At 38.4% G+C, this 72089-nt stretch overlaps 3 protein-coding genes and 2 long non-coding RNA genes across 22 annotated transcripts in view; 3 read left to right on the top strand and 2 right to left on the bottom strand.

Annotated features, from left to right (window-relative positions):
* LOC111245508 (uncharacterized) overlaps positions 1-6611 on the bottom strand; it is an 11825-nt gene extending 5214 nt beyond the window's left edge. For 5 of the 8 annotated variants that reach the window (XR_015321611.1, XM_086980628.1, XM_086980632.1 and 2 more), the window contains exons 1-4: positions 6424-6611; positions 4613-4829; positions 3613-3732; positions 2358-2567 (exon numbers count right to left, since the gene is read on the bottom strand). Coding sequence is in view for 7 of the 8 variants with exons in the window: in XM_086980628.1 (XP_086836754.1) it covers positions 2358-2567; positions 3613-3732; positions 4613-4829; positions 6424-6429 (553 nt within the window). In the remaining variant the exon portion in view is untranslated. Of the gene's footprint in view, positions 1-2357; positions 2657-3612; positions 3733-4612; positions 4830-4947; positions 5144-6423 lie in introns of those variants that run through there. The other 3 variants (XM_086980630.1, XM_086980629.1, XM_086980631.1) reach the window with 3 other exon arrangements.
* Positions 6612-19851: 13240 nt separating this feature from the next.
* On the bottom strand, positions 19852-30677 carry LOC111245322 (cytosolic non-specific dipeptidase-like). Of its 2 annotated transcripts, XM_022793535.2 has the most exons (13): positions 30584-30677; positions 26262-26391; positions 24630-24763; positions 24105-24266; positions 23071-23150; positions 22719-22793; positions 22412-22498; positions 22107-22245; positions 21613-21818; positions 21415-21512; positions 21149-21295; positions 20663-20789; positions 19852-20284 (listed from the first exon to the last, which is right to left on the bottom strand). In XM_022793535.2, exons 2-13 carry the CDS (start codon positions 26291-26293, stop codon positions 20138-20140), a joined length of 1434 nt encoding a protein of 477 aa, XP_022649270.1. In that variant the 5' UTR covers positions 26294-26391; positions 30584-30677; the 3' UTR covers positions 19852-20137. The 2 variants fall into 2 exon arrangements, with proteins under 2 accessions (XP_022649270.1, XP_086836143.1); XM_086980017.1 differs by lacking the exon at positions 26262-26391 and having other exon boundaries at positions 30584-30605.
* BBS4 (Bardet-Biedl syndrome 4) lies at positions 30669-35667 on the top strand. Of its 9 annotated transcripts, none has more exons than XM_086980019.1 (7): positions 30713-30752; positions 31857-31969; positions 32430-32513; positions 32981-33091; positions 33270-33644; positions 34009-34311; positions 34470-35667. In XM_086980019.1, the coding sequence occupies exons 4-7, from the start codon at positions 33065-33067 to the stop codon at positions 34809-34811; spliced, it is 1047 nt and encodes a 348-aa protein (XP_086836145.1). In that variant the 5' UTR covers positions 30713-30752; positions 31857-31969; positions 32430-32513; positions 32981-33064; the 3' UTR covers positions 34812-35667. The 9 variants fall into 9 exon arrangements, with proteins under 9 accessions (XP_086836151.1, XP_086836149.1, XP_086836145.1 ...); XM_086980020.1 differs by lacking the exon at positions 30713-30752 and adding an exon at positions 30761-30962 and having other exon boundaries at positions 31863-31969; XM_086980018.1 differs by lacking the exon at positions 30713-30752 and adding an exon at positions 30761-30962.
* A 2865-nt stretch (positions 35668-38532) lies between these two features.
* Positions 38533-41509, top strand: LOC147758040 (uncharacterized). Its single transcript, XR_015319996.1, has 2 exons — positions 38533-38701; positions 41178-41509. It is a non-coding gene; the product is annotated as an uncharacterized LOC147758040 (long non-coding RNA).
* Positions 41510-54852: 13343 nt separating this feature from the next.
* On the top strand, positions 54853-60062 carry LOC147758039 (uncharacterized). Of its 2 annotated transcripts, none has more exons than XR_015321298.1 (3): positions 54853-55597; positions 56623-56774; positions 59452-60062. It is a non-coding gene; the product is annotated as an uncharacterized LOC147758039 (long non-coding RNA). The 2 variants fall into 2 exon arrangements; XR_015321297.1 differs by having other exon boundaries at positions 54853-56244.
* Positions 60063-72089: the final 12027 nt, after the last annotated feature.

The following is a 72089-nucleotide window of genomic DNA, read 5'->3' as shown; positions in this document are numbered from 1 at the left end:
ACTGACGGTATTGTACTAAATGCAAGACAATCTAAGAGGTCGGCCTCTTTTGAAAAACGACAATGATTAGTTAATCGTGTAACGGTTAAACATCCACGTGTTAGATAATCATCGTATAGGGATCAATTTAGACGATAGGGTCAATTTAGACAAGGCATAAAGATATTTTTTTGATGCTATCACAAAACAAAACAATCCATTACGTAGATAATTAGATGTAATGTTCTGCTAATTATTCCGTTTCAGGCTAGATCTTGTTGGATTTGTCCGGGGAATTGGTCCAACAGACCTCTACTTTTCTTTTTTGTAGTTCGACGTGCGGTATCGCCGTTAGGTATTCCATCAAAGAAACAGTTGGCTTCCAGCATAAAGCAGAAGTTGTGCATGCCCAGCTTCGAACACATACCACAACCGATCCACGAGACTTATAAAACTGCACAATACCCACATAATTTAGGTTTGGTTTCCTCCCGACGGTGCAATTCGAGCCAGGGTGACTGTGTGATTGGTTTTCATAAGTCGTACAAAAACTAGGGAAGTCTTTAACCTCCAATCTAACGATTGCGTTATTGTTCTCCACAATGCACGCATACTCGACGACGAAGCTCCGAAGTAATTCACAAAGCTCACCGAAGTGGTTACCATTTTGAAAACACTTCGGAGAATCCCAGTAGGGTCCTTACCGGACTGTTTGAAATTCAGGGACACGGTATCATCAAATTACCACCACATTGACTTTTGATATCTACCCATATTCTAGTAAAGTCTAGAGAAGTTTCTTTCGAACATCACTTACGAGTTTATGCACTCCAGTAACGCCTCGAGATGCTTACAGAATGTAACTTTGAGAACATACCATTTTTACATATTACTTTACTTAGAACGTAAGTTCAGTTCTGTTATTTTTTCAAGCAGTACGATGTACACAAATTGCACCAATAGTAAGGGAACTTCTGTTATGGCAACTACCTATTTACTGCCAACAGCCCCTCTTGTCCCTTACGTAAATTTGTTAAAGTTTAAAAGTTTAAAGTTTATTTACAATATATATTATATTGCAATTACATTGTTTTTACCCAAGTAAATTTGTTCAGAAGTTAAGGGTTTGGTTCAAAACGAAATGTTGGCTAGTTTGCACTACCTTATGTCCTTGTATGTACAACAAATTTGTAAGGTAAGCATTTTATACAGATGTGGTTTGCTAAGCCAATTCCCTCCCTTGAAAGAAACAGGCGTAAAACATCAGGTCTATACAATACTATCTTCACTTCGTTCGGTACTTTATATATCGGCCGCTTAATAGTAATTATTTAGCAAGAGATTCATATAGTCACCAAGAACTTTCATTGAAAAGCTAGAATATACAAAAATGAAAATTAACTAGAAGTAGAATTTACGAAGCACCTATTCTCACGGAAGCCGCCTCAGCATTGACGATGGACAATATCTGGGTCACCAAAGATAGCGTTGCACAACCCAAAAATCTTAAAGAACTGCATCCAGCTGTGCCGATAAGAATTTGCCGAAAGAAGGATTGAGTCGTTTTCGTTTCCAGTAAGTGTTTTTGGATTTCGAAAGTAAAGGTGCCGCAGTGGATTATTCGGGAGCAGAATCTAATTCTTGCCGTGTTTGAATTAATGCTATTAATTTGAATCATACGCCCAGATCAGACGTATGCCTGGTCCAAGTTTACCTTTTAAGCAGGTTCATGATGTTCAATAGAAGCTTGGTTTACCATCACTTCTATTCCTAAACCAACTCGCACTCTAACTGCGGGCCACAAGGGTCTAGTATAAAGTTCTATGAAAAGGGCAAAGTATACTGAAGAAATTATGCTTGCTGCCTTTGACTGTGTGAGATTTGATCAACATTAACTATTTTGTTAGGGGGTGTAGGGGGTAACAAACGATTGCTATGTTAGCCTCTTGTGCGCCTTCAAGATTCTATCGTCTCGGCATGATCATGGCGAAAGTTCCTTCCTCAACGACATCATGTTGTAGACACATTCACATCCATACGAATACCAAGCAGAAAAATTGCTCCATGTATTAAAGTGTTACGCTAGTCTTCCGTGAACACTTACATTATGTTATAGTAAAACTGCTCAAGTAATTTATTGGAACTATTTAATGATTTAGTTAAAAAGCATTATTTTCATGTCTCTAGATACGATCTTCTATATTCTGTTCTCGTAATATAACGTGCTGAAAGATTGTCTTCGTACATGTGTCTGTCGTTTGGGTATTTTTCTATACACTATGCTGTATAGCCACTATAAACCTACAATTATTTTAGATATTTGTTTTCCGATCTTATTTTGTTATACAACATAAATGTATCTCGGTTTTTACTGTTACCTTGGTGCCAGTAACTGACGTAGCCGTCGGCCTGTGGATGTTTGGAAGTGACGTTTGGCTCATTCGATATACCGCATCCCTTCATTTGATACCACCACGTGAATAGACCGTTATTGTTTTCGGAAGGATTCATCTGATAAACCCATTGGGTCGAAACGCTTCGGGTTTCACTTGCAGGAGAAGGATCAACCATGGCTTTGCTGCCATCGTCTGCGTCAGGAACGAAAATTTTATATTTAGCCTGCGAAAACCACGATACAAACTAAACTAGGCAACATGTATGCAGCCGTAAGACGAATCTGTATCAAGTCAATATAAGGAAAACATAAAAACGTTAGTCTATTAAGTTTACTATTGATGATGATGACCATAACTTTCAGATCTGACTGAGTGGAAAAACATAAGATCTTTACGCAAAACATGGCCTGTTCTTAAATCGAGTTCTACCTAAAAGTAAAAATATGTATATATTAAAAGTTACCCTGCTTTACAGCATATAACAGGTTATGCCGTAGTATACAAGATACATAGGAGGCCATTGCAACAGTAGTTCTAATCATTTTCTATTGACCTAATGTTAACCTTTTTCGGTACCGTTATCTTATACATGCACACTTTTCGTATGTTACTAATTGCCAATGCGTATCCAGGCCATATTACCTAAATGTGGAGCAATTTCAATTAACTGTCTAATTACGGCTGGGGCTGCTGAGGTAGTAGCTATTGCAACGAAGAGCGTCGGGAGGTCAGATCCTGAGAGTGGCCCAGAGACAAAGGACTTTCTGAACTATTCAGCTTTTGGAACTGCTGACCCCCTACTCGTCCAAATGTAAATTTACGACTCTGTATAGGAATATATCTGTTGACTATGTATGAAAATTTTTATACTAACCAGTCCAGATATTTTAATATTGCATCGTTTATACAATTCGGCAAAATTTGGAGAACAATTGTTCAAAAAAAGACCTCGATACGGTATCGCATAGAAATTAAATTAGGTACATAAGCATATGGCAGCTAGAATAATTCTAATAGTTTGTTAAGGACACTTCATTGAAACGTTGAAAAATCAATACGTACTTATGAAAAATGTTTCAGGTTTACCCTATTCAGCCTGTACGGGCCAAACATCGAAATAGGTTAAATACACGCTAACAACCATCATTGATTAAGCTATATTTCAACTGGATGGGCAAATGTCCTGCCTCTGTCGTAATTAAGGTAATGGGACAAAAATCATTAACAGTCCTCTTACCGTTGCTTAATTGAGTGCTGTAGTCGGTGGATTCGCGAATAACTTGATCGGCCCGGGCTGGATTTGATGGACCAAAGGTATTCCAGATCGCTTCCCGACCAGTTTTGTTGTAGGACTCAACTATAAAATTTGAAAGAAATCTAATTTCGAAACGTTCGTCTTTGCTTAATGGGCGTACTACGCGATTCCCTTTCGCATTTATGCAACAATACAGGAGCTTACGTTAGCTAGTCGTTTTTATGTGAGCCTGCAAGTTTTTGCGGAGTTTATCTTCGCAATGTTTTGCCTTTTTTCGTGTTCATATTCCATATAATGGCATCCGTGGCAATGTCGATAACCTCGGCTGAACATTTTGGCCTTGTTGAAACGCACCATCTAAACTGTTGTTAGCAGATTTGACATATGGTGCTAGTTGAATTATAGAAATGATACTCTACTCCAACGTATTGCAAACAATATGAATACGTTCAGCGGTAACGCAACCACTGCTTTTATCTTTAAGTATATGTTATATGACCTAAAGAAAATCCACAAACTATGTAAGTTGTTTGTTTATGTCCTGCTATGAACTTGGTACGTAAATAGAACTGTTCCATCTTCCACTCCTTATTACATAAATGAGTTACAACGTATAACTTGTGTATACTAAGTACATATACCACGACTCATTTGATGTCAGTCTTTTTTCATATAAAAAAAGTCCCTGCTTCAATCTCGTACGATGGGCAAGTTGTTGATGTAAGCCTAAATTTTTAAACCTGTAGTTTTACATGCTATCCGATCGTTGCTTGTGTAGGACAACTACTGTCTCATTTTAGCGCTAAGGTGCGACGACTGTTTTTGTTTGAGAAAATAAAGTAACGCCAGATTTAATCAAATAATATAGTTTATGAGTTGGCATGGTTTCGTTTGAACGAAGAATAGTCGATACTAATTCGCATTGGACATAGTCAACTTAGCGTACTCTACTTGTAACAAGAATGACGATAAGTAATCTTACTGATGCAGGAATTAGCGTTGTTTCCATCGACGATAGGCTGTCGGAGATGATCTTCTCGGCTTTGGCCCTGTAGATTTGCTGAGCTCGTCGATCTTCGATTGACAACATTGAAGCAATCGACTATTCCGCCGACCAGGTCCAACTTGTCGTTTCCCATGGACTGGCTTCCACTGCTAGGAGCGGCGCTTTGCTCAGCTGAAAGTACTCGCTGAAATATCTGTTAGAGGTTAGAATCAAAGCATACTCTTTTACGTTTTCCTCTCATGTTCGAAATGAGAGAACAGTGACTCTACAATCATCTCAACATAGCTGGGATTCTCTGTCTATGTTTTTACCTTAAGGTGGTGGCATAACTGTCGAGCGACTCTTCATCTCAGCGTTCCAAGCTTTTCGTAAAGCTTGTTTTTGTTGGTAATTTTGTTATTCGTAGTTGTTTTGGTTGTCGAGCGTGTGTAACGGACGACACACCATTACGGTTTTACGTGTTATCGCTTCTTTAATGAGTAGGTCGGTTAGGAGTGTGTGTGTCTCCTAAAAACAGCAAGGAGTCATCGTCAGCAATGGAGAGCGTTAAAATTTACGTGATATAGTTTCGAACACGACATTGAAAGTATGACACCATCGTTCACCTCGATGATGCCACTACTTTTCATCATGCATTACTGATACACTCGATGTCCGTGATTTCAAACAAAATTTTAGCTAATTGCTGGAACGCAGCGAGGGTCGTAGAATTTGTTGATCAGGAATTGAAACTAGGTAGCAGATGTTCTTCACTGTGTTTGGCGTTCGACTCTTTCAATATACGAAACACAACAATAGCTACCGAAAGTTTTGCAGAATTTAGAATTTACATTTTGCAAAGGCTCAAATCTTTTCGTGCTAATAGCTCTGCAATGAACAGGGCTACCTGTTGCACGACGGAGGCCGAATTCGAACATTGCGCCTGTAGCCGATTGAAATGTTCCATTGACAGTTACTGTAAATTGATCGTTTATTCTAACTTTACGCTTTCCTTACATTGACGATAAACCCTCCTGGAACATACACGCATCGCTTCCCATTGGCCTGGGCGTGTTGCGGAAACGGTTTGTAGAGGTATTTATCCTGGTCAGGACTAACCGTGCGTGGAACTTTTAGTAGGAACGTAAATTATTAAAAAGAGCACGAGTTAAAGCTGAATTGAATCTACGAGTTCATAATTGTAAATCCGGTTGTATATCTGTTCCATCCTCCTTGAGGCGCTAGCACCTGTGTATTTTTTTCGTGTCCATGCTAGACTGTCTTGGTCGTTCTGCATAAACCTAGGTAAAAGCCGAAATCCGTCAACGAATCAAATATGCAATTGCTGTCGATGAACAAGGTTGATCTCAATTAGAATGGCTTACAGAATATGAATAATTATACCATGCCGCCATATTAGATATCTTGACATTAAAATTAAACGTTGCAGAGCCAAAAAGGGAACCTAGAACCTATTTCGTCCTTACACTTCCTGTCGAACTCGGCGAAGCGAATGCAGAGCTATTTACGATCAATTTCCAACTTCGTAGAATTATGGCTATCGATAAAAGCGGACCATTGGGGGGTGTTGATGCTATCACGTCATTGTGGTATATGAATTTTAATTTAAAATTAATCTACTACTTAACACATCTAAGTTTATGCGTATGGCTATGCGTGTGACAGGATTGCTTGCTTTTTCTAACAGCGCCTGTGCGGAATCTGTCCGTGCCTGCTGGCAACAGGAATTCCAAAAATACGAAGGGCATTTTAGCACAGCTAGTCGCTCTACAGCGTAATTTCAATACCTTCATGTACTATGTTGCCGAGACGGCTTGCAGGTGCCAACATAAATCGCACATTGAAATAGGGTAAAGTGCTCCTTAGCTTACTGAGATCTTGATCGTAGGTGAGGCGCACTGAAATCAAATTGAGCCCTAACTAAAAGTCGATCGAATGGCCTTTTTGGATCAGTTTCAATTGTAGGAAGCTAAACACAAGTGATACTTCGTTATTTACCTTGAATTGAGGATGATTTTTGGAGAAAATGTGTCGATGTAACGGATCCCGATGTTATGTCAACGGATAGGCGATGTAACGGCAGCTCTACCAAAGCAAGGCGGGCGCAGTGTCTTTTATTAAAATGCAGCTGATGGAAAGGGAGTAAACAGAATGTTCAAGCTAAGTCTGGAATTTCAGCACGGTGCTGAATATACACATTGTATGTAACAATCTTCAAGAGTAATGCTGGTTGAGTGCTTAGTGACCTCGAACAGACGTTCAGGTTGAGTAATTGTCTACCGGGTATACGAAAGAATCTGCACCAGGGTGGAGCCCATTTTTTGCTTCCGAACTACACTACGCTAGGCTACGTTCGGTTTCCGTTATCATCCGTAGCAAATGCTAGTACGTAACTACCGAAGACGGTCGGATCAATGTTGCTATAAGTGCATAAACGTATTGGCCTTGTCACGACCTGAGGCTTTTAGAAGGTTTTATATTTGTGTTAAACAAACTTAGCAAACGAAAAACAAGGCTATAATTGTACTTGTGCTAGCTGAGATAAACTTTGAGATGAAAAAAAAGGCAAACAATTAAGGGAACTTTCAAAGTCTTTATAGATTCCGAACGCGTGCAGTTAGATTAACGTACCCTAGCAGCACTAGGCACTCTTAACGAAGTTATTGTACATCTAGTTACTCCTTATAAACTGTACTTTATTCTAATATCTCTTACGTTAAAGAAGCATCACTGCCGTCTGAGTTGACGATGAAATTTTTCGTTCGTTATCTCTGGTATATCCTTACTTTCTTTAGACATAAAATTCATAAACCAGTTACTTCCGAAGAAAGAAATGCGCGAAATTTTTCTCAAGAGACTATTTTCATTTATCGGATGCAAGCCTATACTTCAGTTATCACAAATCTGATTTCGGCATTCAGATCGAATCCGCGGTTCATTTTTTCTCTGTAGCAAGACATACCTCGCGGCCATCGAACTATAATATATCGGTGGCGATGAACAATTCCGGATGCATCAAATACGCGCGAAGAATAGCAATATTTCCGGAATGTGTGCCTCTCATATTGATGTTATCCCGGCGATATATTTTATAGTAAAGGGGTCATGCGAGCCATGCGTAAATTGGAGGTTACGTGTCCTCCAGAGTGTGGCGAAGTATGCCTCCTGAACAGGAGAACTGTGATATTAAGCTAGCTATAGGGCTTAAACAAAGGGAATTTATAATTCCTCATCGTTTTCTATTCGTCCGTTTCCAATGAGTCATAGTTTTATACACGATCGACATCGTAATTCAGATTTGGAAATTGCCTTTGTGGTGGTACAACCGGTAAATACAAGTGTCTACCTAACGTCCCTACACCAAACCTCGCTAGCTGTTTTCCGTGGTTCACGGTCTGACAGACTGCGTGAAAGAGCGTGTTCAGTGTCAACGTGCCATCCATGTACTTGTAAAATACCGCTATCCAAATATGCTCTGTAACCTTAATAAACAAACAAATAAATAATTAGATACATACTAATACTGAAAGAAAGACAGAGGAATTCGGCATTAGTATTTATTCAGTTCAAGTTTTCTATTTAAAATGTATTTTTCGAGTTTTACCATGACAACTTACGAATGCGGTTTTTCATCGAATATATAGCCGTACATTTATTAGTACCCATCATAACTTAATCGTAACTCGGACTGTAAAATGATATATTGAATATAAGCAAGAAAATGTGCCTGATGTACGTGGTAACTTAATTCCATCATGTCGACATGCAGTGCATGGATGTAGGCAAAATTTATAAACGAAGTTAAGTGATCGAATACCGATCAATTTATCTATAAGAATTTCATTGGAACGTGGTGTGGTGGAACGTGAGACAAAATTAGAAACACATCTGTAACTAGAAACATTAAAGTAAAAAACATCTACCCAATACATTGCACGACAAATGCACGCATTCTATCATAGTCGAATTTATGATGTTGTTAATACTGTTTTGTATGCTTTTTCTCTATAAATTCTCTCGTCTATATTATACAGGGACTTTTAGAACCTATGATTTAAAGAGAACGATAATCTTTTTCTTCATGGAAACCGAAATATATTTGCGGCTTTTTGGACAGACACGTTAATAGACTATTTTATTAAGCTAAGTTAGTTAGTAGACAGTAGATACATTGCCTCAATTGCCACCTTTACTAACCGCTAACACTTTCCTATAGGGCACGTGCCCTAGAGAAGGAATATAATGACTGAGGTTTACGTTCGTCATGCGGTGAGGCTCGTCTAATGAGACTTGAACAGCTTGAAATGCTCCGCAAACGTCCACGACAAGTCGACTCAAGTAACCCAAGACGCCCAGATGGCCAAACGTATTCTGTTACTGTTAGTAATTTTCCGCCACGCCGCATTGAAACTAAGCATTGCCACGATAGTTGCGAATCCAACTTCGAATACCAACGGAATTATGGGGACACGTAGCGGAAATCATTCAATAGTACGAGCTCTATGGCGGATCAGTCAATAGATTCAGCTCTGAAGCTCCGAAGGCCGGCCATCGAAGCAATTAGTTGATTCGTCAAAACCGGTTTTCATATTTAACCGGCTAGATGCGAAATTATTTACGGAGTTCAAGCGAAAGGGGAGCCGGAGCAAAACGGGGGCAAAACAATAAGTGTAGATATTTTCGAATTGTCTTCTTTAGCGATTGTCCAGACAGAGCTTCATCTCTACTCTGCTGCTGGAGTTGCGTAGAAGAGTCAGTCCCACCAGGCACTACACGTGCTCCAAAATTACGTAAACACACAACTTAGTTATGAAACAAATTGAACTGAGGCATACGTATAAAAAAGGCGTCTCTTTCTATGTTCGCATTCGGATATGAACATAGCGAAAGACACAATGCAGAAACGCGAAAAGATCTAATCAGAAAAACCGTCGGGGACATCATCACAGCCAAAGCTATCATTATAAATATCGATGCGATGAGTGAGTGATCTCAGTCGACAAAGGCCTTCCGATGCAAGAAGAAGCCTCCCGAAGAAATAAAAGTTAAGACCTGTTATTACTATAAATCGGTTATCCGTGCAAATATGTAGATATCATGATTTTAAGTTAACAGAATAATCGTCTACAGTATAAGCTTCTGTTCAAGTTTAAGAAGCAGATATAGGCGGTGGTTCCATGTTGTGCAGTTATAACGAAGAGAGCTAAGGCTCACCTTGAATTTGTCAAACGTTTCAAATGTACCACTGAGAAATATAGCAAACCCAAGTTAATGTGAACTTGTAACCAAAAGTTGTGTTAGATTTAAAATCATGTATTTAAAAATATACGTACTCTAAGATTACTTTCAACTGCTTTAGAAGCACACACATAAGTACAATAATCATGTTCTAGTGTTTTTTTTTTTTCACTAAATGCTATATAGCTTCGATAGAGGCAAGCGATAGTTTCTGTTACTCCATCCGCAATGGTAACAACAACTAGGCGAAAAAAGAGGAGGTCTTATCTTGTGATCCAAGAAACCTTCCTGTTACCACCACCCCACATCCAGCGAGTGTCGTTGCGACCGGCATCAAAACTGTTTAAAATGCAAATATTTTTTATATTTTTATTACAAGTGTATTTGTTTATATTTTTATTAGACTTGCTCATAAATAGATGATCAATTTTCTAGCTAATAGTACCATTCATCCTCCTTGGTAGCTCTTTAATACACGGTCCTCCTACTTTGCTGTAGAGTTCCGATGCTAATTTCTGATTCTGGAATGTAACTTGGCAGAACACTCAGGCTTCAGTAGCAAATTTGCCGAGAAACAGCCATGTATCAACGAGGATAATTGGGTTAAAATAATGGTTTAAGATCGTAGCCACTGTACTACGGAACAATGGAAGGAGTTGAAATATATGTTTAAACGAGAGCAGGAAGGTGCTAAGAAGCTGGCATTCGAAACGATTGCAGATGATGAGCATCTGCCTGTATTCTTTGACAAGCTCGAAAATTGAAGAATGCACGAAAAGCCACATAGAGGAGGTAATTGGGATCGCTAAGGTCTCGTATGGTAGACTGGAATGTTTTAAGGAACCATAAAATTCAACGTCCCTTTGTCGAGCTCGAGATATATGGAAAAGCTAAGCGAGTTTACTACCGCCCAGGTAAGAGTAATAAGTTTTTTACACAATCGATATTCAGAAGGGTTAACGAACGCAGTCAGGCAGCGTTTACTTAAAACCCTCGGAAGGTTCCTCAGGCAAAAACAGAGTAGAAAAGATAGAGGACAGGCGATAACGAAAGCCAACAAATTCATCGGAAAGTTACTAATTTGTCTTCGAGGAGCCAGGTTGTCATCATCATCATAGTGGGGGTGACACATTTGCCTGCATATCTTATGGAGACGTTGAGGTCTAGGTCCGAATCCGAGCAGAGACATACGGATCGTTTCATGCTGGAAGCCAGCCGTCTGAGGGAACGCCCATCGGCGATCCGAACGAAGGAATCGAAACATAGAGAGTAGCCAGACGAAGCCGACGAGTCGGGTATATTAAGATACGATATTAAATGTAGCAATGCCCTGAGCTTCTGCATGCAACATATGGCAGTTACGATAGAGAAGGAGAGAACAGTTTCGTAATATAATTATAGGTATTTGTAGGTTCTACGCTAAAAAAATCACGGTAGATGAGAGGCGGGAGAAGGGTGAAGCAGTTTTTCCTTCTCTTTCGACAGTTTCGAAATGTTTGATACACCAGGACGCGGTCCATAGAGTCTAATTATACGAAATTCAAAAGAAACTCTCGTTTGTTACTTCACCGGGCAATTTGCCAGTTTACTTAGCAAAGCTAGGAAAGAAGAAGAAATCTCTTTACGAAAATGTTGTTTCCGGTGTCCTAAAATGCTGAGAGGGGTTAGCTATAAGTCAATCCGCTAATCGCTCCCACGTTAATTTGGGTGAGGTACTGCATTCGAACGACGAATCTAACAAACAACTGAGATAATAATGCTGCTGCGACAAAATGTATTAGAATACACCAAATCATATCATACCAACGCAAAAAACAATATGCGTTTATATTCTAGCCATCACCACAGCGATGGACTGAGCTATTTCATGGGTCATCATCGCAATCACTATAAACGTTATTACTGCAGCGACAAAGATAATAACCGCCACGGCGAAGACAACGCGACGGAGTCCTGTAAGAGACATTACCATCGACACCGTTACCATAGAGACCATTGAAGACCGCACTATTCCAGGGAGTGTAACAGCAGGTACGAACGGCAAATTGAGAGATGGTCGTAAATAGAAGTGGGCTCAGACAGGATGTATGTCTTGTCAGTGGAGAAATAAATATAGAGGATGTGCCTATCAATCTGGTAGATTTTAACCAGTGTCAAATTTGGCGAGGACTCAGTTTAATCTAAAGGGTTCCACATGTGGTTAGAAGATAGACGGACAACGTTACCATCGTTGTACTAATGGCCGCAGCGTCTGGAAGATTAAATGCCTCTCGAAATATTGTGTTGAACCAATATAATATTAATAACTACTATGTAGTATTTAGTGTATAGCTGTCATCATGAATATTATAATCTAGGCACCTTAAGGATACGTTGCATTTATAAGTCAAAGTTAGTTCCGCACGATAGTTTGGGTGCACGATAACAGGTACGGGCACAGATATTGATAGAATAATATGCGAGTCTCGTATCCTAATTTTGTGTACGTCAACACAGAAAGTTTATAGGCATAACTTAATTTTACGGTATTCGTACGCTGCGAGTGCAAAAGAAATCCACTGTCACACAGTTCTGACCGGATCGATGAAGATAACACATTTTATTCAATATAAAAAATGAAAGCTTGTCAGCTATCCAATTGTTGAGCCGCCATTGGCGGATAATAAATTACAAAGAGAAGGTAAATGAAATTGCAGCTGCTGGTGTTATTGGAGTGCAGCCTGTGATAAAATCTGGTGAACTATTTAGGTATACGAGCGGGACATAAACGCACCATCGGGAACAATGCCAGAAAGGTGCGAATTTCCAAATGAAGAAAGCACAAAAGTCTTTGAGGTTATGATACCGCCTTTTTCTCTTGATAGCCCAGATATGAACTCTAGGCCGCACTAGATCTAGATTAATCTTGTTTGATCTGTTCTGAAGGTGACGTTGACGTTATTTGGTGAATTTCAGGAAAAACGAATTGTCGCTATCGGCGCTGTTGTCGAAACAGTATGGACGACTAACCAAAGCAGGCTGCTTCCATAAGCCACCAATGATTGCAGAGGCCAATTTCAAAGTAACAATGAGCACAGCTTCCATTAGATCTGTTAAATAGGTAACGTAACGCGGGTCGGCCCCATGTTCAAAGATTGTCCAGGTGACCCGCCAATCTTAAATGACTTTCTCAATTCATCTTTAGATATACCCAGCTCAACTCTGCATTTTACGTAAATGCATATAAGCAGCGGCTAAGCTAACGGCCAGTTACCATCACAAAATTCAAACTATCGTTTATGCTGCCTGTACAGCTCTGAGTTCCAATACTATGAGAACTTTTTCACTATGAAATCTCCATTTTCAGAAATTAAATGCAATTTTTGTAAAGATCGATAAGCATTATTAATTTTATTGCAATATTCTAGGTTAGTACCCCATTTATGAATGCTTATAACTAACAGGCACCCATACAGATTTTGGATATAGCACAAATGTACATTTAGATTCACACACCAGAGTCCAGAAGTACAGATATAATATTATTACTTATACTTTCAGTATCATAATATTAAAACCAGTAGAAAATCGTCAAAAAAACGTACGCGGTTTCATTTGTTACGATGAAACTCCCCCGAGAGAGTTGGACCATTCTGGATAGATCAAATATTAGAGACGTAACGAAAATACAATTGACCAGTGTCAGTTCCTATCTAGATTCTAAATTACTTTTGCATTGTAATCTTCAGGCTGATAGGTTTCCTACTTTTGTTTTGTTTATATGTGTTTCTTTTTCTCAAACAGATCAGTTAGATAGCTTTAAATGCCACGTAATAGGTGCATGGACCAATACTATTACTAAAATAACGAGAAAACCGAAAAATAGTATCATCATCTCTCCAGCCTAGGCAACAAAAAGCCACATCATTAAATCATCTATTGAGTGCTTTATGTTGTTCTTTGCTATTGTGACAGATACGTAATACCTAAGCAAAAGTAACATATAGTGCAGATATATGAAACTCGAACGCCTTTTGTGATACATGACTTACATAAATGTCCACTGTCGCAAATTGCAGACCACTTTTGCCGGTAGCCATGCTACTATCTAAGCACAGGCTACTCTCTAAAAACGAAAAAAAGAAAAGAAAAAAATAAATAAACTTATTTTTAACGAAAATAGATATTTTTAAGAATATTGAGTTTCCCCTAAAAGCCCCTAAAATTTTTAAGAATATTGAGCGCAGAGCTTCCCCTAAGTGAATTAGCAAAGTCTATAGTCACTGATAAGTTTATATCTTGCACCGCATGATAGGAAATCCGTGGTTGAATCTAACTCGAACTTATGTGCACTAATGAAGTAGTTGCCATAAAATATAAATACAATGTATCACATAAAATCAAAGTGGCTTACTGCACAATGTGTCTGATCGCAGCTTTATGGTGAGAACAACAGAAGACGTCTTCTCTTGGCACACATTACACGTACATTTCATGCAGAAGATCGTGAAGAAAGTAAGACATTATTTGCGTATCTCGAAAATGCGTGTTTGATTATTCCACTCCGGACAGTAATTGGTATGTATTTTGATATCTTTCCCACTCCCAGCATTTTCGTTTAAGCACTTTAAAAAACAGCACGGTAAGTTATTGGCAGGGTGTTTTCGAAATTTAAGTATATTAACGATATTCAACTTCTAACATTAAGCGATATATGACATACGGCACTTTGTCAACTCAGTTACAAATTAATATTTCATTTACCTTGAAAATGTTAATAATAGTTAAAAGGTTAGCAAATACCTACCACTGAGACGCAAATTGCCTTCCAGCAGAATTGCAAATCGCAATTCGCCAATTTTTTTTGCAATTGCAAATTGCCTTCCACAACGTTTTTTACAAAACTGCAGAACATTGGATATTTTGTAATCGCGCGATCTATATTATGTAGGCTGAGGTATTGGCAAAAAAAGTGTGCGGCTCTAGTACACTATAGCTAAGATCTAGCAGATCCGGGATCGTTCGAATGTGAGATGTTTACGCAGAGCATAACGAACAAGTCTGTCTCATGCTGTCCGTTCTGTCTATTCCTAGACAATTGAGCAGTTCGAGAACAACTTCCGCTACGAACGAAACGGGAAGACTGCCGATGACGATAAATGTGGGCCTTTTAACTTCCTTTGCTTCAGCGGGGCCCTGGCTATTAGTTGCTCTCTGAGACGTCGAATCTTCGACAGATAGACTGCTTTCACCAAATTTAGGATAGAGTAACCCTGAAACCAATGCGTAATCATATCTTTCGTATTTGGAGGCGTCACACAAAAGATTAGTCGTTAACGACTTGAATTGAACCATTTGAGTGAGTGATATCGTATAATTCTGCATTGTTGGCACATGTTTTATGTTCTACTCTCAACCCTCAAAACGTGATAGAGTTATGAATTCCGATGAAAAAGTATTGAAAATGATGCTATGTCTGTAACTTAAGTGAAGTTCCCTACACATCTGAATGGAACAGCACGTGTGTTAGCAGCTGCAACACGGTACTGCAGATACCGCTATCTGGGGTACAATGACACCCAGTTCTTCTGGTTTGGTCAGGTAACAAGGTCCAGCACACATCTGCCAAAGCGCCGGGGTTGGTTCGTCTTCTCCCTCACGCAAGCGTTTCTTCCATACTGGTATTCGTAATAGCTTCCTTGCTAAAACTATATTTGACGCTGTCACCTAGTTAGACATCCCAGATTTGGACGTAACGTTGGGCCGCCTACGTATGACAATAATTCACTGTGCCCTCTTTTCTGCAGCAGGACTCTACTTTAGAGAATTCAAAGCGCTCTTCAGAATTATTACGAGCGTTGATTGACACAAAGATAGAGCAATGGGGGTATCGTTTGTTACCTTGTTTTCGCCGATTTCACGAGGTACCAAATTCTTTTACGTGAATGCTGGCGCTACGTAATTGTTGCACCTAAATATTTGCATCGTGTACATTAATATGTTATGTTCAGTTGAGACTCGGTCGAGTGTTAATATCATATTCGCCTCTTCTGTAACAAAAACGAACGGGCGACAAATAATAGGTGGAGATATACTAACTGCCCCTAAACAACAACGTTAGTGCTTGCCCATTACTAACTGCCTAAGGACCTAAGGTAAAACTAGCACAGAAAGTCAAATTTGCGATTTACGAAAGGATACAACTACCTGATAATACGAACTGCCCTCCTGCAAACCAGTCTATAAGGAAAAACTAGCATATAATGTAAAAAACTATTTCTAAATTTTGCTTCTGTTAGTAGCTTGACGCAACTAATAGTTGACAGCAACCACCCAAAGTGGAGATTCTCTGTTAAAGATAACTATGTTTTACTCTATCCCGTAAAAACAAACTATGTAGAAGTCTACATTTTGGTCGGCGTCTAACGAGCAAATTGTGACATCAACAAAGCCTTGTTTGGCACTGATTAGGATCATTAAATTAATGATCCTATTAAATAAATTTGAATAAATTATTCTTCTTGACGTCACCTATAACTTCCCACAAAAGAATACTTATAGCAGAAGTCTTAATATATAATTCTAAGTTATTCTGTTAAACAAATTGCAGTGCAAAGCACAATCATACGCGTTTCGGATGCTGTCGATCCTATCTATCTTTTGCGCTTTTTGTTCGATATCGCCATTAGGTATTTTATCAGACGGCCAGTTCCCAGCACGATACAAAATGTCCGCACGCGGGCTCGAGCCTAGATCTCCAAGTAGTATCTCCTAGATTGATAGTCGAACACGTTACCAGTTTTCTACTAAGCCACTATGAGGACAAAGAATCCTGCCTACCAAATTAACCGGAATTAGTCCGAGGGGTAGAGGATTTTAAAACAAACCCACTGTAAAGACAGAGGAATCTCTTTGAGAACCACGTCGTATAACTCTGAAGATCCTGTGAAGACCCACTGTGAGAATTGCCGTCGTTGATACGGAGAGGACGAATATACTATGTGAGTACTTGGAAATGACATAAAACATGGCTAGGTCAATTACTATGCCTACAGCGGTCACCTCTTATCCCGAATAATACATGATATGTAAACAAGATTGGTGGGGTGAAGTGGCTGTATTCAATCAGTTAAGACTAATCAGGCTAATCAGTTAGGCAAAACTAATTGGCGATCCTGGAACTGTATATCCCATTTAACTTTACTCAGTTTATGCGAACGTTATACTTACTCCGTTTGTTTTTCTCTATGCTACTGGCAAGTAAGGAAGGACGTACGCAAGTGATTCCAGATGTTCCGTTTAAGTCACGCGTCTATGCCCCCAAAATGTTCCCATCCTAGAAAATTGCTCGTGTTCGTTCTCTGTAATTTCGAGCTGAGCAGATAGTTGACGTTGTAGAGGAAATCATCTGAGAACAGAAATATTACCTCGTATCGATTCAGTCTATTGCCAGCGACGTCTGCGATCGCATGTATGTCTCCCACATAGCAGAAACAGGAAGGCTTTTTAGCGGCGGGTGCCCTCTGGTTTGCGTGAAATGCATGCTTAACGAACTCAGTTACTCAGACTCAAATAGCCTTTTAGAATATTTCTACTAATGGACACATATTTTGAATAAGGCTGGATTATAGCTAAACTAACATCTAGAATGATGCGTGCTATCAACTAACACAACGATATTTTAGAGCATGAAGAAAATAGGTTCTTCTGAACCCACCTACGTAAGATTGCTGCGTTAGATCGTCAACTTTGAAACTCACTAATATGATTAGAATATACTTTACAGGGTAAACGGTAATTATTGTATAATGCTTTGATTTTATAGTAACTAAAACTATCACACCTTCTTCCCGAATTCATATTGACCTGTAGTAATTTGGATTAATCTATATTGATTAGATGCTAATCTTTACTACCTAGATTTGGTACATAGGTTGTAGTTTAGTATCGATATAATAAGCTAACGTCATAAGTTAACGTCTAGCGTTGTAAAGACCCTGCTACTAATGGCGATCCTATCCATTATGGAACAAAACCATTTTTCGTTGCGGAAGCGACTGCCAGTTAGACACTTTAATTAATGCAACAATAGCCAGTATTAAGCCATCAGATACAGCTGAGGTAGATCTCTTGTTCAAACCCTGAAAATAGCTTGAGGTACCAAACTTCTTTTGGGCGGTCAATATAAAAAGCAAACATAGCATCGTATTTTACCATTCACTACTTTTCTGTGAAGGGCTTTTTAGGATCGATGTGTTCTAACACGTTTTTCAGATGAACAAACAAATCTGTCGTTAACGATGATAGTGTTGGATCTCCTTCATAACCAGTAAAAGAAGAGTTCCGACAATTCTAATCAGAATTTCTGTCAGATATCTCTAATAATATGATCGGGTATCTTGCACCGAATGAAATTGATGCCCTAAATTGCACCACTTGTGTGCGGTGGATACGAATCATGTGATCGGCGATCAGTGGCCTTAAACAAAACTTCTCTTTGTATGCGACAAAATTTTGATTCACGCAGAGACGAGCTGCGCTCTCGAGAGCTTTCCTTAAATTGGCTTCCTTCTTTTCCTTGGCAGTATTTCACAACTTAATGACTTCTTTTTGTGCCAAACCATTTTCCTTCGAAGAGATCTCATTCAACAACTGAGTATTTTTCGGTTCGTGAATGCCACACGGCCCGATAAACTGTAGAACGATGTATAGTTGACCTTTCTACTGTCCATGAATCGTAGACACCAGTTTCAGCTGCAATTTCTAAAGGAATCAGATTCCCTTCCTGTAACGAAAAACGCACGATCGGACCATTTACCCACGGTACATCATGCTTACAGGTGTACTCGGCGTAAGGCAAAAAGCATCGTCACCATACGTCCTACAAACGTACTACAATCAACGGCTATATATACGCTACGACCAGTTCGAATCGTGGAGTTCATGACGAAATTTTTTCATAAAATTGATGACCCTTTCTAACTTTAAAGCTCGCAATTGTGCTCTAAATTAGAAAGCTGCTTAAGACTAAACTCATTTTAGTTCCAACAAAAAACAAAAAAAAAGTAGATTCATATTTTTAACCTAATTTATCAGTGGTAATCTACCCCGATTTGTATGAAGTAAATATATCAATTCAACCGTATTTTGCTTACTACTAACACCTGACTCACGGCTGCTGTAAAAATGTGAGTTGAGGGCTTCCAGAAACATTAATTTCAGAGAACAATAGGATGCAGTTTGCCTGAATAATCTACTCAGTCAAAATCTATTTCTATACAATTTTTTGAAAAAAAAACCTGAATACCCTTAGCCCAGGTATATTTGTAAACTTCCGCCACTTGGATTATTTGCCAAGTTTACAGGAAATCCCAACGTGTTTACTGATTTCGATATCTCTTAAAAATTAAGCTCAAAAAGTTGTGCTTGCAAGCCGAATTAATTAATCATACTAAAACCACACAATAATTTCAGGAAAAAAGCCAGCGATGGAAATACATTACCGTATATGTATGTAATATGAATTATTAGCATTTCGGTATAAACGAGACTTTATTAAATAAATGTAGGTATGCACGCATATTCGTGCTATGGACTTCAGAAGAAAGCCCCTGCGTCATATAACTAACACCTGATCTTATTAGTGAAATTCTAAAATTCAATAATTTTCCAGAAATAGCGTTCTAAAATTTAAATATATTACTATGTATATTACTACCGAAGATTAGTTAACAAACAAAGGTACGAGTATCGCCCTCCTAAGATCACGAGATAACAAAGCCCAAATTTTTGCGTGTTGTTGAATACCCACCGATTGGATTGTCCCATGGCATGCATTTGTCTTATTATTAAACTGTAATCAGCTTTTGCAATCTATTGAAATTATCCATGAATATATTCATACACCAAAGGCCTTGACTGATTACTGGTCCTACAAGACATTACCAAATAATACAAACAACTTGCACAGATCACATCATAACTGAAAACACTGTGCCTTCAGTTTCAGCATTATAGCATCATTGTTTTTTTAATATCAAGCTTTATATTTATATATATAATATATTTATTCACTTTTGCTTACCATACATTAGAGTTAAGGTGCATCAGGCACGATTTTCACGTTACCATCGTGTGTCACGCGTTCACTGACGTTAATATCAGTTTACACATTAATGACTGATTATCAAAAGACTATTAGTGGTACAATATCAAAAGTTTCAACTTGTCAGTAATTGTGGCTCTATTCTGTCACGATAATCCTATATTTTTTCCAGATCCTTCTTAGCATTTAGACACCTCATCAAGATAGACGGCCAACAGTTTGGTGCCTTCGATGTAATTTCTCTTTGAAATCTTTTCGTTCTGCGAGTGAGCTCCATCGTCAGCTTGACCCATTGGCAGTAGAAGCACGTTCTTTCCAGTAACCTCCTGTAACAACACAGGTGAACAGTAGTGCTATAAACGGAATAAATGTAGAAGGAATAGACAGATACAGCAAATATCGTAGGAATTCCTCATTGATTTGCAAAACTATCTCGCAAATTTTGGAGAACCAATTATAGTGTATCTTTCCTTATCTATGCCATTTTTGTAGCTAAACAACAAGGTCACCATCATGTAGCTTTTGTCAGAAAAATATTATATAATATTATATAATATTTTTCTGACATATTTTAGAATGTTCACAAAAATTCCAAAAGAAGCGTGTGCACAAAGCAATTCGATGTACATTAAACTTTGTCATTCACGAACGGATACCTGGACACGTGTTTAACTCGCAGCCTTCTTATACCAAACATTTCCTACCTCAAACGTCAGAGTTACAGGAATTGAACCACCCTCGCGCGTAAAGTCTGGCTCAACACCGTAGATTTTCTGCGTGGCACGGGATCCGGCTTGGAAGTTCGGGTGAAATGGATCCGACACCCACGATCTGCCAAGACATCAACAACAAATGCAATGCGCATAAGGTTAGATTAAAATGCACATCTCTTTATCGTCTATTCATATTGCTTAAATGATAATTGCTAACACAAGCCATATTGACGACGATACCAAAGGTATATTGGTATGTCACTTAGCTAATGCTCCCCACGACGCATTTCACATAATTCATTTTTCAGTGAATAAGGTGTAAACTAAATGGACACTATTGCAAAATGCCCTGTCACATTAGAAACTAAAAAAAATAAAAAACACATCAGATTTAAGAGGGTCAGTTTTTTCAGTGTAAATAAACCACTCCCTCCTTTTTCTGAAGCGTCTATTTTGATTAATTTTATGTAATCTCACCGTCCTTCTGAAAAGATGAAAGGGCGGAACTTGTTAGGCGAACCGCGTTTCTTCCACAGCTCGTTAAGGTAGTCCAAAACAATCTTGCCAATCTTAGTCGGGTCCTGGTTAGGCACAAGTCGGATGGAGAATTTGCCAACAACTTTCCTGTAAGAGTCGCAAAGCAAAGTTCCCAAAAATGTTTCGAAGGAAAGGAAGTCCACACTTGATTTTACCTTTACTAGGAGCTAAATATAGAATTAAGTCATGCTTGGTGTACGACTTACTTTGGAATAACAGTCTTCGCTCCTGGCCCGTAGAAGGCACCTTCAACTCCATGGATGGACAAAGAAGGGTTTCGCCATCTCGCCTGCAAACACTCGTCCTAGACAAAAAAAATATACACTGTTTGTGACATTACGTTACTTTTGAAGATGAACAGTAATTTATACTTACCTATGCCGCATGCATTTTTTCACACCCACCTTTTTTCCATGATGGACAAGTTTCTCGCATCCGATAGTTTTCTGGTACTCATTGAGGTCGAAATCGATCTTCTCATAAAGCTTCTGCTCTTCGGGAGTGATGGGAGCCACATCGTCCATGACGCCAGGAATGAGAATTTTGTTGTTTACGTCAACCAGTTGCGACATCACCCACATCAAATCGTTCATTGCTTCGTGGACCGTTCCTAGTTGCGTATGACAAATTAAGAAAATGTGCTGATACTATTTACTAATAAATCCTTGTAATTTCTCCCGAACATCCTAAACAATGGAAGGCATGCTCTGGAGCTATTTGGGCGATAATGGTAAAGCAATTTTCCAAGATATGTTTTCTTATTATCATATTTCGAAACACATACTTCTAAGCCTATCAGAGAAGACTGTTTATGTAAACGGCATGACATACATATATTATTACCAGCAAGAACCTAAGCAAGTTTAAATTTCTATTGATTTATGTAAAATAATCATACCTCCAAAGATCCCAGAGTGCAGATCCTTATCGGAGCATTCAATTTCAACCCCGAAATAAATAAGCCCCCGCAGGCCGTAGGTGAGACAAGGCTTCTGCGTTCCTAACCAGTAATTATCGGAAATGCATACGTGGTCTACCTGTTGTCATTGCCAAGTAACACATCAAAAATTAATTAAATTTTAGTGGCGAAGGTCAGGATCAGTACGCGATCGTCATCATTATTATTTGTTCTTTAATAACTACTTTTCCCTTCTACGGTACATCGACGATTCGCGAAAATACAATTGGATGCGGCCTACGTACCTTGTTCAAGAAGTCACCCCCTTTCATTGACAAAAGCAACTCGTCCAGACCTTCAGAGCCCGATTCCTCCATTCCCTCGAAGCAGAACTACAAAACACATGCTTGCATTTTTAAAAAGTAACAAAGGGTGCTTTTTTATAAAGGCTGCTTTTTTTCAAATAATGAAAACCAAGACCACTGTATCAACTCTGCCATAATAACCGAACTACTTAGTGAATATTGACAAAACAAACACTCCTGCCGTTCTCAATTAATAGCAGATGTATGCCATGATCTTAGAAATCTCAGTCTTTAAAACGAGGAGTACCTTGAGGTTGACCGGGAGAGGAGTCTTTGTTGCCTTGTAAGCTTCGATTACATGGAGCCACCCCAGAACAGGACCCTGTCATGAAGCATTGGAACTGTTAATCAACGGTGCTACACAGGTTCAATAATTAAGTAGCGAGAAAAAGGACATTTCATCTCATTCGATGAGTATCGACACAGTTTCAGGCTCATTTTTACGGTTTTTCGGTCATAGACTACAGTGTTCAGCTTTAACTATCATGAAACATTACACAGCTCTGAGGGGCGAAGCATTTATCATATATTAATCTGGAAGCTGTAAAAATTAAAGCAATATTTATACGCCGAAGTTCTGTTCATTAGACAGAAATTACCTTGTCATCTGTGGCGCCTCGTCCATAGAGCTTGCCATCCTTCTCCGTTAGAACGAAAGGTTCTGTGTCCCAGCCATCCTCTTAAATAAAAATACAACACAATATTACTTTAACTCAACATATACCTGTTTACGATCAGTCTACATATAGCAATAAAAAAACAGGTAACGATGCTGTGTATATCATAAGAAAACTGGTCGGGGATTTCAAACAAGAAGATCGACTATATGGTCAGCATACACAAATTCAAATTCAGATCTGAACTCAGGAGACGAGTCACCGTTTATGCCTTAGTAAGAAACCGCCGTACCCGTTCATGTTATGAATTTTTATCTATACAAATATTCACGGAAACTTAGAAATGTTTAATTAATGCTAATCACTAACGCCTTTTTCACTTTATTTAAAAAAAACACAGTTCATAGTGAATAACATTTATAATATAATTGCATATAGATAGATACTGAACGCGAAGCTATTACAATAAACCTTGATTGATTTTGGAGCAAGAACATATGGTCAACTCAGGGACTGCGTAGTCCTTGACATCTTATTTTACCTTAATACCAGGCATTAAGTATTCGATACGACATTAATGATTCGATATATATGTAAGTCAGGATTAAGATTAACGGGTACGAAGGTACTATCAACCGCATGTTGCCTAATTCTTACTTTATAGATATAACTACCGCAAAAGTAATCGAATTCAAACAGTAAGATATGCTTTATCAGTATACACGTAATTATCAATACATAAGTCTGATCAACATTTAGCTTCGTTATCGATTGTTCAATACGACCGTCGATTTACTTTCACTTCCCTGGTTTTTGCTACACTTTAATATTTTATTGGAATACCCACATCCACTACGTGCTGTAGTTAAACTCAGCCGTGATGGATATTTATACAAATTAAATTTGTATTCAGGATTGATGCTGTGACAGGCGGCTTTCAGACTGAATTTATTTTTTTAATAAAAATAAGTTTCTTTTTGTATCAACTTCACCCTGCCGTTAATGTCTGAACTCACCTTTAAGAGCAGGCTGAACGTCGAGATGGCCATATAGTAAGATGGTCTTCTTAGCAGGATCCTCTCCCAGGCTCCCTAAAAGAATTGGGGGTAATGGAATTTGAGACTTATCGGGGAGAGTTTGTTGTCCGATGTCACGGAGTTCACATTTCGCCCCACAGTCTGAAATTCAAAAATACATGAAGGCACACAATAGATTTACTCGCATATACTAAACAACCGTCAATAATAAAAAGTGAGCTTAAATTAAGTGTCGAGCTTAAATCAATGAAAGAAATACATGGAGCATAGGATACCAACTAGTATGTTTATAAAACATGTAATTTGCCGCAGAATTTGAAAACCTATATATATATATATATATATATATACATTGTTTGAATATATATATTATTACAACACATATATAAGTTGTTATCCTTTTGCCACACGTGTATAAGGCCTACATTACGTACAAGATAAGCATTATAGGTTCAGCTGTTTTTGTAAAGGGTTCACGCTGCGTTTGACTATAAAATGACCCACCTTCAAGTTTGGTCTTCATCCAGTTCACCATTTTGATGACGTCCGGACGAAACTCCGGCCATGCTGATACTGATTTGATTGCGACCACCTCAGCGAGGCGATCAATATACTCCTTCTGATGGGCATCCAAATAGCTGGAAGGATATATAACAACGTACGAATATTAGGTAAGTAGCCTAAAAACAGGATAAGGAATTGAGTACCATAATACGATATACCCCTTCATGCAATAGAAAACACTTTTTCATGGGAACGGATTTCTTATTTTACCGGTTTTTTCGATGGGTGAATTTGTGCACTTTTTTTTATTCCTTTTCCTTCGTACCGGAAAAACGGATAAGGCCTGACAGTTCGCATAAGTCTAAATTTTGATGTTGATGGTAAAGTTACATATACAATCTAATTGAAACGAGGCGGATATGTCGCCGGCGCGGAAACGTCAACAGCTATGTTTGTGAAAAGGGAATAAATCGCTTTTTTTTAGGTTTGTTTAGATTAGAAATCAAATTATTTTTAAAATTATACATCTCTTCAAGCAAATAAACGCACAAGCGTGTAATGATTGTGTAATAGAGAAATAATGAGCCTAGTACCAAGGTACTATAAAAAGAGCTAACTAAAAATGACAATATATTCTTATGCACAAAATAAGTAGGTCTCATTTTTACCGTAAAGATAAATCATTGTATTTTTTTATTTCATCTCAACTCATTTCAAATCAACGGCTGACTCTGAATCGGACTGGCGGGCTACGAAGTATTTCATATATCATTATCCTATTACACCATATAAGTTCGTAAAATTCAACGATCATATTTTATATCAGTACTGATAGATCTAAACAAGCCCTCTTTAGACCGCTTTGTTTTTGCAGTGAATCAGCACATCAATCACGGTATATGCATGATGTTTTTATTTACTTCAATGAAGGAGTCTTGAAGTGACACCCTTGTAATAAAATGTTTATTAATGTTGCATTTTAAGTGCATAATTTATTACTTTTTTTTTATCACACATCCACAACCTAAATCGGCTTATGAAAATCGAAGGCAAAAATTAGATACAACTAATTTGTAAAGTGTAAAAGCAGACCAGGTTTAAAGAGTGTTTAAACTAACGTGCTAAAAGCTATCTTTTTATTACTACAGTTATGAGGAGCACACGCAACTCTATGGCTTGCAGGCGTCTTTATGAGATTGCATAATCATATTAATATTTAGAATAAACCGTTAGCGTTATTAGTATCATAGGGATGCTACACTTCTGTAATTATCGGATCTCGTAATCAACCAAACGCTAGTGGTTTACCATGATGCCTCTTTAAGAATAAATAGTGCCCAAAAAGACAGTGTAATGATTTAGACGGAGATACAAACATCTGATACGAACGGTATCAGATGTTTGTATACGGACGCCGCTATGAATGCATTGAACTCTCCAACTAGATTGAAAAGTAAGCTGCTTACCGTTTGGGCCTCGAAATCAGGCCTTCGTAAAACATTGTCCTATGTTATATAGATCTATGGAAATAAGTTTATCAAATACGAATTTACTGTTTATTGCTGACGATACAACACAAATAACAGTAAAAATACTGTATCGATACGAATCTCCCAGATACCAAAAACTCACCCGATTACAACATCGATGCCACTTGCGGTCATGTTGATCACTGGTTGTCGTCGTGCTAACGATCTATTGACGTCAAAAGTATGCTTTCGAAATACGAGTCAGCAACAAAATCCCAGGACGGTGGAACACGCTGCAAGAACGAAGCCTTCATGAAAAAGGCTAACTTACCCAATAAACCTGACATAACCGGCCGGTAACGCTTCCTCGTATAAGAACGGCAGTCATCATAAAGTTTTCGATTTGGGAAGGGGTGTTTCTAGATGGATTAAGAAAGTGTAAAAGGTACCATCGATCGAACTGAAAGACTCGATTCGCTCCGTGAGGGATTTTCATAGGTGGCCCTTTAAAGTTGGCAACGCAGGATTTTCTTGCATTACTCATGCAAATGCCCTCGGATGTTGAATTTGTGCCCCCTGTTTCCGCAGTTGTTAAGCAAAAGTCTGCGGATTAACCTGACCTATGGCGTTTACTACAGAACACTGCCTAATATACAGAGCCACTATGGATCACTCACTTAGGCGTAACTTACAAATTTTGCGGTAGCAATGAAACAAGAATAGTTGACGCGGTTTTTCGCTATCGTGCTACACAAATAAGTACGTTAATACTGTTGTAGATGAACCTACTTTTTTCTCACTTGTTTAAGGACAAAGAAATGCAAAAAAAAGCGATAACACGCTTGATTTTGTTTCGGTCGAACTCGATTCAAGATGTATTCCAAACAGTTTTGAAGAGCGAGCACGAAAGGATCTTGGTTTCAAATAAGATATGGAAATAAATCTAACTTTAAGAACAATCACATCAACTAAATAATGATAAATTAGGTAATATAATTTATAATACATGTTATACATGACCAGAAAATCACCCGAAAGTCAATCAACGCAGCCGCTCCCTGCATTGCGATTTTCCAAAGAACATTTTTTAACTAACTGATTTTCAAAAGCCTGTGACTATCGTTTATGCCATCAATACATTCTGATTTTCACATCATTTACTCTAGTAATAATAATGATTACATATTAAGCGGACTATTACTATACGTACTAGTAACCTTTGCTCAGAATCTCCTTATATATGCCTTCTATCAATGTTATTACAATAACTTGGTGGCTGGTATATTTTCTCTTATATACCACTCGATTCTGACAGAATCAAGGTATAGAGCCCTCAATAAAAAAAAAACGGCAACATCTTCGAGAGAGTGTTAGCCGAAAAGTATTAGTCTAGCTTGTTTATACAGTAGCGAAGAAGAGCGACCTCGGAACCTGAGATCATGTGAGGTGTTTTGAAATACTTCGACTGCTACTCAAGCCTTCGCCATATATTGCATCCAGGGAAAGAGAAAGTGAGAGTTTAAAATATATATGTTTGCTCTTTTGTTAAAAACATTTAGTTAATCTTTATAAAACAAGACTTGTGTAGCATTTATTCTTAGTATACGCGATACCTTATATGAGAAAAAATCGTTTACGTATCGTTTGTTGCTACGAATTTTGCTAAGACATTTTTTAAGTATGGCTGGCTTCGATGATACGAAACAACGTTTCGACCATATTCAGCTGTTTTTCTCCATCTTCATAAGCATCACTTAATAATATTAAAGCAATTTAAAATAGATGTAATCTTAAGCAGATCCCTTTTACATTGGCACTTATGTGCTGCTCCTCTGGCAAATGTATTCAAGAAGCTCTTTACTTTTGATCAGGGCGCTGCGTAGGTCATAACGCTCCCTGCGTATACAAAACAGCGTATAGATATATATCGTGTAGTAAAGCGTATAGTGTATACGAGTGCGTATAGATTAGGACTTTAGCTGGAATCTTGCGTCGTACGAAGCGCAACATACGCCGTATGTCGTTTTAGAATATGTTAGAAAGATTGACGTAATGACATTTGGATCTCTAATTACAGCATGAGATTTAAGACTTATACCACCTCTAAGATCTTGTTTTGCACTCCCATGTACGAAATGCAATAAAGATCTCTGAGGATTGTTTTTTGAAGGATAAACTTGGCTACAGGAACATTAACCAGGACAATGTACCCGTACTAGGTTAGGTCAGTTGTACCACATCAAAAACATTAGTGTACTAGGACCGAAATAAGAAATAAAAAGTCTATCTATAACATGCTTTAAGGTCATACTAGAATAATGATAATACAAGATATTCATTGACACAAGCATTTTAACTAAAAATGAAATCTTGACATATAATTGTTAAATAAGTTCATGCTGGCCAATTGCTTCTTCGTTGCTGAGCTCTTTCTATTCTAAATGCTAGCCACGTAAGGGAAGTGCACTGGTATTGAGAGATTTTAAATTCAAACACATTTCGTTAACCATTTATTCCGCTCTTATTTACGCCATTAGAAAATCAGATTATCCATGATTCTTACAATTAACCATGTTGGTTCAACAGAGTACAGTATTTAAATGGAGGGACGCTATTGTATAGGCGCAGAATATCTGCAGCTCATTCAACAATTTTGTATAACTTCGTATTTGGGAATATTCAATTGTGGGAACCATTACAGTAATACCAACGCAATTGAAGAAGTTGACCACCTACCCACGGTCTGATGCTATGTAACGTGCAAGATACGGAGCGAGTTTATGTAGCAGTATAAAATCAGACGACTATTAGAGTCTCTCATATCCACGAACCTGTTTTTTAGTTTTAGTCTAGTTTTTAGTAGTTTTATGTCTTTTTATGTACTCATTTATAATACGTTGTGTAATAGTAAACTGGTTAAATTTGTCTTACATTCAATATGTATTGAAAGATTTTACTGTAACATTCCGCAGAAAGGCAAAGACCGAGTAAGTAGTGGAAAATGAGATAATATAGGTAGAAAGGGTCATAGAATAAAATTATAATTTCTATTCATTTTGGCCTGCAGTTCTTAAAGTACATATAACTTACTTATGACATACATATTCAGGGTGGTACCAAGTTGAAAAAGGCGTTTCACAGCCAAATTCACAATATCAGTAAATCAAACAGTACGATATATCGTCGATTACATCGTCAAAAATAGCTTTACAAATTGATTTCTTGTTTGTGTGTGACACTCATTATTCATGTACATATAATGCAAAACTTTTCAAATACATGTATGTTGTCATAGTAACAACAGCGGCACATTAACCAGCTAACTTACCAATACTGCTATTGACAATTTAGAACGTGGGTAACGCACGCTACAAGGTTTGAATAGCTTAAATGGAATCGTATATAAAAAAAAAATATATATATATATATATATTTGCTTGTATAGTACATAGGTGCATTCAGTTTGATGCAATGCACATCATGTAATGCTTAATTTCGTGAAATTCATTACTTCCACTAAATAGGAAAATTCATCATTTAACAATGTCTCACGGGTCGTCTTAAAAGTGCATTTTGCACTAAATCTGTACTAAATTTTGAAAAAACTCGAAAGAAAGTTCTATAACGATACAGTGTTTGATGGTATAATAACTAAAAATACCGAGAAAAAGTATAATAACTAACTAATTAAGACACTATGCTAATATCCGTTCATCAATATCTTTTTAGCATAATCAAATCGAATACGCTAGTTAAACACTATCGGTAAAATACATCCAGCAATAACCAAAGCGGCGTTCATTACGACCGCTACTGCGACATTCCCAGGAATCACACATTTTCGTATTTACGAAATTAAGAATACTCTAATCGCAAATATTAAAAAATATTGGTAAACAATTCTTCAAACAATAAAGCCAGAATAGTAGTGATGGTAAAACGAGTCCAGAGCAACAACAGCAATTACTGCTGGTATTTCAATAGGATTAATGTCAGTTTGCTTTCAAGAGTGGCTTGCGCTCTCAATCAATCTTCAATCTATACTAGCTATTCATTCGTTGGCAAATCGAATTTATCGCAATCGCTTGTTTCCTGCTTTGCGTGCTCGCTGTAGCAACATGTATCGGACCACTAACAAATGCGTTATTGGGGTCCATGCACAAGCAAACTGAATGAGATTTCTAAATATTTGTTACTTAGTTGGTCGACCTAATATTGTCAACGCACACCAACAACATTGTATTTCTCCTCCGGTTTTAAACTGGCCGTTAATAAATATTGAGTATTAAGTAATTAACGTTACAAGGTGGGCATTTGATCAGCTTATTATGAACATTTGATAAGACTTCATCGGCTTTAATGTGTCCATCGTGAAAATACCGATGAATATCACTGTCTTCAATTGACAGCACATTTTAAGTAAAAGGTTGATTACCGTACAAAAACTGCCGTAATAAAATTATAACGATGAAAAACAAAACTCACCGAAACAAGCATGAAACAGGTCTGATTTTGTCATAAGTAATTGTTGTGATGCCTGGCAGACGATTTTGGGAGAGGGAACTACCCTCTCTTGATTGGGTTTACAAAGGTATACAAAGACGAGAAGGCGCTCCCGGGTACGGGCATCTAACCCATCACAGTTTAAGTTCGAGTTAGTAGATCAACCGACGTGAATTGTCGGTAACGTTGATTGGTTTCAAGCTGAGAATCGTTTTTTTTTTGTTGTGTTCTATTTTGTTAAGAGCTCGCCCTGCTAGATAACGATATCTATTCCGCTTGAAGCAGTGTGGGACTCGCTTTCAACAACTTTATTCAACCTCGACCTTTATCGCCTAAACCTACAACCTAACAACAGTTTACTGTACATATTTGTATTATATTTACTGTGTTCTGAGATGCCTTCTTGTAAGGTTCAGTAAAAATTCGAATACTGACACAGTCAATGGAAAAAACTTGTTTATTTTTTCAAAGTATATATATGTATATATGAAGTATATAAAAATATAGGTAAAAAAAAAGGCGCTTCTGGGTGACCAGCTTTAATTTGATTTTTATCTACTTTTTAACTATACATATAACAACTAAGATGATGTCTATGTGCATATTCAGAATAGTAAATTGTATAGAATCTGTAATACTGTGTTAAAAGCATTTCACAAGCAATCTCACAATATCAGTGGATCACAAGCAGCTAATGTCAACGATTATATCGCCAAGATAAGTTTACTACTAATTTACACAAGTTGACTTGGCCACAGGATAAGTTGTCCGAAGACAATGTCTAATTACTAGAAATTGTTTCTTATGGTTAATTATTCTTAATTGTATCTTATAATTACTATGTTCTTAAGGGCATAATGAATACGCAGCTAGTAAATATCGGCGTGTCTATAAAAGATTAAAGTTTAATTTACAACACAGTTTTTCTCTCTGGTCAAACATTTATTTTCTGTGCAAAATTCATGTCGGAGTTGATAGTAGAAACGAAAAACTATATTCTAAAGTATCCTCTATTTCGGCCACCAGTTTGAATTCTCTTTATACGAAACACATGTATATTAAACGTTTAAAAATGTTTTTCCAATGTTTTTCTATGATCCAGACTTCGATATGCGCTCAAAAACTTGCACATTTCTGTTAAATAGTGTGGTTAGACTGCAGAAGTCATGTATCATTCCATATATATATATATACATATACATGCGTATTTCAAATAGCTCTAATTAGATTTGCTTTGTTATTTCTATACTTGAAGTTGTAGATAAAGGTTGTCTAGCAGGTATGGAGCTACTGGAATAGTTACCGGGTGGCGCCCCCGATGGCGAACCCACGAAGCTCCGTTGTCACAACACGCGAAATCCCTGATTCGTGAGTCAAGAGCAAATCAACATTTCCACTTTGTAGTAAGCCCTCGGATGACATCGAAGAGCTTATAAGCATCGACTTTTTGTGGAATAGCGGTTAGATTATAAAATCCTACTGGGCTATTTAAATAAGCAAGTCGGCAACGATAGAAGTGACAACTTTGTAAAAAATATTTTGCACAGTTTATTCTCGGAGAAGTGGCACACAACGGTATTGATACAAATAACCCAATATTAGCTACCAGAGTGTGTAGACAATGCATCTAAACCGAAATGATTGGTCATTGTATGGTGTTTTAATTAATTGACATTGAGATCGTGTGTATTCCCTTTCGAGATAGGTTTATGTGAAAATTTATTATTAATTTGAAATGGGTGAATTTCAATCTCATGAACGCCGAAATTGGCTGTTACATTGGTGTTTTGTGCGGGGTGACCTTGAAAATTGCGAAAAACTTTGCAAGGAAGCTCTATCGCAGTCTGCCGGGCTTTCGCTTTATCCTCTCACGATAAATGCTTTGTTGCTACGCCAACAGGGCAAATTGCAGGTAACGTTGCCCTCTAGAGACATTAATAAAACAGAGTGTTTTTTTTATTCCACTAATCCTTGCTTTCCAGCTGACTGGCCAGTCGATAAATGTATCAGAGGCTCACATGCATTTAATTATGGCTGTCTTCATAAAAAACCGTGTTAGATTACTGTATTTATCACAACATAGAATCAACTTTAATTACTAAAGAGACCTATGGATATCTCATAAGGCTATCCTGCTGACGTTTTGCTTGTGAAGCGTGGAATCTACCCTACGGTTTTCGGTCAAAAGAAATCGCCTTTTATACCCATTCGGCTTCTAAATCATCCTATCACGTAATGTCACATAGGTCTGTTAGTATTTATTGTGTCCTCACTGAGTATATTGATTTGGGAAATGCTTCTATCACTACTACGGCAGACAAATCTGCTTAAATAAGATCATCGCAAGGCTATGTTTAATGGTATACTTTAATATTTTAGGAGGCATTAGAGCTATTCCAGAGCTGCGCTCTTCTTCGACCGTCTGCGGATACACTAAAACAAATTGCTAAATGTTATTTACTAATGGGACGACATCTTGATGCTGCAGAGGTATTTTTGTATTTCTCCTAACGTATTGTACTGTATTACCACTGTTCCTCAATGTATATAAAATAAAACCTACTTGTTTTATTTTATAGTACGATTCTATAACTTACAAGATATAAGTACTTTTATTATTTATGAAGCCGTACACAAAATATTTTTCAAATGAAAAAACCTTTGACAGGTTTACGAGCAATGTATCACACTACAACCGAAAGACTGGGAAAGTCAACATGGAGCGGGCTTATGTTATGCAAGAACTGGACAAATAGAACGCGGCCAGAGGGCGCTCACAACGGCCGTACAGTTGCGTCCGGCCGAAGCTAGCTACTCTGAGCTAGCACAACTTCTTCGGCGTCAGGGCGATCTTTCATCGGCCATAAGTGTCCTACGAAAAGCTTCTGAATTATTTCCAAACAGCGCATCGTTGGCTAGCGAGCTTGCTCTTCTCGAGATGTACCATAACGAGACGCAACAATCCTATGAGCGGCTTTCCGTTGCCTTAACAAGACAACCCCAGCGACCAGACGCATTATTAATTACTGCTAACATATTGCAGGTAGTTATAGATGAATAAGGCTAGATATATGTAAATAACCTTGATGAACACTCATTTGCCATGAAAGAAAAACGCATAATCTTAGGTTTTTCTCAAACTTAACATTTATGACTTTTTTCCATGCTCGAATGGCAGCATAAGTTAGTCAGTGTCATACCATTATATCGATAGTTGTCCGATTATCAAGACCACACAAACAAAAAATTACACAACCTGATGCATCAGGGTACAGCTCAAAAACATTGTCTATTCGGAAATTTCGGTCTGCTAGTGCCAGATCCATATAGATAAGCTGTGCATTGTGAGAAATAACCAAGGCTCTAACATATGTGTATAATTAATGAAAAATATTAACTTATTTTAGGGCTACGGTGATCTGGATGCAGCGCTTTCAAAATATAAATTAGTGGGTGCCCAAAGACCACATTCGGCTACGTTATGGAACAATATTGCTATGTGTTTTTTCGCCAAGAAGAAATACGTTGCTGCCATCAGCTGTTTGAAAAGGGCCCAATATTACGGGCCGTTTCATTGGCAAGTGCTCTACAACCTTGGCCTAGTCCATCTTACGATGCAGCAGGGGGCTTCCGCATTTCATTTTGCCCAAGCAGCAATCGCCCTCGGCCTTGCTAATCATAATAACGAGGCTTTATCACAACTATATCAGGTTTGGCTTCACATTGCTATAGGCCACACTGTTAGGACTTACGAAAACAATGTACGATTTCCTTTTAATGTAAGACAAACTATATCAGATCAACATCGTATGTTTTTTGCAATTTATTAATGGACTTCGTTAAAATTTTGTTAACTGAACTTCTCCAGGTTTGTGCTTTGGCATTGGATACCATGGGTGAAGAGGCAAGCGCTCAGCGGGCCTATCAGCAGGCTTTAAAGTTAAGGCCACAAGATCCTCTAATTGCAATCAATATGGCTGTAAGCGCGTTTCGCAATGGCAAATCACGCCAGCTTGTAATGGAAGCACTGCAAGCCTTCCAGGAGAGCCAGCTCGATAATGAATCCCTCATACATATAGCGAACACTATACGATTAGCTTTAGACGATCGTCAGGATGAGGCCGATGAATTCAGTGACCCTCGGAGACAACGGGCCGTCACTTCGCCAGAAAAGCAACTCAGTTCTTCAGTGAATGCCGAGCGGCAGTAACAGATAGTGAAAGGTTGCCTGAACTTCAACAAACGAAGGTCAACTGAACATACGGGTCATAATGTCGCACAGGCTTCAAATTCAGCTTTGATTAAAGATGGCGAAAGCGCTTCGCGATCAGCGTACAACGGCACAATATCAACCTTCAACGTCTTCTACGTCAGATTTTATACAGGTTACAAAGCAAATGCTTTCATGTTTAACAATATGCGTGCACGAGCATGATTTGAAAAAATATTTGATTGCTTTGAACCGGTAAACATTTCTTTATAGGATATGGATCACGGAAAATATTTTGTAGAGCTCTAAGGTTCCGATCACATACCACGACAACGATAAACTTTTTTTATCGCAAATTAGAATTTAGTCTAAGATGCTTTTTCTTAACTTCTTGTCTTTACACTCATTATCTGTAGTTGTCCAATCGTAGTTACTATCGCAATGAGTAACAAAGTTACGTAGCTACCGTCAAAGCATCTTTCCTATGGTTATCGGGAAGGGGTTGTGTGTATGACAAAAAAAAAAATGGACATAGAGTGGATATAGTTTGTTTAAAGCGATCGATAAATAAGATCTTTATTCATGAATCAATCCAATTCTTGTTGAAACGACTAAAGAGAATAAAATAAATTAGGCCTGATGTGTTCTGGTGAGACCGCAATACAGATAAGATTAAGACCTCTCGTGAAACTCCGATTTGGCAATTGGAAATCCTACATCATTTCTCAGTGAATGAATAGATCAGCTACCTAATAAAATCTTCTTAGAAAAAAGCACACGGCCATCGATGTTATATATTTAATCATCTTTCTGGTAATAAAAATGTGTCAATTAAACTACTCAACGTTCATTTGTAGTATTAGTTGTTTTCAATTGATCGAAATATAATTTTCTCACGGTGCACTAAGATCCTTACTATGGTATCCCAGATCTATTTGGCTTCTACATAAGGTCAGTAAGGATTATGTTTCTAGGAGCTCGGGTATATTAGCAAGGTCCTTAACGTGAACTATGTCGCACTTTGTAGTTTGCTAATGGCACTATATATGTAATTGTGACATTGTATTTTCTTTCAAAATCTGAACTATTGATCTTAAAGACACTTAGTAAATCGTAATCAACAGGTGCGTTTACGTTGGGAATAATATAGAATGATAATTTGATTGAGTAATAGGCTGAGCATGGCAAACGCTGAAGCTATAACGCCACGAGCTGCTTTTTATTGATAACATTTCCGTAGAAGCGGGCTTATATACAGTTATATGGAGTCAAGTTCCATGATTTAAGTTGAGCACGTTAATTAGTTTACGTGAGAATAACAGTCCCCGAAAACAATATGGCTTGCTAATCTATAGAACGCGTTTCTGCTATCGCCGGTACATCTATTGAACTAACGACGTGTCGTTCTTGTACCAACGCGAGCACAAAAACAAAGCGTCACTACCACTTTGACATCGATCGCAAAACCGTTTTCAGGAAGTAAATGAACTGTAACAGCTGAATCTTTTTCAGATTTTACTAGCGTAAGTACCTCGGTGCAAATTTTGTTGCGTTTCTTATTTTGCCTATAGTATTACTATAGATGCATCCTCTTTAACTATGCGGTCAGCAAGAATTACCTAACGACTTCTCCGAATAGATGAAATTGTCAAGTTCATTAACAGGTTATCTTATCTGAAACTATATCATAGACATGTCAGCGTCTGCCGCCGTACTGGATAAAAAAAACTCAATAACTGGTGACCATCTTGAGGTCAACAAATGTGTTTACAGCATCGCCGACCTCAACAACAACATCAGCTTTACGTGCCCACGGACGTTTTCCAAGTAGGATAACGATCGTCTTATCGTGACGATTATTAGTTACGGCCTGATATGTGCACTTGCACATATCGATTAATTAAGTATATTTGTTGATTTATTCAGATAATGCGTAAAGATAGTGTTTACGTTGTCCTAGTATGTGTTCCAAGTGTTACTAATCTTCAAAATTATTGTTATTAGCAGTTAAAATGATGCTTAGGCGGTGCTTCCCTTAGTTACACATCATGGAGCCGTTTATTGCCAAAACGCTGAGTTTCTAATTATGAAGTTGCGATGACGATTGTTCAACGGCTTGAAATCGAATGCACCAGGTCCGCTTGTATCGGATTGGTGCATATATAATGCTCATTTGCAGTGAACAGATTATTTTACTCGAGTTCAACTTTCGAGGATGGATGTTCCTAATGAAAAAAGTACATTTCTCAATTTGGGTGAGAGCAAAGGCCTAGTGAAGCAGCCTGAGATATTTGCGTCGTGGACGGCGTGAATTTGGGACCTGAGAGGGTTGTTCACGAAGGGTTTGCGAAGTTCAATAGCGTTATTTTAGAAGAAGGTTTTTAGAAGCGACATTTTAGGCAAGGTACTTCAGAAGTGGACGATGCATCCCAATCCGATATCGATGAAGACTACCTGAACGTACTTTTCAGGGCAGAAGACCGGCAAGCAGCTTGTGAATTTGCTGGAAGATATACTGCACTCATATGACTAGTGTCAGGCATATTGATTTTATAGTATCTATTTGAAAAGTAGGAGTCAGGGTGGACCATAAAGGAAGTTAAAAAGGAACAAAACTCTACGCTTTACCTTTGCTCTTAACTCCTTGTCCGGTACGGAGCAACACGCAGCTATAATGACGGATAGTTACGGGAATGGTCCTACCTGAGAAATGCATCTCATTCAAGAGTCAACCCAGCTCGTATTTGTGTTTAACGGGACTGGGAAGTCTTACAACAGAAAATGCTCGAGTAAAGCCGGGCCGTCGACAAAGATCTGTACGTGGTTTAGGCGCACCGAGCGAACAAAACTGTTCAATAAAAAACACCTGATAGAGGAGGTGAGGTATTGAATTAAAACCGAAAGAAGGGTAATATTGAATGTTCTACTAGTTACCTCGTTGGGTTCATTAATTTACAATTATATTGTGTCGCTTATTCTTTGTTATCTTAAAAATTTCGTTGTCCGAAGGGAGTCCAACAGACCGGGCAGGCATTAAATGTATTCGTTTTGCTGTTGTAGTTGCGCGATCCTCTTGACAACCTTAGCGTTAAGTAGTACTTTCCAATCCTTGCAGAGAATGTGGTAGCTTTTTTGCTAGGAGCAGCGTTTGTTTCGTTAGGAGTGTTCACCGCTGGTTCTTACACCTGTTCTACGATAATCTCATTGATTGGATAACAGAACTCAATTGGGGTAGGTGACAGGCGTCCGCCATAGCTCATAATAATACGCCCAGTTAGCGAACGAATGATGGTAGAATCTTTCTATTTTGTTTACATTGCCAGTTTGAGCTATGCGGTCCGGGTACGTTTTCCGGCAAGCCTGAGGTGAAAAAATTCGTAAATCTTTGGATATTATTAAGTTGCTATTTAATTAGGATTTCTCCTATGCTCTTCATTCACATACATGTTGCGAACTACGATTCGAAATTTTGTAGCACTTTCAAACGTATGTTGAAAGACCTAGTAGTTTCTAGTTACGTCTTGTTAACTAGTGGTTTGTTAAGGGAGCATCAATTTACAATGGATTGTTCTTATATAAATGCTATACTCTATAAAGGCCTATAACATGCAATAAACAACGTTATATCTCTGTAGTGTGATCGATAGGGGTAGAGATCAGTCTAATCGCCATTTTCAGCATTCTGCGGCTCCCGGGTGAGCTAGGTAAAGAGACCCCAGCGCTTTAGTCGAGATACACGATAAACAGCAACAAGGAGAAAAAGAATAAAAATTTGATGGGGTTCACCAACTGCTGTTGGTGACAACAAACCTTTGTGATAAACGTGAATGATGAAAGGATGATGATGACATGGTCAACAGGAAATGTGTTTCCTAAAAATGGCGCCGAAGGTGAGACAGCCGTGGACGAGAAATTCAACACTGAAGTCATATTTTGGTAGAGTGCATTTTAGTATGCAAGCTTGCAACGACTTCTGCTAAGCTTTGCAATATTTAATGCAGTAATTAATGAAAATCTAATCGACAACAGCTAAATACTTAACAATTGTTAACATACGTTCATTCTATAGCTTGTAAACCATTTGATAACCTACAGCCCATCAGTTGTTTCTTGTTGTTGACTAATAGCGTATCGTTCAGGTTCTAGTGGATCTGAAGCCTGTAGCAGTATAAATGATCCATACGATTTTACTAACTCTTCCGCGGATTTATCACGTATTATTGCATTGCATTCCAACTACTATTATCCATAACGCATCAACTACGCAGAAATAACGAGATAACACTTTTTTTTTTTTCTTTGCATAAGATATTTGTGATGTGGGGCAGGTCTGTTGTGTTCTATCCAACAGTGGCCGATACGTTTGCCAGAAATTTTACGTGTATGTGTGACATTGCACACGATAGTGGAATCAGTTCAAAGCCAAGGCCGTATGTTAGCTTTATTTGCGCTGCTATTTTTCGTGCTTGGTCATTGGTTTCTGTACAAAAAAAAAGATCAGAGTCAAAACACGTATACTAATATTCATACTTTGTCAGATATGGCTGCTGCGCGATCAGCTGGCAGATGCCGAACTGAACGTACCACACCGTGTTTTTTTTTGCTATTTTTTAATATATATGATTTCGTCTGCTGTTTTTTTGATACAACACAAATGTATTTCTTTTGTGTGACTAGGCGAAATGGTAATTGACGTTGAAGGCAGCCAGGTCACAAAGCACGTTCCGTGTGCTACCACGCATTGTATATGTTGCACGATTGTCAGTTCATTGCCTTCGATTTCAAATGCTTGTACTAAGCATTACGTATTAAAAACCTTGAAAATCTTTGGTTCGAGCCCCGTCGCCTAACATACAGCATTTGAGTGAAATGGAAGGACAAGTTCTATTTTTTACAATAGAGACCTAGGGACAGAGGTAGACGAGAACGCATGTATGTGAAAAGCTCTTGAAGATTCATTTTTTTTTTTTCAGACAAAGAACAAATGTTTAGTAAATGGAAACAATAGTATAAAAACTTTCGTTTTTCCTATTATATGAAGCGACTTAGAGTTTGTGTTAAATTGAGTGGGCTCTTGGGTTTAGACTTGTGTAGAGATCATTGAAAGTGCAATATAATCATTGTAGGGCTGGAGTAGTCCAGTTTATTTCAACAATCATATAAACAATTTTCTTCTTAAATTTCGCTTTTTGGGCGTTTCGACTCGTTGTTTTTTTTTAATCTTGGTATTGTACTCTTAAATGCACTTATTTATACCTGGAGTTCTGCTTGCCATAAAACACAGTCACACACACACACACACACACACACACCCAAGTAGCACTTGGGAGACTTTTTCCATTGATGATTTTTTCTTTATTCAGTTATTATAAGATTTTGATGAATAACACAACGAAACAAGGACAGAATACAACTATTGTACAAAGATACTATATATCAGCATGTACAAATAAAAAGAAGTCATTGAGGTCGGTAGATAATAAAGCTGACTGTCGCTAGTTCCAGGCTAAAAGTAAAAAAGCAAATAACGAAAAACGCAGCCCAGGGATAATCGGTGCGAACTTAATCTGTATTGTTACTTAGTTTGTGGTCACTTGTTTAACTGATAATGCATTTGACAATAGGATTGCATGAAAATATCATCAACTATCTAAGCTTTGATCTATACATCTCCTTTATATAAAATGTACTTTATAAGTACTTCTCAGCTCCGTTGAATGATATTTCAAAATGAGCTTGTTTTCCGGGTTACTAAGTAGATGCTAAACGTTTTTCATTTTGGAAACCTATTATGGATAGTAGCACGGTCCGGCCAGCATACCCATCCGATAAAGGCTGCCCTAAAACTTACAAGGACCAAGGAATTTAGCGAAACTATTCCAATATGTCACCGGCTTAGGTCACTGCGGGGCGCCCCGTAGGTAAATAGCTGGCAGATAATTTAAAAGTTAGTCTTGCCGGTAGAAAGCGCTTTTCTCGTTGTCGCTAAGGTGTGTAATTGAAATAGGATAGAGACTTCAAGTCATAGTAAAGCTGCGGCAGTTACTTTATGAAATGTTAAAATCTGAACGTGCAGTAGAGGGAAATGTCCAGTTCTTCAGAGTCAGGCATATGGCTGCGTTAGCAACTCGGTGCGGACGTACAAATCGATGTATGTGAACTGTTCGAAGTATTTAGAAAAAATCCTTACACGACTATAAATCATTGAGTGATCTTTTTTTTTCTTGACGAATATAGATTTTGGACTTTGTTAGGTTTTTACTGAACGTCAATCTAAGTTTCTACATTAGTTGGGCGTTAATCGTAGCCCAATTGTTTAAAGATCGATGTTTTTAAAGCTTTTTTCTTTTTTCTTTTTCTTTCCAGGACAATAATGCAGGGTAGTCCGAATAATGCACTAGCATACGCAACTACAAAACACTCTTTGTTAACAAATACCGTAGCCTAGCTGGGTATTGTCGACCATATGTGGCGGGCCACTGGCTAGACGAAAGCATGATTCCCAACATCGATGGCCGCCATCTCACATGGCCCATTGATTGTATTATTCTGCAAAAGAAACAGTTTACGAAGTTAACCGTCTCTTTAAATATCGTTACGTTTCGTAAAGTGCAATTGAAAATTACAGAAACAATATAAAAACATCCTTTACTGAAGTTTCTTTATAATAAATATAATAATTATCTTTATTCACACAAGCTGTCTGGTATTCATGAGTACTGGTGTACTTTTTATAAGTCTTTTTCATATTGGCGTAAGCCACTTCGCTTTAATAACTCGGTAATTACTTTCTTGTGGGATTATTAGGCGGGATAGCGTACAATGTACGTAGGGTACGAGATACTATTTGTTCATTCGCATAGGTATCTCTGTACGGAATCTGATTTTGTATAGCACCAAAGTATATGGATGTTTTAGCAAAGACACGTGTGCAACAACTCAGAGCTGTGCATTTCTCTTAAATCCATCTGTTTTCCCATTACATATTACGTACCTGGATTGCCCGAAAGATCCTGCGTGCTGGAAAGACAGACACTCTATCTTGTGTTTTCTGCGTTTCTCTAACAGTGTCAAGACTAGCACCTCGTTGGGCACGGCACGTTTAGCTGTTTTTCTTTTAAGTGCCCAAGTTCCTAAAGTTCGTGTCGTTCATTGTAAAAATAACCAGTCAGCCCTCTGTGATCCGGTCCCTCTGTCTAGATAGAATGCTCCATGTGAATTTCCCCTCATTTGCCTAAAGACTGAATTCGGTTAGTATAAGATCTTAGTATAGATGCTCTAGTATACTAATGTGATTGGGCCTCAAGATGGATAATGGAAATTGGATAAGCACATTTATCTATATCAATTATGGTGGTTTTAGAGCGAAAAATCATTAAATATATTATGATAAGAATGGCAACGTTATTATATAGTACGCCTGTTGTGGCTATGCTAAAAGAATTCTCCTATGCAATTTCGTATCTTCAAAGGCACCCTTTTTCGTGTGACTAGACTTTGTCGGTTTGAATTTTTGGCTGTGTTTTTTTATGAAGAACATTTCCGGGCTAGCGCAGTATGACATGCAATTCAGCGAGATGTGTAAACTTCGTAGCGATAATTGCTGTAGAATAGCTAGATAATATTATATATATATAGAATAGAAAAAAAAAAAGATAAAATAGCTAGAAGAATATATTAATACCAGCTGCATCAACGACAGTGTGCTTAAGTTAATAAAAGGATATTAACAGACCGTGTGGTGTTTGTTAATTAGACGCTAATTTAAGTCAAGTGCAACGGTGTTGACCAAATCACTCCGGGACTGCCTCTTTTATTTCCTTTATTTCACAATTAAAGTCATGCTGGCAGCATTAAATAAGGCCACTGTTAAATGACATATGTAAACCCTTAATTATGAAGTCACGCAATGCGTTAATCATCGTACCGTTGCCATAATAGAACTTGATAGCAAGTGAATTGCAATGTGTTTTCCATAGATATAATATCAGTGAAAAAATTATTTTTTTTAAATATTATTTAATAACATTTTTCTAAACAAAATACAAAAACCATAGCAGGTTTTACTTAGAGCGTAGGTTTGAAATCAGCGGCGGAGCACCGTATAGGTTTCTAGGCGATGTCTAACGAGACTATACTTATAGTCTCGTTAGTTAGAGTTAGAGCGCGTTCTCGTACGAAAAGCTCTTGCTCACATGTAACGACGTACTTGTTCCATTTTTGGGCTTTTTTCAAGTAATACTTTTATTCTGTATCGATCAGATCATCATAGACCCCCACAATCAAAGTTTTGCCTATCAACATCGATATAAATATGGCCATGTCCGCATATCATCCGACGATGACTTATTTGGTGCTGCTGGTATTTTTAAACTATGTTCAGTAACTTGTACTATCGATAACTATGTTCAAAACGAACGGAACCATATCTTAAAATATATGTTTCATTCATCGTAATCATTGTCTAGCGTAGGCGTGAACAATATCATCAGAGCTGGAATTAGAATGTCTTTTAAAAGTCCATTGTTCCAGTTATCTGAGGGACGATCTCGATAGTGCCTTTCGATATAACGATATTATTTGTATTGCCGCCTGCAACTAGAAACACGAAAACGTAAACGACTATATTTTATATAAGACAACATAAAAGCTGCCCTGTGAACGACAAGTCGCGTATCCGACATGGTTTCTAACTTCCCTATGTATTTGAAATCTATAAAATATATTACATGAAAATATTACCAGCAGATCAGTGATCACAAGAGTCGAAATTGTGGTTATACTCTAAAGAAGCCCTAGAATGACAGCTTCCCACTATCGCTAGTTCGGCGACGGACCCATTATATTCTTCTTCGGCACGTTACCGCGATACTACCGTGAACTGGGTAGATTAACTGGTAGATCAGTTGGCATTATGCTTCCGTTGATCTTAGTTGCGCTGAGAATCATAATGATTTTCGTATGTTTGTCTCTCTCTTTTTTCCCCTAGTTATTATACTAAAATGTGGTAGTGGCAACGATTATAACCGTATGCAAAAAGAGTACTGACCCTCATGCGTAAAACAATATTTGCATGGTCGCTGCGGCGGCCATAGCTGTCGCGACAGATGCTTTCATCTATAAGCGTAAACAACGCGAATTTTGAAAATGATTGAAGTGGGCCCAGGTGTGCCTCCTGGATGACTCTTGTGACAATGCCTCACGTGTGGTTCAATATATGTGGTTAGCCTCAGGTTAAAAATCTTTAATATTCATATATTACCATAACCGTCTACCTTATATCCCTATAACTACCTAGAGCTCAGCTTAAGCAGAGACGCTTTACAGCCGAAATAACAGGAAAATGCCTCAACACAATGTTCAACCTCTATGATGACTGGAATTAATGAAATATGACAAACTAGTATACAAATAAACGTACGATAGGTTCACGGAATTATGCGGCGTCCCAAAATATTCTTTTTTTTGGGTCACGATATTCAATGTTTCGAGCGTCCCTTGGAACACTTTCCGTCTTCTATAAGGTCTAATTCAATAGATCCAATCTCAAATCTGATGGGCATATTCCACACGCAATGAAGGTCATAAATTAAAGCATAACTTTAAGTTATGACCTGCTTCACAGCGGTTGGTTTAGCCTGTCAGATTCCATATGCTGTCCTATATACTTAAAGTATCGGTACACTTTCAAGTCTATTAGAAAGATACTGGATTTTAGCCTAAAAAAGTATATATTATTATTATTTGCTTCCTTCCTACTACGAATTGCACTATCCGAGTACAATACTCTCACAACAATGACAATAGATCCGCTTTTATTAGTGTTCTTATCTTGCGAGTATCTAACGCTTGACAGCAGGGCGCAATTTCACAATGGCCATATTAACGCCTTGTCTTTTGCGGCGTTAACGCCAAAGTAGACCGCGAAGCAAGCTGGAAACGAAACGAAGACATAGCAAAATACACAGCATTGCGGCACTCATCGAAACGCGACTCAGAATCGCACGTAGACACGGAAGTATTCTTGATTCATAAATTTAGATCCTAGTTGGTGGCTATGACGCCGCCGTCGTCCGATGTGGTGTCGAGGTTCTTGTTCAAGCAGATTGACTCAACCAGGCGGGTATAAAAGGAGGTCGGTTTCAAGGAAAATTGAGAAAGGCGTCAATGAGCAATGTGCTGAAAAAAAACCGAATGAATGGTAGAACGATGTCTGCCCACCGGGCTCAACAACCCCTCTTTGCCGTTTGTCATTCCTTTGCCTCTCTCTAAGAAATATGAATTTCGCGTCATCCTTATTGGATCGAACGGCGAGCTGTGTATTGTATGGCAGAATGACGCCCCTGCGGTGAGATTTTGGGACACCCACCAGGTAAGTGCGATACCAATCTCTGTGTCAGTCCTTCATTCGACCACATCGAATCAGAACGAAAAGAATTGACATAAACGGGGAGATGACGTCGGTGGTAGATAATGAGGAAGTAAAGAACAGCTTCTAAAGAAGGCATCGCAATCCTTGTGTCTCAGTTCGAATTAAGCCCATCAACTCTGCAACTAACTAAACCCAGCTTACGTCCCAAAAAGAAAGAAGCAATTAGATTGGGGGAACTAAGAGTTAAAGGTCCTTAGAATTTGACCTTTTATTTATACGAAGACAGATTCTCGTATGCATAGAAAAGTATATACATGCGTATGCGCGTTTCGAATCAGTTATATTTATTAGCGAGTTAATATTTTGCCCGGATCTGAAGAAACAGATAGTGAGCGATACCAGAAGACCATGCTAGGGTCGCTATGACGGGTACAGTAAAGCTGTTTTTCTACTCAAAGGTGACAAACGCTGGAAAACTCGAATCCACAAAAATAAATAGGCAGCTTGATGTAATCAGTCGAAACACGATGCAGAACAAAAAAAAAGCAAACAGTTTTTCAGTAATAATTGAATTGATGACAGGTTTATAGAAAGTGATGACTTCCGACAAGGTGACATTGTTGACAAATGAAAGTTCTCTACAGATTGATAGATAATAATAGAGTATTATCGTATTGTAGATTCATATGTTAGGGCTACTGAACGCTAAGAAGCCGTAAGAATAGCTATGCTCTGGTATCTCAGCCAGTAAAAACGATATCAACCTTCAGCGGCAAAGTGACAAAAAGCCAACAAATATAAAAGTAAAAACCAAAATCTGTAAATCGAAGCTTTTGCTGCTAGTATTTTTATCAATATGACCCATTTCTTATCCTCGATGTAGATGCTTAAGCCTCTCATAGAAGTGGTTATAGAAATGAAAAAATCACTCCTAAATAGCCGTAATTAGATGGCATTGGACTTAAAAAATGTGTTAACTTAATAATTTTTTATTTGTTCAATAATAAGTCTTCGCGCACTTTACTTCCTTTTATCTTGTGTAATTATGCAACCTATATGTAGATAAATTATCACAAAGCATCAACGAGACCTAAATACGTCATTCGATTAGAAGGAAATCATGCCCTATGAGAATGGATTGTAAGGTTTTTTTTTCGTGAAACTTAGGTTCACATCCGTATGCAGTTTGCCAATAAGGGGCGCAACCATTATACACGGCTATCAGAAATGCTCTCTTCAAATATGAATGCCCTGCTACTATCGTCAAGGCAAAATGAGGTTCGAATAAAAATCCAGTCAATCTCGAAGTCAAGTCTGTTGCTTCCATGTCATACAAGGACCTTTACCAGTGCCCATCCATAAAAAAGCGGCGATCTCTAGGCGCCGCCATGTGGGACTGTTGGCTGAATTTGCCGTTCGAACTCCACCTTTAGGAAACAAGCGTGTCACTGTAGCTTCACAGCACACAGCGGTTGAACGTGACCTCGAACTCGTCATTATTGCGACTAGCGTTTTATGCCGCACCATTGATTTCGAATGGGCCTCCCGGCGGTCCATGATCCATACTTCGGTGCTCACCGACGACGCTATCCTGTGACGAGTGGAGGCCAGCGCGTTGGCCAAGCGCCGACAATAAGTGCACGTTCCTCTTCTTTTTAGCTGCTGTTTCTCTGCTTTGTAGATGTTGCTTACTCGAAGACAGCACAGCTGCCTGGTTGGACCAACGATCTCAGGATCAGGCTGATCCTGTTTTTGAATCGGAACATTCACGCGCATCCATCAAAGAAGCAACATGTCTTTGCCGGCTGCAAAATAAGTATGCGCTGTGCCATATATACGCTTTTAAATAAACACACACGTACTCGCATGAACGTGCCGGTATAGTTGTGACACTGCATTGTTGTTCGTATTTATGCAAAGAATGTGTGAGGCACGCATGCTTTATGCGTGCCTTACCCATCAGGCCGGGCGGCAACGTTAACTTGATAGCAGCAAGATACTTGACAATAACAATAGCGTAAACAATGTATTAGTTACTTATATAATAAATTGTTTTTTATATCAGTGAAACAGGACATCTGGTCAAAAGATACACATTCGATTACGTAAGTGTGCGCCCTTATGGCACTCATTTCGCAGGACAAATAGTAAGGCTTAAATTTGTCTAACCGATATACAGCTCGTCCGGACAAAACCGAATTAAGCTTTACTGCATGATGGCTTTTGAGCGCTTCAATGCCGTGGAAAGGTATTTGCAGATGAACCGGCAGTGGTGCCCTAACTGTGAATTTTAGGCCAATTTTTGATATCATCATAAGAAGCATCATCAAAAGCTATACGAACCATGTATTACTTATGATTGTTTCAAAAGCTATTTCATTTACATTCTTTCTTCGTAATGCTTAATACGTTCGCTACTGTGTAACGTGACATTCTGTGCAAGTTACTTAAAGTTGTACTGCGTAATAGTTTTAATTAGGGTAAAAGGTCAACCGATATAAACTGTGACGAGTTGTCATTTAGAAAGGTCCTATCAGCATAGTAGGTTCGTCACTGACGTATTATCAGAGAGATATTCTCCGTTTGGCGGGCGAGTACCCCCCAATGTTCGGTCGAAACGAAAAGCTTGAAAAGATTGTTCCAAGGCTACAAATGTAAGTAAGAGCCCGATTAATATGTTAATATATACAATTTAATGCGCCACTACGGTTTTGATGGAAGGTTATATTTGCACGGTTACAAAATATGTGTTGAAACGAAATAACAGAATGTTTTCTTAATCCGCTCATGTAGCTACTATGTACCTACTGCAACTTTTCCTGTGCTGAGAAGCAGCGGTTCGCATCATTTGCGAACCTTTGCGTAAATATGGCATATCGATAGAAATATTCACTATGAAGGCACTCTTCAGATGAATCCTGACTCGGTCTTCCATTATAATAATTTAAATGAATGATTAGATAATTACGTTTGGTACTTCAGTAAACGGAACATATCTATGTCCGGTTTCGGACCTAGATCACCTTATATAGCAGGTAGCATAACGGTAATTTGCCAACAAAAATAGCAGTGGGATCGTCATCTTTTCTGCTGACTAAACAGGTCGCATTTTCGATTCGTAATAGTTGAATTCATTTGCTCAAAAATCATTATGGCTAAATGGCTTTATATTTTTTTAAGGGTGTATATATATATATATATTACTGAAGGAAAAGCTGTTTTCGTTTCGACTCTAGAATGCTAGACGACTGTAGATTGAGGCGGCTTTCCACCGACGGATGAAATCGGCTATCGACACGCTTGCAAGCAGGTTAATCGATTGAAAACCAATACAAAACCTTGCATAACTCGATGATTAATTCTTCTTGTACCGCGGTAACAGGTCTTCACGTACCGACAGCAGAAACTTGGTTATGATTTATTTAAGTGAGCCATTTAAATCGAACTTAAACCATCGAACGAATCAACTTAGTATAGGTTGACTGATAAAAAATACGTTAGGTATCAACGTAGCTATGATTTTGTGGCAAACGATTTGAAGCTTTGCATTTTACGAATCAATGGCCTCGTCGTAATACATCGAAAGGAGCGAAGATATGTTGGACAATCGTTTGTGAGCACTTGTAGCAAAAGTAGATGTACAGACCACCTTGTTATTATATGTAACGCAAGCAAGACGTATGAGTGCTGCACTCGGATAATGGCTGCCTCGTAATTAAATCAATCATGTCACCCAAGCTGATTTTAAATTGTAGCTTTAGTAGCTTCAAAGTTCAAACAGTGGTTACTTCACTTTTGCAGAAAGCGGAAAACGTTCCTTATTCGGTTCGTAAAACTATCAATTGGCCTCTTACTCAGGGCCAAAGTTCTGCTTAGGCCTTGAATGTTATTAGACGCCGATTGGGTTCGGCATCATTAGCAAAGCTTTATTTTTTCGAGTAGACCAGCTAACGACTAACTGAAGTTAGCAGTGAAGAAGTTGTGTTATCTCTTCGAGAGGGCCTCTAAGAATTAGGCGTCCCCTGGGTGCGATTTCGCCGTTCGTTTGTTACCGCACCAGCTGACGCATCGCTGGGCCACCTGAACGGGGCCATAATAAGGCAAAGGTTGTCTCAGGTGTTTGCTACAAGCTTATGTTATCTTTCTAGCCGATCCGATAGAGATCTTTCTGCTGAGTCATCGTAATGATCGCAAGCTCAAAGAGAACCGTATTGATCAGCGTTCCTGGCCCGTCTCGGCTCAGACTCCACAGGAGCAAAGTGTGACCTGCTAGCCCTCCATGTAGCCAAGCAAATGACTTGATGAGTGCTCGAAGGAACGCTAATCGATAGCTTGCTGAAGGAGCAGATAGTCGCTTCGTGTACAATTTCTGGCACCTGTAGTGGTCTGATCTTTCACGTAGGCTGGAAAAACTATGAGTGGAGAATGGTCGATTTACCTAGCCCTTTTGGCTGCAACGCGAACACTGTCATGAAATGAGGTATACGTATTAACCAATACGTATACCTCATTCATTTCATACGAAAGATTATCATCGTATGAGTAAACAATTTCGTATTGAATGACCGAGCGAAATAGGCTATGCCTGTGTGGCTTGATAAATGCACACGTTACTATCTGTGCCTGGAGACTATCATCTAATTCGAGCCTAACATATATGTATTTCATTTTGCTAATTATAGCCTTGATTCCTGCTAGCTCTGGTACATTTTTTGATAAGCCTTTGTCGATGTCAGAAGCAACATTAGAGGAAGGCCTTTGAAGTAAAGCTCTTGGATCATTTGTGAATACATTTATAACTTATATATCACTTGTTGGAATGATCTCCGCGCGCATCGCCGTATCAACTTACATATATTACGGTACGCGGGGTCGAAGTAAGGTGTCAGCTTCGCTATTGTACCCCAAAGCCACCGGGCTGTTACTTTGCGAATCGATCTAAGTTGCTATCTTCTCTAAACTTAGTAAATAAGAATATGTCTTCTCGTAACTCTGAAGACAGCAATGTTTAATTATACGTTTAGATGATCTTACAGTGGCCTATGTAACAATAGTTTGTTATAAGCTTGATGCGCGTTAGAGCATTCTATGTGGGACGATTGGAAGTATGGATAAAAAGCACAAACGATAGGCTGCTCAGTTCGCTTCTCCACTATCGAAGTTTACGCTGAATCAATATCGTTATATAAGTTCGCTTGCTTCCAGCGATCGCCGCGACAAAGTGCTCGAGGCAATGGAGCTGGACGCGAATTCGGGCGTTCCAATAGGTTTAATTAACCCAAGCGTGTCAGAAACAACCTCGGGGAAATGTGGTAGCAGCTTTAAAATCAAACGCTGAAAACTGGATGGTCTTGCCTCAGCGTATCGCCACATTACTAGCACGTAGTAATTATCACTAGTGGTTCAGGTGACGTATTTTTCAACGGTCAACGGTTGTCTTAAGGATTTTTTTTTGACAAATGCTGTCGATACCTGGCTGGTCAGCTTCCGCAGTACGTTTTGCCTAAACTAAAAAATCCTCCACGCTAGGTTACCCTAATATATATACATATATATATATATATATCAAGAGATTATTCGCTTGCATAGTTTCAACTAAACATATATAAACAATAAGAAATTAGTTGAGCTGCGTAAAATTAATTGTTTCGGATACCTTGCCTGAGTGAAAGTATCGAGCAGGATTAGTTAAAAACAGCCACAGCTACGAATCCTAAGAGGCAGGTAAAGGCAATGTTATTGATAGTGGCTCGGGACTCATTTCTGGGTTAACCCATGAACTGGTTGACCGAATACAAAAACGTTTTGCAGACACAATTGACGCTTGCTATTTTCATAAATATCAAGGCAAACTGATAGATAAACTACAACGATACTTCTATTTATCAACAGTCGCTCTATTGTACTGTAAGCAGTCTAGGTCGACGGACGACCCAAAAACGAAAAGCAGAGCAGTGTTTTCAACGAGCTGCGCCGAACATGTTGAATCATCTATATAATAGGAAGCAGGAGTCATAGACTACAATAACTACTGTTTCTAGATGGTAATATCAAAGTCGTTAAAATTATTTAGATTTCAATAGCTCAAACAGACGAGCTCAGTTTACCTGATAAGAAAGTTTGGTCTTTTTGCTGTTAAGTACTGGGCATCGAAATGACACCCCAACCGATCTGGGTCCTCCTGAGGCTGCGAATTGAGAAAAATTTCGCTATGTAGTTTTGGAAGCCGCTATATTACAAACGGCAAATATTTGATAAGTTTTAAACTAAATAAAGTTTAACTTGCTAAATCGTTGAGAGGTGACGACGAAAAAATAGCACAGAAAAGTTAATATGGTATGAAATTCTACCGTATTTAGAAGAATGAACAATCAAATGACTTTCAGTTCTTTTGCCATTAGGTGCAACTTTGTCTTACGCCATAGTGTTTCTCTGTTTGAAAAATACAACAAAATTAATAATATGGCCACATAGTAAAACTGGCCTAACCAATTTAGATCAGCCAGCTAGGTAACTGAATAATCTGAGTTGGAGCCAAGGCCAGCCATCATATAGGATGCCAAGTAGAAAAAATGTACGAAAGAAACGCTCGAATTAATTGTTTTGGTGTGTGCAAACGGCCCTTGTGCAGATGTCCCGTATTTCCCGTATTAAAGTAAGTCCCGTATTAAATAAGACTGCCGACAGTTGTTAGGTTCAAATCAGGAACTTCAATTATGGGCCAGACTTATCATAATGGTTTATGTGTCTCGTGCGAATCCTATAAGATGAAGAACAGTGCTTTTTTTTAATCAGTCCTAAGTGACACGAGCGCTCTTTGATTGCCACAGTATAACGAGATAGACTCTATATACGCACTGTCCTTTGATTTATGTAAAATATATTCATTTAAATAAAAAGCTATTTGTATCGCACTAAAGTTGCTCCATTGTGGTATAGTACACTCTCTCGGTTAATTTGACATGATTGTGCTAACCGGAGCTAATCCCAGGTGGCGAGCATATTTACATGCACGGTCTATTCATAGCTGAAATAGTCTTTAGCCGGCAACAGAAGACGTTTAACTGAAATTACCTTACCGAAGAACAAACGACGAAGAACTATAAGCAAGCAACCGTACTTTCGCAGAAGCCACTGTCGAACATCGTTCATTGACCAACAGGCTAGAGAACAAAAGGCCCAATATTAAAAGCTTCTGACATGTACGAGCTACCGTGTTACCAGTAACTATTTCCAGATTGTGTATTCGAGACATATGTATATATATATGATTATTTATGGCGTGATAGCCTTGTGTATTTTCCGATACGTTATGTAATGTGTATCGTTTATGACACACAATACGTTTACCAAGGGATGACTTCGGTCCAAAAACAGTGAGCAAAGAATTCTACCTTAAAACTGATGTATTCATAGGCGACCTGTAAATATCCGTGAATGTAAGAATAAAACTGCAAATTTAGGAGCCCGTACCAATTCAGTTTTGTCTAGCGTATATGAGTTTCTAAAAAATGCCCATATAGGATGTGACAAGCCTCTCAGACGAACCATAAAGAGAAAAACAGACTTCCACGTAGCTGAATGGCCCGATTTTCCTAGGTAGAATATCTGTAAAGTCCATAGGACTGGTTAAGACTGAAGCAAAGGGTCCACATAAAGCACTATAGTGTAAAGTCATCAATTTTATTTTATGATATTTTCCCTAATTAAAAAAAAAAGACGAAAAAGCATATTACTACGATATAATAATATACGCGTCTTTAAGTCTTAGATCTGTTTTGTAACATCTGAAGAGCAACGTAATGGCCAGTAATATGAACACAGGGTGTGCAATTGACGCCTGAACGTACGTTTTTTCATTCATGTGTACTTAGTAACTTAATAAAGTAACGAATTAGAAACAGCTTAAACTGTCGTAATTGTTTCAGTGCTTTCGGACAACCCAGACAAATCTGGCAACGAGTTACTGAATAGTCTAAACTATATTGGGCGATTGACGTTTTCCAGGGAGCACTTTCTATTACTGTAGTAACTATTTTGTTGTTTTTTTAGAAGATTTCAATGTTTTTTTTAAGGGCCCTTGAAAACTATTGCCTGATTAGGGCTATTAATGCTACATTTGCTTGCTTATCTGTCGTAAATAGCATTAGGACATTTGGCCGATTTTTTGCGCAGTAACGGCACGCGTACTTAGAAGGACGTTAATTTTAGAGAAAGCGTTTTGTTCAAAAAATATTTTTAAAATTATATATCTCTCGTAATAGCTTTCCTGACAAATGTATTGGGTGATAAATTCGATTACGCTTACCATTGTGCTATAATAACAGCTATAATGGCAATAATTATCTCGTTGATCAGCTCCAAATTTAACGACTTTCTTAAATATGTCTGATGCTACTGCAGAAACCCCGTTGATCGGAGAGGAGGTTCTCGTTTAGATTTTTCCTTCCAAAAAGCCGCAACGAAAATACTCTCGCATAGCGTGCTCGCACAAACGAATTGAGAACACCGGGAATGACCTACTGATTGAGATATTTTTTCAGAAAACATATTATAGAGAAAGGAAACTCAATGGCTTTCACATTTAAATATATTTTAATTAAATATAACTATTCGAATTTATTTTAAAACTGAATTTATCTTTTTAATTATGCATCTATAGATAACGACTGTCACCGACTGATTATTGTAAGCAACTCTGAAGAGAGACGATCACCGTTGTTGAATAATCCAAAAGAACGAGGCGAAGTACCTAATGGACTACTGATGCGGGAAAATGTTTGTGCGGTTTCGCGCGTAGTGCTTCCTTAATTTCGTTGAGCAGTTCTTGCTCCAGATCTGCTATTGGATCTAACATTTAATGTAACACGTGTCTGGAACGACGCATCGATGCGTTTGCGACAGGGCAAACTTTAGTCACGTAAATATGATAGTTGTACACGTGATTTTGAAACATCAACGCTTTTCATCACCAGCTAGACTAATGCTGTACCTGGTAACTTACAAAAAAAAAAATCACTAGTAGCTATAGCAGTTACAAGAACGCAAGCAGAAACGGCATTGAGACTGATGTCGACTGCGTAGAATACTACTCTTGTTGCTGCGTTTCGACCTCTTTGCCGATGAACAGCACCGAGTGAAATACTCATTTTTAGTAAAGTGTTTACCGAGCATCACCCCCTATCGACCCTTTTACTCAGACGTATATAGTCAAGTTTGCAGTTGACAGGCGCTCGATTAAAGCCGTAAGTCACACAAATTTCGGAAAAGATAATGAATAGCATAGTAAATATTTTAATTTGCTTTTATTTAAAAGTATATAAAAAAAATCTTAATGTATTTAGGCACATACTGCAATCTATTCTATTTGGTATCCTTGCACTTCAGAAACCTAGTCGCGAAGGAATGCGTTCATCAGACTATCTTCAGCTGGATACGGTGTTGAAAGACAGCGTTTTTTTTTCAAACGTATTCAACACACAGTGCAGAGCTTACTGGGCGGCACGGTCAGGAGTTCGTGCCGAAATGATTAGTGTTGTAGGTTTCAGCCGGTAGACAGGTGGCGACGTAGGTTTCCCGAACGACCTCAACGAAGCGTGCATTAACTGACGTAACAGTGGTTCCAATATGCATTTGTGTCTGCTGGTTTTCCACTCATGTTCTTGTTTAGGTTGAGAGAAACGACTATCATCTCTTATGACCAAATCCTGTAATTAGATGAACTCATATTACTTACACATGCATTTTACCGGAGTTACAAGTTACTCCTAGCAAGCACATTGTATCGGACAATTTTCTAACGGCAAATGCTAAGGCCAATAGTATATATGTGGTTTATGTTTGAAGCGGATAGTCCTTTGTTTACATAGGCCAGCGCTGCATTTACTGGAAACACGTTACAGGAGGGTTAGAAAGCACGAATCTCCATTAGCGCCACTCGATGCAGAGGGCCGCACGTCATTCCCTTTCGCACCTGTTCGGAAGCAATACAATGCTAACAAGTGCGAGAATGACGGTAAATAATTTGTCACAGGAATTAGCAGACGTTGTTCTATCCATTAGTCGACAAAAGTAGTGCTTCTAAACGAACGATCTATCGACGCCGAAACAGTAGCTGGCGTCGTAATCAAATCGGCGTTCTTAAATCTTATTTTCGTTTCTATTGAAATTCTTATTACGTAAATGTTCGTGTTCGAGATTATTTTAAGGATAAATTGGATCAAAACTGAATACTATTCATTCGTATCAGGTTCTAGATTTTTAAATCTAGAACCTGATAAAAGTTGACATTGACGTCGCGAGGCTCACTTATAGTTGGCGGTGGCATTGTAAACAGCTGAAGAAAGTGTGTCGTTCTTTCTTAAAGGAAAATCCGAGTGCTAATAATTACTATTCATCAGCTGCTGAACATACGGTAATTATTTAGCCCTACGACAGCGGCTTCCCTGAAAGCCGCGAGTGGAGTATATACAAGGTATAATCCAATCAGGCAGTATGGGGCTTGCAAGTCGCCAGAAGCCGTAACTACATTCGTCGGTATGATTTCGTTACCATTAAAAGCACTCCTCTCTAGAGATTTTTCGTTTATGAATGAAGGGACAGTAAAGACGCGGCCACTATTTTAGGGCAGTAGGAAGCAAGGCCAAAGGTACCACAACTGATCAAGCATCAGTTCACCAGGTCCCGTGAGAAGGACAGAGAAATAAAGAGGGAAGGGAAAAGGAACCGGAAAGGAAACATGCGCTCACCCCACTGCATCCTAGTCTCCACAAGGCGAATGGATTTTTTTCTTAAAAATCTTGGCAACAGATTTGCGCATAATGGTCGTTCTTCTCTAGACTCTAGAATTGTTGAAATGTATTAATCCCTATCGAGACAACTGTCTAGCTTCTTCCTGACCTCCTTCTGTTCTCCAAAAAATGTGCTCCACCGTGTCCATTATCTCCGAATCACAGAGACTGCCAGGATCACTAGTGTGCTTTTCCATTTAAAGCTGCTGGTCATCAAAGAATCGATGACTGGTAATACAAACTTAAAATACAAAGCATTGGATCAGAGCAGGTAAAAAACTGTGCATTTATGTCTACACTAAATAAACAATGGCCCGTAGTATTGCTTGGGACACGATTTCCCGCTACAAGCCTGCAATAAATCTGTCTTGCAGGGATATTTTATTAGAGCGTCTACAGCTAAAACAAGGCTACATAGCGATGCGCAGATAGCAAAGAACCCTTATGGATTTAACGTTACTGGATCTTATTGTTCATCTATTAGTAAGACCGTTGTTGAGCCGTATATTACTCCAATATACGCTAAACGTTATACGTCATCACAAATACGTTCAAGGTAAAGCAGTAAGGAGTATTATATTTTTCTTAATTTTGCTCTCTGGACCATTATATAAGTAAATAGTAATCAGCTGTATGTCTTGTTTCGTAGTTATCATGGTGATTGTGGCCATCATACCGAAGTTTCTATTATCATTCATCGGAAGATTTCGAAGCTTTCGATCTAACATTTAAGTCATCGTTAGGAAGGGAAGCTCGCCTCGTTCGACACTTGATTTAAGCCGAATCTGCTATTGCTTACAGGTAACTATAAGTACCAAAAGACATTGCATTAAGCGTATTTTATTAAGATTTAGATAAACATGAGGAGCTACCTAGTCTTCAATTATTTAACTAGCTTGTTTAGATTTATGGCGTATGCTTTGACCTGTGCAGTTTGTTGGTGTATTACTGGTGACTTACCCCTCATCGACTAGAAGATTCCTTGTTTAGTAAAGGTTTCAAAAACTGGGCGGCTTCAGATTCGTCATACCCTAATGCATATTTTCTTTTGGAAGCACCTCTTTGACGTGAACGATTGTAGTTGAAACAAATAATTTATGTACTAATTGCGTCAATTAATATGGGTTTAACGTTATAACAACATTGTGTAATATAGACCAAACTTCATGGAGCGCATAAAAATCCAAACATGTTTTATAAACTTTTATTTATACTGATTTTTATTTAAAATTAATTTATTATTTTTATACTTGTATATTTTAATTTAAAGAATTTACCTCAACATTGTTAGAGTGACGGACCATAATGATAATCTGAAAAGACGAAGGTTACCAAGTGCCGACACGGTTCTTTGAAACGAATTTAAAAAGATTTCTATGATACAAACGTATCCAAAAGACCAAAGCAGGTTGACACTTGGAAAAAAAATAGGTGTTCATATACAAGTAAACCTCTAACGACTATTCGTATAATCGTCTCTGTGGTGGCATGTCCGAGTTTAGTCTGTTTCGAACCGCTCTGAGGGTTTAGAGATTGCGCGCAGGTTGCTACTTACGGTACGGCAGGACATATTACACAGAACTCGATACGCAATGATCGATTTGAGGAAATTAAACTGTCGTTTAGGTAGCGTACCCGTACCGTGCCGTAGTTAATCGCACCCATCGTGTAATACCCGTCATCGACAGGATCTCAACTAATCATTCCTAGTTTATCAAGTGTGCCAAGTAAATGACAATAATCAGAAAATCAGGATACTAGCATTTGCGGTCTGATTGGTGTCAGGATGTTGAGGAAAACATAAAAACCTTCCATAATCACAAAGAAATAGACTGTTTTCGAAGCGGCTGAGTCTAATAGTGACGCAAGACCAGCGTACTGATCCTTCTACTTTATCTGCTATGATACGAGTGTGTCAGCGGGTCGAAGTTCGTCGTACCTCCACTTAGTGATTAATATATTTGTGTTAACTAGTATTTGCAGTCTATAAAATGTAATAATTCAATTACTAATTACTAATTGTGTTACTAAAAGCGTGCTCAGCCTCGATACGATCAATATATTATATTGTTGCCAGTTGTTGAGATCTTTGAGCACTATCCTTGCATCAAGTGTCAGCAGCATGCTTAATGTATTCGAAGTCCATGTCGTTTACGAAACGAGCACATCGTCAAAATGAGGTATTGCGTTCACGGAGTACCGCGTCAACGTGAGATATACACTATGAAGAAATATTATCGATTGAATACAGACTGTTAAATTTGGATGAAATTGTCAGAAAGCCTTGACGGTTTTTGGCTTAAGCTATCGAAAGGTTCCTCATCCTCTCTTCCGATCGATTATGGCAAAAGCGGGTGTAGAGCTGGCCTTCTAAACGTGAAAGCATCATTAAAATAAAAAGGCGTCAGTGGCATCTTACAGTGAAGATTTTACGGAAGGATAAGTAGGAGGCGATACTTAAGCCTTTCTTCAGACGAGCTACCTATTGTCAGGAATATAACCGTCCACTTCGGTCTAATGCGGATCTGCGGTCAAGCTATCGTCAAGAATCTCGTGACAGAAATCTTGACGATCTTGTAGGATTTTAAATCAGATATCGACGACTCCTCTTTTGTTACCTTTGACGACGCTGTTGAGGGACATTGACAGCTGAAAAATGGTCAACCCAACTCTGTGGATGGCGCATGCTGTGAGTAGTGCGGTGTTGGATGCGGTGAATAAAAATTATCTGGCTGAGAAACGGACGTTCATGTTTCCTTTAGCTCGCTTTGCAAACGAGTGCCTTTCGAAAAACCCTTTTAAGAAGATCCCGTTCAAGCGCCCCGAATGCGGCACCCCAAAGGGGACAGCAAAAAGCTATCAAATTTATGTCAATTATAAAGCCCGCTTCGGCTGCAATTGACTAGCCGCAGCGATCTATAAGTTATACTACTTTGAATTTCTCAAATCCAGGTCAGCGAAGCTGTCATCGAAATTTAGCGTTTCTCATTCTACTCTGTCATGCAAACTAAGTTTCAGGGCTTCGAGGCGAACATTTCCCTAGGCCAATATGTATGTATATATATATATATATATGCACATTGGCCTAGGGAAATGGCCTATATCTAGATAAATATATGTGTGTAGGCCAGACATATTGTGCAAGGACTGAATTACAGTATCGGCGTGGAAATCTTGTAAAAAGCTACGTGGAAACTTTAAATTGTATCAAATAGGTGTCTTCTGATTTTTATCAAAATGCCTTTCAATGAAATTATACTGCTATATTTCATGTGTTTTAACTCAATAAAATTTTTACGCACGTCACCGAACACTCAAATCTCTTCTCCCACGTAACCGGTGCCAATTCGTTCATTCTCAATTCCGATCGCAGCGTACGGAGTATGCCTCATTTGGAAAGATCTTAGAATTTATAATAAAACCACATTAAATCAACCTTTCTCAAAAGTAACTCGAAATTGCCCCGCATATCTTCTAGCCGATTCGCCAGTGCCGTGCAAAGATCTACGTGGTGATTTTAAACTCTCAGCTACGGAAGCCTCCGAGACCAATCTTTAAAACTGGGAGCGAAAACTCGCAAAGGTCTGTGAGCGATCTCTTTGCGATGAAGAGTATCACGTAGAACGTGTCGAATCAGTCAAACAGATAAATCGTCAGGTGTACATCGGATCCAGCACAGAATATGCAGGAAACCGGGTTTTCACGAGCCTGAACGATATATGTAAGTGCCTCAGACGGAAGGGAAATTATGATAGATATCATACTGCTCGTTGCCCTCTGGTAGCATTTTTGGAACATCTAGCTGATTTCTTAATCAAATTATCTATTTTATAAATTCAATCTCATCCGTATAAACCATATGACGTAAAAAGTTCTAAATAGTTTTATTTACTCATCGTGATATTGGAGCACTTTGCTGTTGGCCCGTACACGGTTTTTGACGTCTAAAAACAAAAGTGAATATATCATATTTAATAGATTGATTAAAATGTCGTAGAAATTACTTCACAGAATAGTTGTCGTCTATGCATGAAATTTCGGAAAATATACTAAAATCCTAGTTCGAAGATTGTGAGCAAGCCACTTAAATCAATAAATGGTTCGATATTAGAGATAATGGTTTGTTTATTTCGATGTCTAACCTTTACTTGCTATTTGTTGCAACATGTTTTTGTTAAGACAGCTCATAATAATTCACAGTTTATTAGACGTTTGAAAAATACGTAACATACAATTTTGTCATCTTGTATGTAATAGTTTTCTTCGTGTGTGTAGTCTCGGCCATACTTTCTTGCAGCTATCATTTCGGTTGCACATTTTTTCTTACTATGCTTAATAAATAATAAAGAAAAGAGCTTTTATAAATAGGCATGGTTGTTGCACGGTGTCACCGTTACGTGGCGAATGGAACCGCGCGAGGAATCAGAAACTGATAATTAACTAAATAACGGCAATCCTACGACCGCAAGCAACTTTGTTAGGACGCAATCTTGCTTATCATCACTTATTCCGTTCGCGACTATTTTTTGTTGGGGGAAACTTGAAAGTCTGACAATGCGCGCGAAACAATTCGAATTTATTCTGTAGACCATGCGTTAGCAATATTCACACCTATAGCTACCGACCCCTTGAAGATGGCCGCAACTGTAGAAAAGCAGACAGTAAATCATGGATGTCATCGTACCCGTAATCGCTCCGCTTTACTCTTGCTCATCACTAACACAATGTTGAGTAAATCTCGAACGATCTTGTTTGTCTTTCCGCATTATTCAGTACATCTCCCACACACACACACGCACACACACACACACACACACACACACACACACACACACACACACACACACACACACACACACACACACACACACACACACACACACACACACACACACACACACACACACACACACACACACACACACACACACACACACACACACACACACACACACACACACACACACACACACACACACACACACACACACACACACACACACACACACACACACACACACACACACACACACACACACACACACACACACACACACACACACACACACACACACACATACACACACACACACACACACTAGCCGAGATTTTGGACTAAAAACAGGGCGAACGCAAGCATGCTTTTCTCGTGCTTCACTGCTTGTTTAGCTCGTCGTGCGCGGCGCTGTCGGAAGTTACTAATCAGGATTTGATGTTAGTAATCCGAATTTATGGAACAATATGCACGTCAGGCCACAATAAACTTTCGATGCTTATTGTTCCCATCTGCTGTTTAATCTGTCTACAAACAGATGTACAACTCACAGCTGTGCTGGTAATCAGGTTGTGAAAATTTCGAAAAATGGTTGGCAAAGGATTTATTGGCGGTTTGCAGTCTAGACGGAATTACATGTAGCACACATGTGGTATGATTTAGCCTGTGCTCGACGCCAGCAGTACAGTGGCAAATAGAAGAAGGAGTAATGGCTGTAACTGATTGAAAAATCCATATTGCTTTTCCTTTCTAAGAAATAATGCGAGTAAAAAATTATCATGCATAGATTATCGTTAGCCGCCTGCTAACTTCGAACGTATTTTGTTATCAAATTGAAAATTTAAAGTTACCTATATAAACTTATAAAACGACATATTTAGACCACTTTGAACTATCGTAGAAAAATATTGTGGCGCTTCATGATGTATGGCATTACTCGTATTTAAGCATTGGTTTCAAGGTTCATGGTGTGACAGTTTTAAACCTATTGTTTTACCGATTAAGTTGCGTCGAAAGGTGCTGCGGTATTACTCACACACACACACACACACACACACACACACACACACACACACACACCCACACACACACTGTATGCGCTGGTTCGTACTTTTGATTGACGCCTCGCCAGGACTTCTAGCCGATACTACATTTAGCGTAACCGCTCAAGGCCCCACGTAACGCCTACTTCTTTCTCCAACGTCCATATCAATAGCTGTAAGTATGATGATTCGCTTCTTCTGATCTGTCTTCTGATGAAAAGACGTAAGTACGAAGTGTGCTAGCGTAATCAATTTATATGCAGCTCATAAAGAAACCCGAAGAGCGACCCAGTCAAGAAACGAATCGATCGTTTATAATACATTGTATTAATGTAACAGTACGGAAATCCTCATGTCCATGCCATATTATGTTGATTCGTACTCTATTATTGCTTCTTACTCAGATGAATACAGAATAGAAGTGCTTTTATTTTACCATCAAATGGACACAACTGCATTGCCAACGAACTTCAAGCGAGAAGACTGTGACAATCTTATCGGCGTGATTGCTTCAGTATGTCAGATATACACAGTTACTTTGAAGACTACTATATACGTATAAGACGTAAACTCTGTTCCGTTTCTATGTCTGAAGCAAAAATATCAATTTCAAAACCTTCCAAACAAATTTATTGTAACCCGTAGCACCTCAATGGGGCTCCCGAAAACTCGACCGAATAGGGAAATTCGAGTCCGTGTCTCGCGGAGTGCCATACACAGTACGATTTCTGTCTTCTAACCAACGAACGAGTTTTAACGTTAGAAGTGATACACTGTCAATACCCGTTCACTGATTCTCTGATCAAGCCAATGTGGCAGTGTGACTGAACTAGCTCTCAAAAGAGTTCGATTATGTATAAGACGTAAAGTATTTTGTCGTTTCTCACTGAGTTATAGCGCGATCTTGTACTTGCATAGAACTTTTTATAATATGATCCTTCTCTAATTTCAATGATTTTCTTAATTTTATGTTACACGTATCACTCTCAGAGAGGTGCTGGCGTACTCGAATATGTACTTCGAATACTTTCTTTACCTAGAACAGCTAGAATTAGCTAATAATGCTAATTAAAAAAAATGGCAAAGTTAAAAAATGGAACTTTTTAAAATATGCCTTTCTGCACCTATTGCAGTTAAACGATAAGTGTACAGTCGATTTTTGTCCAAGGTATAAAGCGGCACTGCTCAATTATTATTTGATATAATATTAAGTTTTGAATGAATGATGTGTAAACACATCAAACGGTTTTCCGTTTTACGTACGAATGAGCGCCTGACCTCGTCGATAAAGCATTTTCGCGCATGATATCAGGAAGGGCGACATTTATTGACAAGAAAATTATCTAATTAATCAAATATTTGCTTCGTCTTTTCGTTAGATCAACCCGAAGGCTACTGATTTTGATCCTATTATCCCTGATCAAAATTAGCTCTGGCTATCTATAATTAAATGCGTATTGCTAATTTGTTACAAAGTGAATTCATTGATGAGCCACTTTCATAAAATTGCTGAACATATACAATTTCAGCTCATAGATCAAAAGTGTTTCCGTGATAGCTTATCAGTTAACGTTGTTATCTGGGTTTAAACCTGGGAATAGACATACTTCGTTTCGCCGGCGATACTAATTCGGAACAGAGAGAAAGATAGAGATACCACTGATAATGTTTATGTACATCACAAGTTTAATGTTGAGATTCCGAATTTTAAAAATATAAAGCTGCTTCAGCGTATCTTTATGTCTGCAAAAGCAAGAAATAACTTCAAAGAAGTTGCGCTTGCCTAACCCGTAGGTCCTGAGAAATTTCTACAAATATTCTGCTTTCTATAAATCTACTACTTGAAATAAAGCTTGTTTCTGTCCGAAGAGGAAGACACAGCAATAGCCTCTCACTGTCGTTTTGTCAAGATTAGCGTGATGTTTAGGTGTACCTAGTATTTATTCAGTGTTTCGTAGGGACAATTTCCATATACGACGTCCCAGTTAATGGCTCGAGTGTTTACTCTATAAATCCTGCATTCAGTCACGTCCGTCCTATGCTAGAGTTAGCAACCAGACAAATAAAATTATATTGATTAACTGTCTTTTTTCTTTATATAGATGGCCATAATTCTGACTATAAGAATGCAATGAAGCGGCACATACATAGGTATCTTCTCAAAACGCAGTTTTAAGTATAGCCGGCTATCAACCGTCACGATACCTTTAGGCATGAATAACGTACAGTGTCAATGTTTTTGTTAACCTTCTACGGACATATAATGGCTTAATAATGCCGTAAGTTTTATCGAACAAATAATGCGCTAGGGAATGGGTAGGAAAAATGTCGTTCATCTCCCTCCTGCTCATTATGCCCTTGCCACGTGTTTTTTCTTAGCCATCGTATTTTTTAGGTTACGTTTTTTGATGATATGATTTAGTTAAAATACATGGAAGTTACGATTTACATATTCATATTCAATAATTAACTGACAAGTTCAAACAGGCCTAGAAAAAAATTCATTGAAATTGTCACTACGTGTTGCGCTCCTGCGGTTGTTACTGCCACGTAGAAGATCTTCTACTATTGTGAAGTTTTACGATTCATATCCAAAGTAAAAACAGTAACAGGCATTAAGACCACTTGAAATGACGAACTTGTAGACCAGGATAATGTCGTTTGTTGCTTTTGATGTTTTCCAAATGCGAGACTGGTACAAAAACAAGCTACGACAACGAGAGGGGAGCGTGGTGACCTTGTATAGTTTCATCGGTGACGGATGGTAATGCAGCTCTTGCTCGTGGCTTTTGGATCACCTTCTCTAGAAGAACGAATGGTTACGAATATACAAAACAAACGCGTCAGAAGCCGTGGACGGCCCTCATATTATATAGCGCCAAAGCCCCAAAGGAAATTTAGGGTAATTTCTGCCGATGGCAAACACGAGAACGACGGTACATGTAAAAATCTAAAACAAATATGTTTTCGGCCTATCTTTAACCTATTACAGTATGTCAGCAGTGTAAAAATAGAAAACTGTAGATTTAAGTATATAGAAATGCTTTAGATAATAGCTTTTTGATAAACATACACAATTATAAATATTAATAGAGAAACTGTCTTTCTGTCGTAACCATTCTTACTTTTTTTTTATCATTGTTATTATAGTGAATATGATGATCGATTAGAAAGTCGATATTTATTAGAAAATTACGATATTAGGATATTTTGGACCATCCTGCTACTTTAAGGTAATGTTTGTTGTATTTTATAAGAGAGTTATTCAAGTTATTACATTATAATGCAAACATTACAATATAGCAGTATAAATGATTGTAATTGAAAAATAACGACACGATATATTGTAACATGTATAGGTCTTTGTTATGGGCGTGTCAAGAGGGACGCCTCCGCATTACTGAGAGCAGAAGTTCGCCCCGGAATCTCAGTAACCTGACGTTTTGCAAGACCACGTAGTGGAATTCGTTAATTCGGTTTTTACTCATGACATGCCAATAGGAGGCACTGAGGGGTCAGACGTAGGCCAGGAAAAGCTAGCGCCATTTTACGCGAGGTTTCCCATGGAATCGTTGTAGCAGCCAGAAATGCCTATCTCCTCTTTTACTTAATGCGGCTCGTAAAAGCTCAGTAGGTGTCAGCTGTTTCTTCAAGTAAATGAAGGAATTAATGTACAAGGTTACCCTATTGCCGACGAGGATCGAGGCGCCGGTAGCGAGTGATAGGCAAGCGGAAATTTCCTCGTTGTATAAAAAAATAATACCACCTAGTTGTAGTTTCCAGATTGTCTACTATCTTTTCAAAGGTGATCAGGGTTTGTTGAAGACGATATCAGTGTATGATAAATAATGTAACGCCGTCAGCGCATAGGAGCAGGTTCATCCTAAAGTGGCGCTTCTCTAATCAATTCGACAGATTTTGTTTGATAATCTCAAAAACGAAAACTAGGCTTACGTTGCCACCTTAAGCTACTCTTGAAGTTTGCTTATTCGTTTAAGTGTCTTGGTTCGCTTCTATTAGCCGGTGGCGGCCAGCACTTTCTGGATTTCTAAATCTTAACGGAGCAGGTTTCGCCATCTGAATAGGACGCACGGTCCGGTGTCCGTAACCGTACCTGGGAAATATTGAACGATGGTGTTTGTTCAAAGCGGACAGGCTAGGTTAACAATCGAAGTGCTTTTGACTGATGGCAACGCGGAGAAAGGCCGCAACAAGAACTATGAGAAATTCATTCGCCCATGCAGATATTCATGTCATAGCGCTAGGTGAGTCTCTGTGGGTCCGACACGTCCCTATCTAAAAATTTCATTTAAAGTGGCTGTTGCTGCAACTATGCCCCAGGCTTTTCGTGTGACAAACGCGCTGCCCAGGGTGTTAAGATCGCTTGTCCTACTCGATTCTATGTACGTCTTTCGCACCTTTGACTGCTCTTACAGCTTCGTTCTTATTATTGCTTTTACAGTGGCCGTCCGTATTGCACCTTAAACTTCGTGTTTATAGCCACTTTCTGACCGGTCATATTATCATATTTTGTCAAGTTTTTGATCAGTAGCGCCAGCTGCATTCAACTATGTAGCGAAATTGTGAAGCCGTTCGATGTGTGCTGGAATAACTAATTGGATTCTCTATAAACACGAGCCCTATATAAAATCTATATTAATGTAACTAGCAGAAAATTACACAAACGTTAAAATTAAAAGCAGTGTCAATCTTATGTCGGCTCCGGACTAATGAGAACAACGTTGCAATGAAACTTCATCGTCAAGTTTATGACTATTACAAAAACGATATTCAATAAACTATTGCGTTTCCATAATGAAATTGTGTGTGAATTCCTCTTGTTTGTAACCTCGAATACAAATTATCACCATGGGACACTGTTATCAACGTCTTTTCTCTCTCTTGTTATTAACATAGACCATGAAAACGCTGTCACTGTATGCTCGTATAGTTGCTGAAATTACTTGATATAGAAAAACGTAAAAACGTACGAAATGGTATTAAGAGTCTAAGAAAGAAACGAAGCTCATCTAGTTTGCTACAAAGTACATTTAGAATGTTTGTTCATCAGAAAACATTTGAACGAAGTTGACTCTTTACGTCTATCTATTTTTATCATGTTTAAACAAGCAAAACCTTACATTAGCTCATGAACATTTATAGTATCCGTGATTCGTGATACTGAAACGTATGTTGAGTTATTGGCAACCTATCTGAAGAACACAATTTTTATGATTTTTTCAAAGGAAAATTCAAAGAGGGAAAATGTAAAATCGAATCTTATCCACCTTCGACGAAGTCTCTCCATGGAATCATTTCAGCTAGTCCGTTCACTTCAAAGCTGATATTAGACAAATGCAAATTTCTGAGTATGGTCAATAAGATTCGGGTTATTGTAGAAATTTATTTTACCGAGGCTACAGCGGATCCCTCTTTTTTTGTGTTAAGTTGGCTTCACTGTAGCCTTAACTGAATGTGTACCGTCGTATTGTATCACCGCTGTGGGCGATTCGACACCTCCCGATACTAAGCTACCGAAATGAACGAAGCAGCACCCAGCCGATCTTATACAGTGAAAAGAAGCTTCAAATTATCCAATTGCTTAATCTTTGCCTTTTTTACTGATGGTTCATAATTATGGCCTGGCGTCAATTTCCACGTGGACCACAGTGAAACAGTACAGAGAGTCGCGTATAGTACAGGCTAGATAATGAGACATCAGGCTGTTTAAAATGAAAAAAATTTGCCTTATAGTTTATTCGCTTGTTAACTTAACAAGCAATTTTTTTCGAATCTTTGCCTGCCATTCGGAGCCCATTAGTAAGTTCTACGAACCGGCAGACGTCAAAAAGACACAGAGTATGTAAACGCACGCAGATATTCGTATAAGTACAAACGTCACGTTGTATGAGGCTGTTCGCTGCTAACCCATCATTTATCTATTTCTTGACAGAAGGTTGAGCAATAGCAACATTCGAATACGATTCTTGTGTACTACATCGATAATATGTGTGACCCTATTCTTGAACAGAAGTAACTTAACTTATCAGTTAAAGCACGAACAGATCCGCTTGTCTAAAGCGTGTCTTCTTCGAACTGTTTCGTAAGATCTAGTGGATCTAGAAATAAAAAATGTTAGAACTTTAATACGGCACCTGTAGTCATTCCGTTCCAGCACTTCCATCTACGAGATAGACCAGCAGAGTCTCTATGCCATTTCCACCCTTGAGCTCTAATTTAACTATTGTTTTATTAAATAAACATGTGAGACACATTCGATACCTCGCCTGGACTACTATAGATACAAAATCACCATATTCGGGATTTAAGGGCAGAATCACATATTTTCGCGATAATATCATAGTCTACTAGTTGGCATTCCAATTATAATCGAGAGTTAGGGAATACCGTATTTTGGATGCTAACTATTTGATCTAAGAAATGCGTTTGTTTACATCCTTAAGCTATTTCTCAAAACCAAGCCCATGTGAGTATAATGTGCTTGCTTTTTTATATCGAAAAAATAATGAAGATCTTTGTTATACTTCCCTTCAGGAGCTTGTCATTGATTACTTTATTATAGAGTCATCACTCGTTCTAGAGCGGACGTGAGCTACAAGCCATACGAACACGTAGTTAGATACGAATATGTGATTCTCAATGTGTAAGTGGAAATAAAGTCCCAGATAACTGAATTCTAACTTTCGAAGTTATTCCTTCTTACTAATATAAGCATGTAGTAGTGTAATAATATTAAATAATCAATCGGTATATGTATAGGGCTATAAGGTAAAGCTCCTACTGTCAGCTGTGCAACTTAGTTGAAGTTAACAAAGTACGAGCAGAACCTTTTCTGCAGAGGGCTATTTTCCAGCACGAAACGAAATATACCTATACGCTGTTTTATATCTAGAACGCCTCACAAAGCCTTAAGCTTAGCAAATGCACGTTACCACTATTCTATCATGGACAAAAGTTGGCGCAAATAACAGTGTGTAGATGATTCGAGAGCGAACAACCTTATTCATTTTCGCTAAGCTTTACTTCCGTTCGGAAGCAACGCAACGACGACGTTTTGGATACCTAACTGTCCGTAATAGTATTATATAAAGCCAATTTTTTAACCTTACTTCTGCTATGCTTTCAATGTCCTTTCCTTAGCAAAACAATAGTAGCGAAGTTTATTGACCCACCTTCCAAAAATCAGTTTCTTTTTTTTGGCGCTCTTATTTACGTAGGCCTAGAATTCTAAGTAGTCTTTTTTCCGGTTAACTGGCATAGTTCAAGTCCAAACATTTCTGAAATGGGTTAGTCAACTCTAATTGTCCTATTTTGACAAAATGAAACTAACGTAACTGGAATGTTTTTTATCGGGCCATCCATATGAGCATATCCTTTTGTAGTTAATTTAAGTCCGTTAATAACGTTTCTACGATAACATACTTGTAACTGTAAAAGAACTATATATTTTCAACATGATATATATACATATATGCGTATGTATCGGGGCAGAGATTCATTGAAAACATTGTTTATTATATTAAACGTCAATAATATTTGTAAACATGCTTGAGCCATGCGCTAATATTTTTCGGGCCGCTCTAGCAAGCCTTTTACGTCTAGTTATGGTTTAACAAAGCTCATTTTATCGTTATGATGGCCCCAGTGACAGGAGTATTGCATTCGCATATCAGCCATTAAAGAAGCAACCGAATAAACCCTGGAGGATGAAAGCCACAAGCACTTTCAAAATGACGGGTCTGTCATTTTGGAACGATTTCTGTATTAAATCTATAGCTTTTTCCTAAGTATGTTACATTTGTGTCAATTTCAGCATTATAGGCTTTTTAGCCGTGGTTCCGCTTTAGCGTTGTCCACATATATCTATGAACAGGTACTTCTTGTTTATCGTTACTTATAGATAAAGATTTGACGTATGGTTATGAAGAAGAAATGTTGTGGTGCGCGTTTACCATTATGATGATATGATAAAATTGGGCCTAATTTCAAGTCCGAACTGATTCTGTTAGCCTTAGGTGTACGTTCGTACTGAAACAAAGCGTTTAAACTTTCTAAGCTTCTCCAATAAGTTGTCCTAGTCACGCTGAGTCATATTCAATCGCCAACAATAGTTGCGACGATTAGCAACGCATCGTCAAGAGTTCCTCGTATTTTTTATGTCCCGGTAGAAAAAAAGTTGCTGGGTCCCTCAAGCATCCAAAAATACAGCTATAACTAAAAGTTCCGTTGTTGTTCGCAGCGCAACATTGGAATAAGGTCAGTAATCTCAACTGAGGGTCAAAGATCCTGAACTTACTACAGACTTCACCTTTAGACCGGCATATGAGAATAACGATAATAATAGACTAAAATAGACAATCTGTAAATAATGACTTTTTCGAAACACTTATTCAGGCTTCCTTTAAGGAGAGTAAGCGATATTCCTCTAGAAAAATCATTTATGATACAGGGCATCTGAAACTTATTAAACGTCCAGGGTAACAGCTTATAAAGAACACAAAGTTGACTGTGCGATACAATTGATTACCCTAATTTCTCTCGGTTTAATGACAAGATCTGAATAGACGGTCTTGTTTAAGCAAAGCTCTAATAATTTTTATTTTGATTTGAAAATATTTATAGAAACGGGATACAGGATACAACCTTTTAGCCGGTGCATTGTTACAGCCATTACAACAAGATCTAATTATGACCGCATGCTAATGGCTTGAACGTTTAGAATGAGAAAAATCCTACATATCTATATCGGAGAAAACAAAACTCGTTGTATTCTTGTTGTTACAGATCCTATCGAATTCGTTTTTCCAGCCAACACATCTTCCTTAGCCTTGATTGATCCATATTCCAGTTTCATCGGTGATGAGTATCATCAACTCCCGTGAAAACTAATTAATTATTATCACTTCTATGAATAACTAAATGCGGGTTAGATCTGGAACTTTAATCAGTTGTACCACTAGATCGATACAGCGAACGAAACAGGAACTTCGACAGTGGGGTATCGTGCGAAGGGGACTCATCTTGTTATTACCCAGCTGTCCTATATTCAAAGTGGACAATCGGCATCCATAAGAGTTATCGGTGTTGAGAAGAGACTAAATTCGCCTATATCGTTAAGCGACGCGTTTCGATCGAAATCAACTAATAGAAATAAAAGAAGCTCAAGACGTATTTTGAAATCAATATCTGCAAGCAGTCGTATTGTATTCTCAAATTCAAATTTGTATTATTAAGGAAAGATATTGCATAAACAAATGTATTAACAACTACCTCGACAAATCTGCCGGTACAAGATCACATCCGCTTAGACGTATTTTTTTTTCATAATTAGGTTCAGGAATTTCTACCTAGCAGAGAATCAGAGGTCCTAGCACCTGACCTCGCCCCCACGCTCTCTCTGGCTGGGAACCCACTAAAAATTCTTTATTGCCTCAACTCATGCAGAATCCGTGACTGTGAATTTGAGGCTCGCTGACTTTATACTAACGTCGTACTATGTATATACTCTAAATTGATAGCAAGAGTCCTTTGGTTTTTGTATGTCTGCTTCAGAACAGACCTCAGCTGATTTGCTCAGAGACGTTAATCTTGACATATAGTAGCGACCTTCTTTACAAAAGCAGGCATCGACTACGAGTTTTTTTTACTTACATGATAGTGATTTAAACGGTTGATACCTAAATAAAAACAAGTACGTAAGCGACTGGCTTATCGCATCGAATATCCGAACACGAAGGAAAAGGGCTGATTGTAATGCGCACCGATTCACAGCTGTCACGGGTTATTGTCTCACTCGTTACGGATAAGCAAGAGCTGCGTCGACCCCACAAATTCGCGCGGCAACCACGTTTTCAACACGTTGGCCAGTTGATATCGACAAACAGGTGCCGTACAGACACGCTACCGTCTCTCTACTTTATCAGACGTTCTTTTTCCACAATTATGCTTACATCAGAATATGTGCAGGTTCTATTGAAGCGGCTCATAGTCTGACATCAAAAGGGCGAGTTTCAAGAAACCGGTTCAAATGATTTAATTGGAATTTTGTGAAGTATCAGGACGTAAATAAGGGCGGCACCTAACTAAATAATATTGGTTAATAAATTACTGTTACATAGTAATCGTCAAGCATAAGAACTAAACGGTTGCTTCAGACTGAGGGATCTATTCCGGGATCTGGGCTATCTTTGTAAGGAAATTACCACGATATATTTATAATATTTATGAATTTGTTTTATTACAAGCCCAGTCGTCAGTTGACTGCGAAGCTGTACGCGA

This window comes from Varroa destructor, unplaced genomic scaffold, assembly GCF_002443255.2.
Source record: "Varroa destructor unplaced genomic scaffold, Vdes_3.0 BEIS01000002.1, whole genome shotgun sequence".
NCBI classification, from domain to species: domain Eukaryota; kingdom Metazoa; phylum Arthropoda; class Arachnida; order Mesostigmata; family Varroidae; genus Varroa; species Varroa destructor.
This window is presented reverse-complemented; position numbering and strand designations above follow the sequence as displayed.

Excerpts from the sequence above, each read along its gene's own strand:
- BBS4 (XM_022791778.2), top strand. The coding sequence starts at position 32,337 with ATGGGTGAATTTCAATCTCATGAACGCCGAAATTGGCTGTTACATTGG. Across the intron at positions 33,645-34,008 it reads TTACTGCTAACATATTGCAG|GGCTACGGTGATCTGGATGC; the intron begins GTAGTTATAGAT and ends AACTTATTTTAG. Across the intron at positions 34,312-34,469 it reads CTTTATCACAACTATATCAG|GTTTGTGCTTTGGCATTGGA; the intron begins GTTTGGCTTCAC and ends GAACTTCTCCAG.
- LOC111245322 (XM_022793535.2), bottom strand. The coding sequence starts at position 26,293 with ATGACCGCAAGTGGCATCGATGTTGTAATCGG. Across the intron at positions 20,790-21,148 it reads TTCATCTTTTCAGAAGGACG|ATCGTGGGTGTCGGATCCAT; the intron begins GTGAGATTACAT and ends ATGTCTTGGCAG. Across the intron at positions 20,285-20,662 it reads CTGTAACTCTGACGTTTGAG|GAGGTTACTGGAAAGAACGT; the intron begins GTAGGAAATGTT and ends GTGTTGTTACAG.